Here is a 72,089-nt window from a genome sequence, read left to right as displayed (position 1 = left end):
CTGGTACCTGAATTACTGCACCACACTGCCTCTCTGCACATTTACTTGAAAGTATGTATCAGCTACTTCTGTATTTATAGGGTGTGTCAAATTTTTCAACTTTCAATTTCCAAACATTAGGAGTGCTCAAACGTTCTGACATGCCTTGGGGATTGTAAAGATATTCTGGTTACTTTAATATAATTTAGATGTGCTTGGTAAATATCATAACTTTTTAACATTTTGTTTGTTTCATGCTCTATAGAATGCTTCCCATGGCACATATCCAGTACTGCTCTACTGACCAATTATGCTGGTAATAATGTGTCAAATCATTCTACTATCAAGCTTTACTCGCCCATCAAGGAGCTCTTAAGCAGACATAATCTGCACTTCATTGTGACTGTCCAATATTCAAGTGTGCCTCTTAGGATTTATTAAAAGGCCTGCAGCAGCTGGAGGGTTGTATTCTAACCACATTCAGTGATGCATGGTTTGCAAACAATTAACCCGACTAGAAGCTTTCAAAAACAGAGTAGTTATTTCCAAAAAGTTCATGTCAAAGGAACATCACACAGATGGTTCACTAGAGGAATTGCTTGACAATATACTGCAATTTTGCTGCTGCTTCATTTGAGCTTAAAGGAGATTTTTGTTTTATTTTCCACCTGAAGATTCTGTTTTGGGGTTTTCCCATATGATTTTGAGTTAGGTTTGGACATGCTTTATTAAATTTAATTTGGGGGAACATATTTGTTTCTTATCTGCTTATACTCCCAATCCTGTTTAAGCTTTAAAATCATTATTTGCATAGATGCTTATTTTGAAAAGTAATTGAAATCAATTTTAATTTAATTTTTAATTCTAATATAAAATAAGGGAAAATGGCTTATGAGAGAATTTTACTGTGACAGATATTTGTGTGCTCCAGCTCATCTCGACCCAGACCTTGGACCAGATTGGGATAGTCAACTGCAGAGAAGATGAATGAACAACTTGAATTCAGATAGACTTGTCTCAAAGGCTTGAAACAGAAATTACTGCCTTCCGCTCAAATAGTGCCAACATTGGTGGAAACTGAATTAATTGAGCTACCACTGCTCACTTCTCCTTTCCTCCATTCCGATGTCTAGGTCTACTCAACCTGATATACTGGGCTTAAGCTGTACCATTGCTGTCAACTGGGGGAGGGAGGGAGGGAGGGAGGGAGGGAGGGAGGGAGGGAGGGAGAGAGAGAGAGAGAGAGAGAGAGAGAGAGAGAGAGAGAGAGAGAGAGAGAGAGATGTTTGAATGTATAACACCATAAACAAATTCAAAAGGAAGAAATGTAAGACAAGGTTTTTTTTGCATATGCATATATGCATATGGGGTTTAAAAATAACCCTGTTCTTTTGAAGGACTCCAATCAGAGGTGATATTTTACTGATTTGGACCAGTTTGCCCGAACTGGTAGTGGAAATTGCAGGTGTTTACCTGCGCCCAGCTCTACGGCATCCCATTTAGGCCATTTTTTTTTTTGCCAAAAGCGCATGTATGGAAGACACATGCTCACATTTTGCGAACTGGTAGGAAGAGAAGTGTATACCACTACTGACTCCAATGGTTCTTTAAAACTAAGTAGGCTGCAAGGCAATGTTGTGGAAGTGAAAGGAACTGTCTTTTTTATTCATCATCCCCCTTCTCCCTCTGAAGGAAAATAATTGATGATTGATTGATCGGGTAGAAACTTTATCAGTGTTGATGGGATACAAATTATTGGTTCAGCAGAGACTTAGCTTTGTTTGTCCTAAAAAGACCCTTTGGAAGCTCACAGAGGTCAGTGAGAAAGCAGGAGGAGTAAGATTTGCTTTGGCATTTGTAATATTTCCAATTGAGTCAGCAAAATGCACAAAGAAATACTATTCTAGCTCTGGTAAGAACAGATTAGCACCTTAATATAGATAGTCCTTGATTTAAACCATTCATTTAGTGACTTTTTGAAGTTACAATGTCACTGAGAGAAATAACTTTTGACCATTTTCACATGTACAACTGTTGCAGCTTCCCCATGGTCACATGAGCAAAATTAGAGTGCTTCGCAACTGCTTCATATTTATGATAGTTGCGGTATCCTAAAGTCATGTGATCAACTTTTGCAACCAATCCGACCAATCAAACCAATCAGCCTAACATCAATACCTAGGAAAATACTGAAAAATAATAATAAAAAAACAGATCTGTGAACATCTAGAAACAAATAAAGTTATAACTAGTAGTGGGAACGAGTTTGTTAAGAACAGATCATGCCAAACTAATCTTATTTCATTCTTTGACAAAGTGACTAAATTATTAGATGTGCAAAATGCTGTGGACATAGTATATTTAGATTTCAGCAAAACATCTGACAAAATGGACCACAACCTACTACTTGGTAAGCTAGAAAAATGTGGGGTAGAGAGCATCACCACCAGATGGATTTGTAACTGCCTGAAAAACCGTACCCAACAAGTAATTGTTAATGGTAGGAACCTAAACATGAGCTGGCAGTATGCAGCAGCAACTAAAAAATCTAATACAATCCTTGGTTGTATAAATAGAGGCACAGAATCAAAATCACATGAAGTATTAGTACCACTTTATAAAGCCTTGGTAAGACCACATCTGGAACATTGCATCCAGTTTTGGTCACCACATTACAAAAAAAGGAGTTGAGATTTTGGAAAAAGTGCAAGGAAGAGCAACTAAGATGATTAAAGGCCTGGAGGCTAAAACATATGAAGAACAGTTGCAGGATTTGAATTTGGCTAGTCTCAAGAAAAGAAGGACTAGGAGGGACATGATAGCAGTATTCCAGTACTTGAGAGGTTACCACAAAGAAGAGGAGGTCAATTTACTTTCCAAAACACCAGAGGGCAGATCAAGAAATAATGGATGGAAACTAATGGAGGAAAGAAGCAACCTGGAATTAAGGAGAAACTTGAGGTCAATTAACCAATGGAACAGCTTGCCTTCAGATGTGGGTGCTTCATCACTGCAGGTTTTTAAGAAGAGACTAGACAGTCACTTGTCTGAAATGGTATAGGACAGTGGTGGTTAACCTTTTCGGCACTGAATGCTGAAACTGGAGCATGCATGCTGGAGCGCTGAAACCCAGAAGAGTGCAGCTATGCTTTTGGGGTCCATTGCAAACATGCGTGTGCCATAGATTCGCCATCACAGGTATAGGATCTCCTGCTTGAGCAGGGGGCTGGAGTAGAAAACCTGCAAGGTGCCTACCAGCTCTATTCTGATTCTGACCTTCACTTTACAACTGTGTTACTAACTTAACAACTGCTGTTAAATCATGGAACAAAATGGAACAAAACTCACTTAACAAATGTCTCGCTTAGAAACATAAATTTTGGCTTCAGTTATGATTATAAGTTGAGGACTACCTGTATTTGGAAGACACTATGCTTTTAATGAATTCTGTAGAATTCTGTGCAAGGCTAATGAGTTTTCTTTGTACAAAATTTGGCAATGAGGTGAATTTTAATGAAATAGTTCAGTGCCTATTTTCAATAAGTAGTTCATGGGACCATTGTGATAATCATATTAAAGTTTATGGCTTTTGTTTTAATATATCACAATGTAGTTACTATTATCATAAAAAGAAAGCTTCATGGGATGAATGTCATAGGACTATTAGCATGTGAGTGGGTGATTAGCAAGGCATCAACAAGAGTGCACAAACCACAAAAATTAGCATTTATATTATATTAGAAAGGACATGAGAGTCCTGTTTTTCCCGCCCCACTTAACAACATCATAAGCTAATAACTTCATTTCAATTACTTTCAAGTCACTGAGTTACTTAAAAGAATGGACATGATCATGCAAACTTGCCTCCCAATGGGATCTTTGAGAATCGTACTCTGGATCATGAACTTATTAGACAATGCAATTTATGCTTATGAGAAGGTCTGCATTCTCACCGTGAACTCTACCATGGCAGTTTACCAATCCCATTAGAACCAGGAGGACTATGGGAAAATGGGTTGTATGGGATTGACAAAATTCAGGTTTACAAGATGCTTTCCCAAATGAATAACTTATTGGGAAGGTTAGAAAGTCGCTGTTCTCAGGGGTTACAACATGGTCTTTTTATGATTTACAGCATTCCAATTATAGGACAATAGGTGACAAGTGTAGAGCCAGTTTTGTCTAGTGGTTAAGGCACCAGGCTACAAACCAGTGGACTATAGTTCTAGCTAGTCCCACTTTAGGTATGAAAACTGACTGGGTGACTAGGCCAGTCACTCTTTCTCAGCCCAATTCACTTCACAGACTTGTTGTTGTGAAGAAATTCAGAGGAGGAAAGAGTATGACTAGATATGTTCCTGCCTTGAGTTTTTAAATAAAAATAATAAATATGATATATAAATAAAATAATAAAACAAATATGAAAAAGTGCTTGAAAAGAGCTGTTTTACTTCTTGAAAACACTAGCTAATTTTCCATGCCTTTATGCAAATATGGTCAATGGGAAGAGGATTTCAACTTCATATTCTTAGTGTAAAGAACAACGTAAGCAGAGAGTAACTACGACCAGGATCAGATCTGCACAACATATGGCTCATGAGCTGCATGGAGCTGCCAAGCAACATTGTATGGCTCACCAACCTTTCTCTAAAAAAATAATTAATTGCCACTGCTAAGAAGGATCTATTGCCACTTTCCCAAAACACTGTCAAGGGCTTCCAAATTCTCCCTGACTCTTATCAGTTGCATCTGCCTCTGCTATTAGATCACTAGCTGTCAAACAACTGATCTGGTGCATCAACTATTCTTTTGTGGCCTGCAATGATTTGTCTTGTGTCTCTTTCCCCTGTACAGAGGAAAGGCCCAGCCTAGATCCATGGGAAAAGTAGCTATCACTGCCATTTGTGGAAGGCCAAATGAAAGTTTCCCCTCATCTACCCTTGAGCTACAATTCCCCACTGTATTCTGGGTCATTTGCAAGGGGATTATAATAATTGTGAACACTTCTGTTGCGGTGTAAATTGTGATAGGAAGGAAGACCTTACAATAAAATCTGCATTATTTACAATTGCGTAGCAAACTGACCTCTTTTTCACACTGCAGTTGATGTGAAATATCATGTAATGCTAGTACCATGCCCACTGAGGCAATTTTCAAAGCAAAGTTATGCGTCTCTAAGCTACAAGGATCCTATCCTAGTAGCTTATAGCTAGTAATCTATCCATTTTCAAAATACATCTGAACCTATTTCTTTTCAGGATGCTCATCATGTCTTTAATTAATCATCTGGACTTTGGCTTATATTTTTAACAATTAGGAGGAGGAATTAGAACTGCCTTTTATGGCTTTACACCAGTGGTGGGTTTCAAAATTTTTTAGAACCTCTTCTGTAAGTGTGGCCTGCTTTGTGGGAATGGCTTGCCAACCATGTGACCAGGTGGGAGTGGCTTGCCAGCCATGCGACTGGGTGGGCGTCGCCAACTTGTAAATGTGGTGAAACTCACTTAACAACATTCTTGCTTAGCAACCAAAATATTGGCTCAGAAACTCTGGCATTTGAAGCACACAAGTCTTAAAGCTGTCAAGTTACATGATCCTTGCACCCCCAACCCTTTAGAAAAAAACCCAGGCATGTTCAAACTTGACAGCTTTAAGACTTGTGGACTTCAACTCCCAGAATTCCTCCCCTTGCTCTTCATCTTGATGATGTGCAGCTGGCTGGGAAGAGGGAGCTGGAACAGGTTCTAAATGGCACTATAGATTTGTGGAACCTCTTCTATAGAAAAGGTTAGAACTGGCAGGAACCTACCCCTAGTTTACATTCTGTTTTTATAGAAAGGTCAGGATAGATACTATATTTAAGAATAACTTTAACAAGATCCCCAATAAAAGCACAGTTAATAAAAAGAATCTTGATTTTCTTTTAGGCCAATCTTAAGATATTGTTTTAAAAATAACATTTATGTGTGCCAAAATACATGGTTGACAGTTTGGAGTGGTGTTTAATACACCATGCTAGAAACTTATAGTAAAGTTACTGCTCTACTTAGACATGATTTGAAAATATAAGTGTAGCACGAATCAATTTTGTGTTGAAAACAGCGGGCGAGCGGCGGGCTTTCTTTCTTTCTTCTCAGTTGCGCAGCGGCGGGTGTTTTTCTCAGCTGCGCAGTGCTGCCGGTGAGACCCTGGTTTCGGGGCTTGTATTTGACTGCGCTGGGCGGTGTGCTACATGAGACAGCTTGCGCCTCGCCCTGAGGAAGGGGTGGCTGTATTCCAACGGCTGAGTGGTCGGGACTGGGCGACTGGTTTTGCCGCCGCCGCTACAGTTTCCCCAGGCCGCCTCCCCCCCAACCCCTTGTCTCTCTGGTGCGGCTCCTTTGCTGCTCGCTGTTGCTGCTGCAGGCGGCGGGCAGATGATGGCGGCGTTTCTTTCCATCCCTGGGTGCCTGCAACATCTTTCGACGACACCCGCCCGGTTTGCTGAACCCCTGGGGACTTTCCTGGACTGCCTCCGCTTCAGAGGGGGAGAAAATAATCTGGGCGCCTGTAGAGACTGAATGAATTGGGCGGCTGACTACAAGTGCCACCGCCATAGCCCTCCCGGACGCCTCCCCCTCCCCTCCCCCTGTGGCTCAGCCTTTGTACTAACACTGCCCTCGTTCTCTCCTGAGCTCTGTTTGTTTGGACTTCTTCCCTTGGTGGACTGGGAGAGTTTCTCCTACAGCCTGTCATCGATATTGTGGAGCTTTTGTTTATTTCCTTTGCTGGTCATCTGGCCCTTTTCCAGCTGTGGCTTTAAACATCAAGTTTTGCCTAACCATAATCCCAGGGCCTCTGGACGTGCTATCTCAGCCCCAGCTGCTTGGACTACTATTAGCTGCAACTGCCCTAGGAATACCAATACCATCTTGAACAGCACTTACTTAATTCCATCTATCATAGTGCCTTGGTTTTTGGATGCCCATTGCGCATAGAAAGACCTTCTGCTCCCCTCAACCACCTTAGACTCTTGGGACCTTTTTAGCCTTACCGGAGGAGTGAATTTTTTTTAGGAATGCGGTGTGAATGGTATGTTTGATTGATGATTGTACCCACTTTTTAACTTCATTACTGTTGTATTTTTTGTGTTTTTAATTGACCTATGTGGGGAATGCATGGATGGATGGCTGTGTTTGTGTGAGAGGATGACTGATTCGAAGGGCCTGTCGGGAAATGCGAGGGCTATAGGGGTGGGTGGAGGGACTACAGATACGGGAGTGGGCCAGAGCATTACGGTCTTAACAGGGAGGGGCAGATATGGCGGGGACTTTAGGGCAGGCCATTACCGGGGAAGGAGGGCTCGCTACGTTACAGAGATCCCTCCTTCCGGCCCTACGAGTCCCACTCCAAGGCCAGATGGCGCGAGTAATCAGGACCCTGGTCTCAGGTTGCTGTCGCTAAATGCCAGGTCTGTAGTTCATAAGGCTGCCCTCGTTCGGGACCCAATTTTAGACGAGAGGGCAGACCTGGCATGTATTACTGAAACCTGGCTGGGCCCGGAGGGAGGAGTCCCCCTTGTAGAGATGTGCCCAGAGGGTTTTCAGGTGCTTCATCAGCCGCGATCCCAGAGAAGGGGTGGGGGTGTGGCTATTGTTATCCAAGAGTCTCTAGTACCTCGTAGGATCCCTGCTCTGGAGCTTGTCGGGTGTGAGTTCCTGCTGGTGAAGTTGGACCTCAAGGGTCAAGTGGGCTTGCTGTTAACATACCTGCCTCCCAACAGCATTGCAGCAGCCCTCCCCTCGCTCCTCGAGTCAGTAGCCGAGCTGGCAATTGAGTTTCCCAGGCTTATGGTTCTGGGGGATTTCAATCTGTCTTCGCTTGGTGAACACTCTGATGGAGCGCAGGAGTTCATGGCTTCCATGACAGCTATGGGCTTGACCCAAGTAATTCGGGGCCCGACTCACTCGCGCCCTTGTGACCTCTAGACTGGACTACTGCAACGTGCTCTACATGGGGCAGCCCTTGAAGAGCATTCGGCGACTCCAGCTTGTCCAGAATGCAGCTGCACGAGCGATCGTGGGTGCACCTCGGTTCACCCACGTAACACCTATCCTCCGCGAGCTGCACTGGCTGCCTATTGATCTCTGGATACGCTTCAAGGCGCTAGTCATCACTTATAAAGCCCTTCATGGTATTGGACCTGGGTACTTGAGAGACCGCCTGCTGCCAATTACCTCCACCCGACCAATTAGATCCCACAGATTAGGCCTCCTCCGAATTCCATCCACTGGCCAGTGTTGACTGGCGACTACCCGGAGGAGAGCCTTCTCTGTGGCTGCTCTGACCCTCTGGAATGAACTCCCCGTGGAGATTCGAACCCTCACCACCCTCCAGGCCTTCCACAAAGCCCTTAAAACCTGGCTGTTCTGACAGGCCTGGGGCTAAGGAACCGTTGCCCCCGTCTCGAATGGTATGACTCCTGTGTGTTTTAAACTATGTATTGTTTTGTGTCGTTTTTAATTTTGTCTGTATCCCCCCTTTCCCTGGTTGAGTTGTGAGCCACCCTGAGTCCCCTTCGGGGGAAAAGGGCGGCATATAAATAAAATCAACATTCAACATTCAACATTAAATTTTGTCTCTTGGTCAATTCACCATTTTTTAAAAAATTAAATTCTTTATGCGTTTTTCCTAGCTATTATTTCTTGATAGTGTTAAAATTTCAGGATTATTGAGAATAGTTATAAAGTCCTTCGCTGCCACCCATATTCTTCAGTGTACTCATCACAATTGTCTCAGAGCTGGGCAGTCTATTTAAAAGGCAAGAAACACTTTTGATTTATTCAGTTAAAAATATGCTTTTCTATATTATAAAGTAAATATTTACATGAATCAAAAAGATGCTAAAAGAAATAAAGAAACTGATAGATAAGAATCCCTAATAAAACGCACAGCCCACCAGTAACCTGAAGCAGAGGCAAAATAATTGGAAAAAATCCAAACAGATGAAAACAAACTATAAACCTGAAAACACACATCTTTGTAGGTCCTGCCGCATATCTTATCAACCAGTAATGGTTTATATTGATGGCAGTTCTTGGAACAAGCGGGAGGGGGGGACAACGACACAAGATTCAGATTAAATACAATGCCTTTAACAAGTTTCCTTGTAAAGTAAAATTGCAATCTGAATACAGAACTTGTAAGAAAAAAGCAAAGCTTTAATTTCACTGCTTCATTCCTGTCCTATATCTATCACATTTTTATATGCCAAATGCATTCATTCATTCTCTAGTGCAGATGCAAAAACTTTATAGTCTCCCCTGCCCTCCACGGATCATGTTCAGGATTGGATCCCTCATGCTGGCAATGTAATTGCCGCCAAGAGACTATTACTATTTATTTATTCATGTATTTATTTACAAAATGTCTATCCCAACAAAAATAGAAAATCTTTGGTAAGGAACAATTATAGCAGTTATCATCATTAAAAAACAGCCACTGCAAATATTCAGCAAAGGATAACATCAACATTTTAAATGTTAAGAAAAATTAAAAGTCCCCCTGTATCCAAGATGCTGTGATGGATTTAAAAACACAGGTTTTGCAGTACTAAAAGACTTCTGAGAAGAAGAAAAAAAAACATTATCTCAAGTGTCCCTTTTAAGTTTTGACGGAGGGACGACGCGCAGCCAGGTTTCAACTAACAAACTATTTATTCAGGTTGACGGCGATTCAAAGAACGAAAACTCGCGCCAAGGTATTTATACTCTTTTTAAACCAATCACTGGCCGGGGACGAGACAGCAACTGCTGACGTCAGTCCCTCGGCCAATCAACAGTAACGTTAAGCCGGCAACACCCTCTAGAGCTCTCAGCCAATCAGAGAGCTAGAGGGTGTTACTGGCATCAAGAATATTTAACTAATATTTAACACCCCTTTCCCCCAGTTCTGCGCATGCCCGTAACGGAGCATGCGTAGTCCTTAAGGTACGTTGGGCGGCGCCGGACCCGCCCAGATCTTCTCAGTTCAGGGGAAGTCGTCGGCGGAGGAGGACCTCCTCGTGGTAGCTCCTCCCCGAAGGGAGTGTAGCTCCGAGGCATGCCCTTTCGGGAAGGCCCAGAAGGCGGGCTCAACTGTAACGGTAGGTATAGCCGTGGGGGCGCGTCACTGATCGTAGGAGGGACCCTCTGGGTAGTGTCCTCGGATTGAGTTGTCGGGCCGGCGTCTCTGTGGTTGACGCTTGGGTAAGCAGGGCCTGGTGTGGCGAAGGCCCTTGTTTGCGGTCTTCCGGTTTGAGAATGTTGTGGTTGATACAGGAGGGGGCCTGGTGTGGCGAAGGCCCTTAGTTGCGGTCTCTCGGATTGAGGACTTTGTGATTGGGGCAGGTTGAGGCCTGGAGTGGCGAAGGCTTCACATTGCAACCCCGGTGCTGCGGTGTTGTCACTCGGGGGTTCGCGGCCACCAGCCTGCGACGGGAGACGCCTCCTCAATTGATCCAGGTGGCGTCTCCATTGGGATCCATCAGCCAATTGGACCCTAAAAGAACATGGGCCGGTCAGGGCAACGATAGAGCCAGGCACCCATTTTGGTTCCCCCGCAAAGGACCGAGCCCACACTGGATCCCCTAGCTTAAAGGACCGGGGAGGGAGAACCCCCAGATTGCTCGGCTGATCCCCTGAATAGAGCGGGTGAAGCCTATCCAGGGGAGTCCGCAGGCGCCGGCCCATCAAGAGCTCCGCGGGGCTTTTGTTGGTAGTTGGGCAGGGGGTGGAATGTTGGCTTAGCAGGTAAGCCGCCACCCTTGCCTGCCAGTCGCCCCGGTCCATGCGGCTCAGTGCCTCCTTTGCTGAGCGGACCGCCCGTTCTGCCCGGCCATTGCTGGCCGGGTGGTACGGGGCTATGGGCGCATGCCGGATCCCTTGCTCGGCCAAGAACTCCTGGAAAGTGGTGGATGTGAACTGGGGCCCATTGTCCGAGACCACCACGTCCGGCAACCCATGGGTCGCGAACAGTCTCCGTAGGGCCCTGACCGTACTCTCGGCTGTGGTAGAGCCCATGAGGACTAGCTCCACCCACCGAGAGTAGGCATCCACCACAACCAGGAAATTCTGGCCGTGGAAGGGACCAGCGAAATCGATGTGGAGGCGCAACCATGGGCCTCTCGGAGCCTCCCACTCACGAGCAGGCCCGGCTGGGGGGTTGGGCCTGGATAATTGACAGGTCGTGCAGCGGCCTACATGGGCCGCTATTTCTGTGTCCAGCAAGGGCCACCAGACATAGCTACGGGCCAATGCCTTCATTCGTGCTATGCCCGGGTGGTCCTTGTGGAGCAGATCCAGAACTAGTGGCCGGAGCGCGGTGGGGATCAGCACCCGATCCCCCCAGATGAGACACCCCCCGTGGAGGGAGATCTCGGCCTGGCGATTTTTAAAGGGCTGGAAGCCCTCTGCCACTTTGTCTGCTGGCCATCCTCTTAACACCCAGGAAGAGACCTGGGACAGGACCGGATCGGCCTTCGTGTGGGCCGCTACGTCCGCGGCAGAGAGTGGAAAACCGGAGGCGGCAATGGAGAGGACAGAGAGAGAGGGGACGGGGGCGGTGTCCGTCTCCGGTAGTGGGCAACGGCTGAGGGCATCTGCATGCCCTAGCTGTTTGCCCGGACGGTACCGCAACGTATAAGAATACGCTGCGAGGAACTCCGTCCAGCGAGTCATGCGGGGGGATAGAATGGAGGGAGTCGGCTTGTCCCCCGCCAAAAGCCCAAGGAGTGGCTTATGGTCAGTGACAAGGGTAAAGTGCCGACCGTAGAGGTAGTCGTGGAACCTCTTAATCCCGGACACTGCAGCCAGAGCCTCCTTGTCGATCTGACTGTAGTTGCGCTCCGCCGAGGAGAGTGTCCGGGAATAAAAGGCCACAGGGGCTTCTGAGCCATTAGGGAGGATATGGCTCAGAACCGCCCCTACACCAAATGGGGAGGCGTCACACGCCAACGTCAGAGGCATCCCATCATGATATTGAATGAGGACTGCCGATGACGTCAGCGTCTCTTTGACAGCCGCGAACGCATGCGCTTCGCGGCTCCCCCAGCGCCAGGCCGCGGATCGGTCGAGCAACCGATGCAGCGGCTCGGCTAGTGACGCCTTGCGAGGGATGAAGGGGGCGTAAAAATTGAGCAGCCCTAGGAACGCCTGTAGCTCCGCCCTGGAGGTGGGAGCAGGGGCGTTCTTAATGGCGGCAATTTTAGATGGTGTAGGGTGAATGCCTTGGGCATCTATTAAGAAGCCCAAGAATTCTACCCTAGGGACAGCAAATGAGCATTTGCTGCTTTTTAATTTTAATCCCGCGCCCCTGAAACGACAGAGGACCTTCCTTAATATTTCGATGAGTTCTGAGCGGCTCGTTGCAGCGATCAGGACATCATCGAAATATGGAACTACCCCCGGAAGTCCGTGGAGCAGGCGCTCCATGAGGCTTTGGAAGATCCCCGGGGCCACGGACACACCGAATTGTAGGCGGCGACAACGGAAAGCCCCACGATGGGTGACGATGGTCTGGGCAGCCGCCGCATCGTCATCCACCGGGAGCTGTTGATAGGCTTGCGCCATATCCAGTTTGGCAAATATGCAACCCTGCCCCAAGGAATGGAGCAGGTGTTGCACAACAGGGACTGGATAGGGGTTTGCCTGAAGGGCCAAGTTGATCGTCGACTTGTAGTCGGCGCAGATCCTCACCGAGCCATCCGGTTTGATCGGGAGGACTATGGGTGTCTCCCATGGAGCATGATCAACTGGCTCGATGACCCCCTGCGCCAATAATTTGTCAAGTTCGGCGTCAACCTTGGCCCTTAAGGCAAAAGGCACCCTGCGGGCTTTCAGCCTAATGGGAGCAATCTGAGGATCCAAACTAAGGGAGATGGGGGTTCCTTTGTAACACCCGAGCTGTCCATCAAACACATCAGAGAACTCCTGTAGGATGTCCTCAATTGTAGAAGAATTTACCCGGTGCACCCCCCCAATGGACAGTCCCAGTGCCGGAAACCAGTCAAGGCCAAGAAGGGCCGGCAAGTCATTCCTTACAATTATAATTGGCAGCTCCCCCTCAAATTTGCCATACTTAACATGAATAGGAAAGGATCCCAGAACAGGGATCAACTTTCCCTGGTAGTCCCTTAAGAGTACCCGGGATGGGGCTAACTTAGTTTGGGAGACGGTCGGGCAAAGGTGTGAGAACATGTCCCAGGACAATAATGATCGGGAGGAACCAGAGTCCACCTCCATTTGGCAAGGCTGACCTGCCAGGTGGACATTGGCTGTGATTTTGCGATTTCCCGAGGAGGCCTGATTGATGGAACTTTCCGCTTCCTGCGGCTCGGACACGTTGTGGCAGTCGTCTCCTCTGCGAGTTGGTCTCGGTGGCTGCTGGCGGCGCTGCTGCGGCTTGGGTTTCTCGCTAGCCCAGAAGAAAGCAGGAGCTGGCAAAGAGGCTCGGCAGACTTGGGCGATGTGCCCCTGCCTCTGACAACGGCGGCAGATTGCGTTTCTAAATTGACAGGTTTGGCGGTCGTGGCGGCCTCCGCAACTAAGGCAAGACACCTTGGAGTTTTGCGGTGTGGCTGTTGATGGTGCAGGTTGCTTCCGTCGCGGTTGGGCACGGACTTGGCTGACGTTGTCGGGCTCCAGGTCCTCAGTAGGTGAAAAATCATCATAGTCAATTTCATGTACTTGTGAGGCCATTGGAGTGAATGGAGCGTGCCCTGTCGTTTGAGATGACAGCTGCAGCCGCTCCAAATCTGCTGTTGATTGCTCAGAGAGCTCAGCTGCTCTGGCGATCTCTACTGCCTGGAGAAGTGTAATGTCGTGATGGCGGAACATGCGGCTTCTTAAATGTACATCCCGCACTCCGCACACGAACTGCTCGACTAAATTTTCTTCGAGGTTCGAAAAATCGCACTGGGCCGCCACAGTGCGCAGGGCTTCCAAAAATTGACTGATCGTCTCTCCCGGCTTCTGTACTCGTCTCCTGAACGCGAAGCTGCGGGCAATTTTGGACGGCGTTGGGGCATAGTGCCCCTTCAATTTCGCCATCAAGTTGTCCCAGCCTAATTTGTATGCGGGTCTGGGAGCAGCCATAGCTCTGGCTGAGGCAAACATTGAGGGTTCGCAGCATGATAAGAAGAAGCTGCACTTCTCCTCATCTGTTTGAGCCTGGTTTTTGGTAGCGATTAAATAAGTTTCAAAACGCTCCATGAATCCTTCCCAGGATTCTCCGGCGGAGCCGAAAGGAGCGAAGGGCGGCAATGAATTCATTTTAATTAAGAGTTCAGTAGGCTGACGTGTGAGGAGCGGAGTGACGGAGGTCGTGACAGGAAAATTTTTCCTCAGCGTTCGGTGCCGGCGCGGATAGCGACTTACAGCAGCTAGCTGAAATAACCTCTCTGTACTCTAACCTAGGCTTGCGTGGAATCGCCGGATCCCATCCTCGTCGCCAGTTTTAAGTTTTGACGGAGGGACGACGCGCAGCCAGGTTTCAACTAACAAACTATTTATTCAGGTTGACGGCGATTCAAAGAACGAAAACTCGCGCCAAGGTATTTATACTCTTTTTAAACCAATCACTGGCCGGGGACGAGACAGCAACTGCTGACGTCAGTCCCTCGGCCAATCAACAGTAACGTTAAGCCGGCAACACCCTCTAGAGCTCTCAGCCAATCAGAGAGCTAGAGGGTGTTACTGGCATCAAGAATATTTAACTAATATTTAACAGTCCCAGTCCCCAGGCCTCATGAACTCAGAAAACGAACACTCTCTGGAAACAGTTGGTAATGTTTTATTCAAACCTGAGGCTTGGCACAAATGAATATTTGACAGTTGCAAAATCAGCACTGGCAGTTACTGCCTCCCAACCTTCTATATATATGCAAGACCAGGCCCTTCCCACACACCAGCATCTGATGTCAGCATTCCATTTCTCATTAGCAATCCACCATCCAGTGCCTTCACTTCCGATCTCTGTCTGGCCTCCAACCTCCAATCAACTGGGCTTCATTCCCCCCCCTTTTTTCCCCTCTCCCCCAGGTATGGCAAGTCATTTGGGGCTTGACATATTCATTTCAAGCTTCCAGCTTGATTATTTGTAGTCCCCTATGCAATGCTCTTGGTGGGTATTTGTCTTATAGTCACCCATAGGGTAGAGCTACCTAGAAAAGGAGTTTTAAAGATGGTCTTCGAGTTGCTCTAAAGCTTAAAAAACAGAATTTTCTTTTCTTAAAAATGAAAGACTTGCTCAAAAGCTGATCACACGAGGCTTTCCCCCTGCACTGGATAAAAACATAGATTAAGTTTATTCAGTTTAATTTAAATTTAAGTGAAGTGAACCGAGGGATTGATGAGACGTGAGGCGCCTGAGGTAAGTTAAACAGCTTTATTCAAGCAGAGAGTCAACTATATACAAGTAAGTAGCAATTCAGCACCTCGCCCTGCTTGACAGCTATTTATGCAGAGCTGTCAAGCAGGGCGACCAAAAGGGGCACTTCTGACAGCCCGCGCTCAGCCAATCAGGCACGGCTTGGCTGTTGCCGGCTGTCATTTGTAAGCGTGAGGACTAAACACTATGCAGTGGTGGGATTCAAATAATTTAACAACCAGTTTTCTGCCCTAATAACTGGCTGGGTAGGCTTAGCTGAGTGGTCATGTGACTGGGTGGGCATGGCCAGGGTAGGCGTGACACAGGACTCACATGGTGCTAAGGCAGGACTTCCCTGAGACCCTCCCTCACTCTCATTATACAGGGAGTCCTCCAGTTACAAATGTAATAGAGACTGCCAATCCATCAACCTTTATTTGATTGAATCATGTTAAATGAATGTGATCACTCCCTGCTTTCCCCAATGCATTTGTTAACCAAATGTGCAGGTCTTTAAATGCACATGAGGCATCTCAGGCTGGGGATTACACAATCCAAGGCCTCCCCCGATCCATTGAGATACCTCATGCTCCCATGGGGTCCCCACAATTGCTTCCCCCCCCATCCTGCCCCACTGGGTCTCCACAGACAGGGCCTGCTTTGCTACCATCTCAGATTCCACTTATTGCTCCCCAACCCATTTCCCACGTACTTATTTTTTGAAGATCTCCAGAGGGCCAGAAGATTCAGATGATGGCAAAGCTGTAAGAATGTGAAATCTAAGGAAAACATTTTCACCAGCTTCTGAGTAAAATATGTTTTGCTTGGGGCCAACTTCAGAGATTGAGATAGCAAAAGCAGCCATTCAATGAGCAGCTTTCTTCCTTTGTCTCATTGGGCTGAACTGCAATCCCCTTGTTGATTGGCTACCATGACCCAATCCCTGAAGCTGCTCATTCGAATTAGCTAGTCAGCAGCAAGCATGGGGCGCTCTACATGAAGAGCATTAGGAGACTTCAGCTTGTCCAGAATGCAGCCGCGCGAGCGATTGTGGGTGCACCTTGGTACACCCATGCTACACCTATCCTCCGTGAGCTGCACTGGCTGCCTATTGGTCTCCGGATATGCTTCAAGGTGCTAGTCATCACTTATAAAGCCCTACATGGTATTGGACCTGGGTACTTGGGAGACCGCCTTCTGCCAATTACCTTTCAAAGACCTATTAGATCCCACAGATTAGGCCTCCTCCGAATTCAATCCGCTGGCCAATGCCGATTGTCGACCACCCGGAGGAGGGCCTTCTCTGTGGCTGCTCCGGCCCTCTGGAACAATCTCCCCGTGGAGATCCGGACCCTCACCACCCTTCAGGCTTTCCGCAAAGCCGTCAAGACCTGGCTGTTCCGACAGGCCTTGGGCTGATGAGTTCCCATCCCCACTTGAATTATGTGGCTGTTGACTGTTTTTAAATTGTTTCCGTATTTTGTTTGCTTGTCTTTTGCTTTTTTCTGTATTATTCCCTTCCCTTTTGGTTTGTTAGCTGCCCTGAGTCCCTCCGGGAATAGGGCGGCATACAAGTGTAATAAACCTTGAACCTTGAGCCAAGCAGACTGGGCCAAAACTAAGCCTGACCAGACTGAGTCCAAACTAAGCCTGCAGGCCCTTATGGCAGAGAAGTCAAAGTCTTTTATTCAGGTGGGGAAAGCTGTTTCCCTTACATCTCATGTTCTTACAGCTTCACTGGCTTCTGAATAAAAGACTTTGGCTTCACTGCCATGTGGGTCATCCTCTTTTGCAGTTCTTCAAAAAGTAAATACATTAAAGCCATGGGAAATGGTGTAGGGAGGATTGGATCAGGCCCAGGGACCCTCCATTTTGGCCTGTAACAGGTCAGAGGATCCCTAGGGAAGCCTGAATGGGACCTGGAAGTGCTGGATCAGGCTCAGGGATCCTCCATTTTGGCCAGTAATAGGCCAAACAAGGAGAGCCCTAGGGAGGTCTTTTAACAGACCGTTCATGCCAGCAAAGAGGCAAAGGAAGGCTCACAAGGCAGGAAGGTAGCTGGACCATGTGGGAGGCAATGGAGAATGGTGACTCGGCATAGAGCTGGGCTGCGTGGGAGGATGTGGTGAAGGCAGGCAAGTGGGCTGGTCAAAGCAAGTGAGCTAGCGAGCACAGGATCCAGAGAACAGCAGCTGCCATGCTGCAGCCAAGGCAAGCAAGTTGAGATAAGGAGTGACTGAGTGGAGTGGGGCATGGCAGGCTTGGCCAGCCAGTGGTGCGATTATCCAGTTCTCCGAACTGCGCAAAAAATTAACAACCGGCTGAATCCCACCTCTGAATCTATGTAACTGCCCTAATACAATGTCTAATTTAAGTTCATTTCATGGTAAAATGAAAAGAAAATAGGAAGATCATTTTTAAACCACTTTAATAAGTCTCTTTTTATTAATTACTCAATTAAAAATTCATTCGGTTCCAAGCCTGGATTTTTAAACAGTGCCAAGAGTTTTCATTTCATCGTAATTAAAGCAATGGTGAGTATAACAGGAAACAAGAGAAGTCAGAAAAGCTAAGCAATAGCATCAAAGGATTATGGGGTAGCAGATAAAAATGTTCTTCTACCTTGTTGTAATTTCCTGAATTAATTGAATTAATTCTGAGGTGAATGCAATACTTAACAATTATGCCTGTTGTTCTGAGGAGACAGTGACAATAACAAGTTGTGGAAAAACAAGAGTTCAAAAAATGAGTTTAAATATATATCATATGAATCAATTAATCAATTTATAAAGGAAATGTGAATTTGAGAACTAAGATATAGACCCACTGTGACCCACCCATGATGCTAAATGAAAAAGATGTTATCTCTAATTTTGCCACTATAAAATTTATAGTTCTATAAAAATTCTACGGGGTAGACTAGAAATAGCCATGTCTTATGACTTTAGTGGAGCCTGTTCCTTTGTCAAAACCTGATTGTAAGCTAGCTGATTCCCCAGGCATTGTAGTACCTGTTCTATTGTACTGAAGCTCAGATAAAGATAAAACAAACTTTCCTATATATTAAGTATTGAAAGATGCCCAAATCATGATTTTAAAATAGATCTCTTGCCAACTCAAAAATGAAGTGATGAATGAGGGAAAAGCCATGCTTCCTAAGTCCCACAAGAGGGCAGTGTTTAATTGAGATGACCTGCAGTGGAAGCCGAAGAACCAGAGCTGAGACTCAGTTTGCTGGAATGTATTGGGCAGACAGAAACATTTGGTCTTCAATTATCCAGGCTATATGTCATAGAATCCCTCTATAGAGGGTCCATTTTCATCTTGTGTCCAATACAACTGAGAAATCTATCAAATGTCTGTTTGATGCAGGTACTTAGATACTTGAAGACAATTTTCAAGACTTAAAAAGGTAAAGGTTTCCTTTGAACATATATGCTAGTCATTCCCAACTCTAGCGGGGGGTGATTATCTCCGTTTCAAAGCCAAAGAGCCAGTGCTGTCCGAAGATGTCTCCATGGTCATGTGGCTGGCATAACTAAATGCCCAAGGTGTACAGAACACTGTTATCTTCCCACCAAAGGTGGCCCCTATTTCTCTACTTGCATTTTTACATGCTTTCGAACTGCTAGATTGCCAGAAGCTGGGACAACAGTGGGTCTCCCCTAAACTCAATATACAATGAACATTATTCACCCAAAGCAGAGCAAATAAAAGTTCATTAGGAGAGCTGAAATTACTTGCTTAATTCTGTAGGCATTTTGCCAACATTTTGCTTTTCTTTCTTTCTTTCTTTCTTTCTTTCTTTCTTTCTTTCTTTCTTTCTTTCTTTCTTTCTTTCTTTTTTTAATCCAATTTTATTTCAGACTTTCAAAATTTCTTCTCTTAGATGTGATACCTCGGATCTGTTTTGCTGAGATAAAAGGTTTTTAGTGTGTATCCCTTTGAGCCATAAGAGGTCAGTGTTGTGTGAGAAAAGCTTCAGATCTAGAAAACTGTCTTTGAGGCTATGCTGCTCTGTCAAAGATCAAAAGCTCTAATTTTCTGTGGCTATTAAAACCCCAGACATCTATATAGCCTGAGGCTTTTAATCAAACAAATCTATTTTAGTTAGACAATTTTAAATAATTCTAGATATATAAAGATAATGGTCAAAATTGCCATTTGGACAAAATTATTTCCAGCAGCATAGATAAGATATTTCCTTCAAAGACTCAATTTTATTTCTTCTACTTTATACACACTTTATAGCATGGATTTTATTGATGTATTATATCTGGAATTTTTTACATTCTTATATGTATTGCACTCCACTTTTACTAGAGAATTTCTGTACCTGAAAAATAGGGATCATACTTATTAATATGTCACCTCTGTTTTTAAAGAGAGAGATTGTCTTCTTTTGAGTCTACCCAACAACTAATGTATAGCAGACCATACGGAACGTGAAAAACTGTGGGGTAATTGATTCTTCTTCATTGCATCCCATTTGCCCCACTTTTGCAAATGTAAAAGTACAAATCTCTCACCATCTTTTTGCAGCCTGATAAATTGGCTGAATCTCTTCCCATTATGTAGCTGTGGTCTTTCCCATCTTATCTAATTTTTGCTTAGGCAGCATCTCTTCCCTCCACTCTTCCAAGGTCATACCCACATACACAACATATAAAAAAGAGGATGGCAGCTTAGAAGTCAAAAGATAGTTCTGCACATTAGCCAATTACTAGAAATACAAATGCTGCCTATTCTAAGGGGAATTAATTTACAAACTGTTTTATTTTTTAAAAAATCAAACCATATAAATGTATTTTTAATTCATATTTTATTGCAAATAAATCATGCTTTACTTATAATCAGGAAGGGTTGCATTGCTTGAGTGATGAGAAGTCATTATACTTCTATGCAACAAAACAGAAAGTGGAAACTCATTCTGTACTGAATGAAATACAGCATCTTAGGGAACACAGTGAAAAATAAACAAAATTTCTTAACATCTATAGCACAGGTGTCAAACTCGTAGCGTCACATTGCCATCACATGACATTTCTCAATATTTTTGCCATTTGTGGAGTTAGGTAGGCGTGCTCTGCATGTGATGCATCTGGTCTGCAGGCCTCCCATTTGCATATAGTACAGGGCATACCCCTATAGTGTGCCCTATACTATATGCAAGAGTAATAGTGCATCTGATAGCTGCAAGCCAGCAAAATAATTGTTTTCTTCATGGAAACTTTAGGATCTAAAATGTATTAAAAGCTTTCATGCCAAATCCTTAGGACCAAAGGCACATTGTTTCATAATATTGGTCTTAACCTATAATTACTTCTCCTCTGATTTCTTAATTTTGCAAACATGGGGAGCAAATGAAGGTTAGGGTTAGAGGAAATAAAGAAGAAGCAATAAATAGGCTTGGCACTATTTTTTCTTCACTATATTGAAATGAACATGCTTTGATTTAGGATCACAGATGTAACTTTCAATCCCATTTTTCTCCACATGAAATTTTTACAATTGGAAAGATTCCTTTTATTACTTTTACTTTAAAATCTACATTATTCTTTTTTCAGACTGGATATTCAAAATGGGGTGGCTGTAGTATTAAAATAAGTCAAAATGGCAATTGCAATCTTTGTGGCTTTGGCTGCAATGGCGTGCAGGATCATTTTTATTTCCCCTTTATTTATTCTTGAATTCCACTTAACTTCCATAGCCACTTTTAGAAAAGAAAGATTATTAGTGGTTACTGTATTGTGATTTTATAAATATATCTAGATTAAAAAAGAATAATTTGATAATGAGCATTATGAAAAGCTAGAGATGGGTGCAAAGCACAATTTCATAATTTTTTTAGTTTATAATATAAAATACAAAAGAAAGTATTGGAAAATAAGGGAGGAAGAAGGGAAGGAAAAGTGTAGGGAAAGGGGAAAAAAGAAAGAAAAGATGTTGACTTCGAACTCCCTTTGGTATAGTAAAATAGGATAATAGCATCAAACATGAACTTTTTATTTTTACATACAGTAGTAGTATAAACTAGCCATTTCTGTAATAACAAGCCTATCTAATCAGTGAAACCCAAAATCAAAAGTTTCATTTCCCCCCGACCTCAAGCATAAAGGCCAGATGTGGTTTCCAAGTAGAAACAAAAGCAATTGTGTCTTTTTCTTTAATCAAAGCACTCAATTTAGCCATCTAACACCATCAACATTTGCAGCCATTCATCCATTATGGGAATCAAAGTGTCCTTCTATTTTGGTGCACAAAGTAACCTTGCTGCCATCGACATTCCATTCCCCCCCCACTCCAAGTCTTTTTCCATTAAACCCAAAAGAAGGCACAGTTTCATCCGGATGCCTTCTGGCGGTGAGTCTATAACAACTTGGCAAAGCCAGTTTGGCATGGCCAGCTTACCACTGCCAACCACCCACAAGTTGCCTATGCCAACTCACCATCAAGCCATTACAGGATAACTCCACAGAGCCAACTCGCTGTGAGGACAACTCACTGCCGGCATCCAGAGGGAGACCCAGCCAGCTGCATGAGCAAGTGGGCAAAGTGCAGAGTGGTGGTGGCAACTGAGGGGATTCCCATTTTCATATCCCTGTCACTGCTGAGTTCTGGACTGAAGATGCTGGGAACATCAGCTGTAGTGGTGGGCAGGGTGGGGGGTGGTGCAACAGTAGCAGCCAAGTGGTGTCTCATTTTCACACTCCCTGCCACTGCCCCCTCCGCATCCACCCACCCACCCTGCCCAGTACCACTGCTGCTCCTGGTCTTTTTGGCCTTGAGCTTGGCAGCAATGATACCAAGGGGTGTGAAAATGGGAAGCTCCTGACCACTGATACCACTCTGCACTCTCCCCACCCATTCACTCACCTGCCCATCCAGCTCTCCTTTTGACTGCCCATGGCGAGTTGACCCTGTGGTGAGTTAGCCCTGTGAAGTTGTCCTGTGGCAACTTCGCGGTAGTAAATTGGCAGAGGTGAATTGTCAGTGGCGAGCTGGTGGTGGTGATCTGGCTGCGCAACACTAGTCATGTCAAGTTATCTCATTCCATCTGACTGTCATATGGTTTAAAAATGTTCATTGCACCTGTAGATGCAGAGACGATACAGAGAAGTTTGGGATTCCTGATTGTCCTTAGATCATACTTATTTTAGTAATACCTATGGCATTTAAAAGCTTTAGTTCAATGAAATTACCTAGCAAACCACTAGGCTTTAAGTAAGCATTTTCATTCTTGAATTCTTTTTTCACATACAGAAATCTGCAAGTGACAAAACATACATTGCAATGTTGTGATGAAAACACTGTCCCTTACATACGTTTATATGACACCATTATGCAAGTGTGAAACAATAGAGCTCATATTATGACATCACAATTTGCATTTTGTCTTCTGTCATTCATTTTCATGATTGGGAATTGATACTGTCCTCTTCCTCCTCCCCATTATACTATTATATATATTTCTGTTTTAGCCTATCTTGCCATTTTCAGTGTTCACATTGGAGATATGCTACATAATCACAAATGTCTAAAGTTCAAGAATGTCAATATATACCATGAACAAAACATTTTTGTAGGTTTGATTAACAGCTGTTACATATACCCAATTCAACAATTAATTTTCCTATGTTGAAACATCTTTGCAAACATATCAATTATCAAGCCCCCACAAAGATTCTCACAATATCAAGAAACAAAAATTACAGAGACTTGACTAAAGTATGTTTAATGCTAGTCTTGGGGGAAGATACAGAGTAATGGAAATTACAAGAGGAATTTCCAATTCTCATTTATACTAAGTTTGTCAAGACAGAGTCTTTTTGAATCATTTGAAATGCTTCTTCCTCAGTTTCACTTGGCTGATAGACTTTTATAAGATGAACTATCGCATTCTATTGCTTGATCATCTGTGCCCATTTACTTTGCAGTCTCCCTATCACAGTCAGCATTGCATCATTTTTCTAAATAGGAGATTTCTTTGTGGGAGAGTGAAAAGGATGGTGGCATGGAGAAAACTTGTGTTTCAGCTGCAGTAGTTGTCATGGGTATTGCATGAAGAAGAAAACATTTGCAATGGATAGCTTGAGATGGGATGAAATGCAGATACACCAAGTAGTAAGTTAATTTGCATGCCAGTTGAAATATGAAATCTTTTTTATTGTTATGTCCCTTTAAAATTAGGAGAGCTTTTGAATCTTCAAGGTCTTCCAATTTTGTATGTAGGTTGGTAATTAACTATGGTTAAGTCTGTTCATGTGAAATTAAGGAATTTTCATCATGTTTTCTGCTTGCTTGTTGGCGTCCATGGATGCCTTTTGTAAGTCTTCTGCCTGTTTGGCTATTGTAGCCCTTAAATTGCATGGAAAATATGGTTCCCATTGTTTCTACTGGAATTGCTGGGTCTTTTGTTTTACTTAGGATGTTTTGGAGAACTTATTTGATTTGTGTGCTATAGTGATGCCTCATAGTTGTAAGAGTCTGTTGATGGTTTCTGGGATGTTTCAATGTATGGCAGTGTTATCCTTTCAACTGCTTGTTTTGGTTGTGCTATATTGGGTTAAGTGCTCAGGCACTTTTTGATGAAACTACCTGGATATTGTGGGTGAAATTGTTCAAAAACCACCAACAGACTATAAGTAGTCTTCAGTCTACGACCTCAATTGAGCCCAACGTTTCTGTTGCTAAGTGAGACATATATTATGTAAATTTTACTCAATTTTACAACATTTTTGCCACAGTTGTTAAGTGAATCACTGCAGTTGTTAAGTTAGTAACGTGTTTGTTAAGTGAATCTTGCTTTCCCATTGACTTTTCTTGACAGAAAATCACAAAAGGTGATCACATGACCATGGGACATTGCAACCATCATAAGTATGAGTCAGTTGTCAAGCATCTGAATTTTGACCACCTGACCTTTGGAATGCTGCAATGGTTGTAAATGTGAAAAATAGTCATGTCACTTTTTTCAACCACGATGTAATTTTGAATGGTCTCTAAATTAACTGTTGTGGATTGAGGACTTTCCATATTACAACTAAATGGCATCAACACTGACAGACAGTAATCAACAGGAATCAATCAAGGAGCCACCAAGACCACTCCCACCAACATTGACAGGGCAAGTCATCAGTATATTAGAGCCGTGATGATGCAGTAGTTAGGATGCAGTATTGCAGGCTAACTCACTGTTCACTGCCAGGAGTTCGATCCTGACCGGCTCAAGACCCTTACATCGGTCCGAGGTTGGTAAAATGAGGACCCAGATTGTTGGAGACAATATGCTGAGACTGTAAACCACTTAGAGAGGGCTGTAAAAGCACTATGAAGCAGTATATAAGTCTAAATGCTGTATAAAATGAGAGTAAATCCCACTTCCCATTAGCACTGACAATGTTATGTAGTTTGATAATAAAACATTTGCAAGAAAACAACCAAGCTCAAAGAGCACAGTTCAATCCTGAGCTACAAATATTCTTTTCTGTTGTGATACTACAAACCTACAATGTGTATTGTTTAACAGAATACTAATTTGCAAAATGTTTGTGGAATAACCTAATTAGTCAAATTATTAACAGAAGGAGCTGTGGCTCAGTGTCTTAATGATACCGGAAATGGTCTCTGCTCTGGTGATTTGAGTCTGCATGGCGAGGTGAGCTCCTGTTACACTCCTCAGCTTTGGCCAACCTAGCAGTTTGAAAGCATATTTGCAAGAAGATAAATAGGTACCACGTCAGAGGGAAATAAACCCAGTGCTTCGTGTGGATGGTCAGAACTCTGCTGATTATGGACCTTCCGAGATGCAACAGATGCAGCACTTTTTTGTAAGATGACTTTGGTGGAGGAAGAAGGGCCTGGATCCGGCTGCTGGATGCTGTGCATCTTTCTTTCTGGTGTGAATCTACCTCATCCTCTGTGATGCACTATGGACAGTGTGCAAGCATGAACAAAATGGGTTAGCAGTCTCAGGCAGCCAAAACCTACTATTTTGTGCTAACATTGTAGTCTGCAAGATATTGTTACATTGCCAAATGCTAAATAAAATAAATTAGTTAAAGACAACAATCAAAAACTGTAATTTAACAAAACTGCACTGGATATTCTCCTGATTTCTAATAGCAGCTGAAAAGTTAATATGGAAGAGAAAGTCATACTTACAGCAATTGTGTACTTAGGAATACAAAACAAACACATAAAGCTACTGTGCTAGTGAGATTCTGAAGCATTCCTCAATGATTACAAAATTATATTAGCAGATATATCATTTTGATACTAATTTGTGTTTCTATTGTGTAGCAAAATTATACCAATTTGTTTTTCATAAAGCCAATTAAAAATGATTTTTCTAAAATTTCTTGGTTCATTCCTTTTGAATAAAGAGGAAAAAGAGATTATGTATTTCTTAGATCTTTTAAGGATGTTTTCTGTATATTATTTCTTGAAGTTAAAAGTTTGATATGTGTTCCACTGGAACATCTGCTAGAGTCAATAACTTACTTTCTGCTTCCAGGATTTCTGGAATTTGATTTTCTAGATTTAATTGTTTTTGGAAATTTATATTAACTTATATCTTATCTTATATCTTATATAAGATATTTTTAGTTGGACTGAACTGATTACTTTTAGATATGCTTTATCACCTCATTGAATTTCATTATGCAGTTGAACATTATGGAGCTTTGTAACATTTTTATTACTCTTACCTAAATTATCATCAGCATCATTATAAAAAACAAATTGTAACACAGCAGTATATAAATAAGTATTTTTCTTCTTCTTCACATAAGTAGCCCAACTATCTGAACTTTGCATTTGCAGGCACCTGAGAATTTCTTGATAACGGAACATGCAACAGTCATTTTTCACGTTGACTGGGATTCAATGAATAATTTTTGGTGTGCTAAAGGGGTTGTGCCAAAAAAAATTGAAATAAGAATGAAAAGTATAAATTTTGAACAAGAGATCCACTTACACCACATTATTAGTACTTATCTTTCAATGTAGCAAAATGGATTGCTGTTTGAAAACCCAAACCCAAACCTGCTTTGGACTTGGTGAATAGTGGTTTTTCATATCACATCTTGGGCTAACTTCTGCAAACTTCTGTTTCTGGTTTAATAAATACAACTAATGGGATACTTGGGCATTGACAAGTGCATAATAAAATCCCTCCAATGCCAGTAGCTGACTGTGAGTTCCTTGTTCAACTACACTGCCATTTTGGATGACTGCTATGATATCAGAATTCTGGATTGTTGACAATCGATGAGCAATAACAATGCAGGTTCGGCCTTTTCGAGCTTCATCTAATGCTTTCTGGACAACCTGTACTCAAAGACAAAAGAGAAATATCCTTATAAAAGCACTAGAGGTACACTCCCCCCCAGTTTAGGTCATTTCTCAAACAATGGAAAATTGCTTATCCATGCAGTAGGAAGTCAGCTATGGCTAGTTTACTCACCTTTTCACTCTCTGTATCCAGAGCTGATGTGGCCTCGTCTAGAAGAAGAACTGCTGGTTTTCGGACAAGGGCACGAGCAATAGCTATTCTTTGCTTCTGTCCTCCTGAAAGCTGTGCTCCTTTATCACCCACTCGAGTATTGTATTTCTGGTTTTTAAAAATAGAACAGTGTTGGTATTGTAAGAGAGTCAAGAGTCCAAAGATAGTTTTCATAATTCTAATATCAAGTAATGTTTATAAATTAGGAAGAAAGAAAAATGAATGTAAATACCATTAACAAATGATAATGATTTAAATGATAACAAATCAGTTTCCTAATCTTTAAAATACAATTTTGCCATTTTTTACAGGAATAGAAACTTCTTCAATCTGGTGCCACACTAATTGTGTAGCAAATTCTTGATTGACATTTTTTCAGCATCAGAAAAATTATTTATTCAGTCAAAATATTTTTTCAACAAATCTTTATATATATGCTAATGATAGTATGGAATCAGTGATGACAATTTTCAAATTTCAGCCTAGAAGCACATGATGAATCATATGATCTTCAGATTACAATGATAATAGATTTGAAGGGGCCAGACTGAAGCTCACTCCTGCACCACAAAATAAATAATTAAAATCTAGACTCTTTAAATCACTCGACAAACTAGGGAGCAAGTGAAGTAGAAAATTTACATGGTTGTGATACACAAAAATGTCAATGACTATTGTTGTGAACATAATCCAAAAAACCCAGACACTCAAAAACCCAGCTAACATTGATTTTAAGGTTATGCCTGTCAAACAGAGAACAAGGAGGAATATGTCCTCTTCTTGGTGGTTGTTTGGTAACCCTACATTTGGCATAAGTTCCCAAACCTTTTCTAAGTTCCAAGTTATAGATTTCAAATGAGGTTATGTTACCTGCATTACCTGTAAAATTATCAGTTGATTTTTTTTTAAAATAGCCTTGTTTTGTATTTATTTACTTCTTTGTTTTGCTGGTCATTAATTTAATATCTATACCAGCTGCAATAATTAATTTCATGCAGAAAAAAGATGCTAGATACCTCTGGAAGATTTTCTATAAAATTGTAAATATTGGCTGCTTTGGCTGCTTCTTCAATTTCTTCCTGGCTAACAACTCTGCTGTTATCTCCATACTGGATATTCTCTGCAATACTGCAGTCAAACAGAATAGGTTCTTGTTGTACAAGTCCCAGTCTGGATCTTAGCCACTGTATATGTAGAGATTTGATATCTACACCATCTGCAATCTGGAAATAGCAAGGAAAACATGACACTTTTCATTACAAAGTTAAAAATATACTCCCTACAAGTAGACATACCTATGCACTGTTCTTCTCTGGAATAAGCAACTTGATGTAAAGCAAATTAAAAAAAACTAATAGTAAGCAAAATAAAGTATTGTAAGAAAAATATATATAACTAAATTTAGTTTTCACCAATATAATTCATGGTATCTTCTTATTCTTTATACTTTTCTGTCCTTGGAAATTATCCTTGTTTCCACTGTATACTACTTTTTTTGAGAGGGGCTTCCAGTCAGTGTTGAATCCTGCTAACTGCCTGAGCTACTCCCTGCAGTCTTCTTGCAAGATTTTAGAAGTTGGTTGCCATTACCTTCTTCCAAGGGCTGAGAGTGATTTGCCCAAGATTATCCAGCTGACTTTGTATCCAAGGCAGGACTAAAACTCTTGGTTTTCCTCTTTCTAGCCCAGGACATTAACTATTATATCAAACTGACTCACTTGCTTACACATCCTGCCTAATACATTACTTTTTCTTCTGTACATTTCACTTCCTTTTTGAGATTCCATCAAGTCTGTCCAACCATAACTTACTTATTTTCTCTTTCTTCTCTACCCATTCCTGCTTTCTTTCATATAGGTTTTGGGGATTCTATTCTCTTTCATTCTCTCTATATAACCAAATAACTGTAGTATACTTTGTTTGTGATGCATTTGTATTTTATCCACATTAATTCAGAATTCATACATTCTTAATCCACTTGTTCTTATTAAACTGCCCAATTTCTTAAATATCATGTTGGCAGTGCATTCAAATCCTTTGTTTCTTCTCAATTACCCATTTTTCACTTTCATGGTAACACAGTTAGCAAAAGCATACTCTTTCTCATAGACATTTCACTTAACAGGCAGAAGAGCCCTTCATCATGCAGTGAATAGACAATGGCTGAGATGATGATGATGATGATGATGATGACGACGACGACACAATCTATGTAAATTTGCTGCACATTATTTAGATTCTCAGGCAAATGCTTACAAATGACCATCTGAATAGTGAAATCCTAGTCTAGGGACATCATTTACTTGTAGTAAAACCAACCTGTACTCCCCAAATGTTGCTCATCATTATCTCTTTTACTTGTCAAACATCTTCCCTGGCACATTTAACAAACTAATCCTCCTATAGTTGTTAAATTCACTATTGTTTTATTTTGCCATTTTATAAAGACACAATAACTACATATTCTTCAGTTGGTGGGTGCAGAAAAAGCTATGGTAAGAAAGCCACAGATGTATTCTGTAGGCAAACCCCATAGTTTAATTTTTTTCTAACTATACTGACTATACTTGCATCTGGTTTGCTCTTCTACATTCTTACATGGTTTACTGTACAAATTCCTGCCTTTTGTTTTCTCTGGAATGCTAACATTTGTAGTACTTTTTCCCAATTACATTATTTCAGATATCACTGTTAGTCCACTAAAGATCTCTGACACACTTTCCCCCACACTTCAGCTTTATCACAAATCACATTAAAATAGTAGTCAAGATTTCCAAAATGTTCACATTCTTTTATCAAACTGTCTATCTGGCCTGGATTATTATAAAGGTTCATGATCAATTTTACTGACAGAGAAGAACTATTATATCTCTTCATGTGCCACAGAAATGTTTTCAGTAGAACCAAGGTTTACTTACCACTTGTCCTGACACTGGGTCATAGAATCGCTCTAGAAGTTGAATAGAAGTGCTCTTGCCACAGCCACTGCTACCCACGAGAGCCAGGGTCTGGCCCTTGTTAATCTTTATATTGAGCCCTTGCAAAACCTGAACTTCTGGTCTGGTTGGATATGCAAAATGGATATCTTTAAATTCAATGTTGCCTTCAAATTTCTCCTATAGCAGGGAGAGATGAAGAAATGATGAGAACAAACATAACAATGCTATGATTTTGCACAATGTTCTGTGTGTCCCCCCCCCCCCCGGTATTTCTCCTGTGGTACTAATTGTAATAATATAATTAGTGGTGGAATCGCTGCAGCAATAACAATAATGTAGTTCCCTCCTGTACATATTTATAGAAATAAAATTTTGATATGGACTAGAATAGTTTTTCAAACTTTTATTCTCCAGATCTTATGAATTAAAATAGTATATTAAAACAACTTCCATTATTTGACTTTTACATGAGCAGTTTAACATTATTTTAAATTAACTGAAATAAAGAAAAAAGTGAAATATAGGAATTTCCCCATTTTTTAAAATGGCTATTCTACTTAACGCAATATATATTTTCTAGGTCATTTCCACACATGATGAATGGCTCTCTTCTGTTACTCCTTTTATTGTTTACAATGTACAATGCAGTAAATATTTTAAATGCATTAAAATATGAGGGGACAATTCAATGAAGGTGAACTTTAATTTAAGAATGACTTAAATTTCCCATTGAAACAAAGAGACTGGAGGAAAACTTTTATAGAGTAGTTTTTCTCAGAAATAAGTTCCAGGATTTTAAAATGATATGTATTGCATAGTATTGAATGTAACACTGGTTTATTCATTTACTAGATAATTATACACATGCATAATCAAATTTGCAGAAACCAAAGTTCCTAAGTTAGTATTGCTAATTGCCATCATACTATTAAAATATGTCAACTCAATATATTGAAGACAGCATAAGCTGTAAGATCTTACTAATTTATCTCCTTCTTCACTATAGCTGTCAATTACAGGCTTTTGATCCAAAAGGTGAAATATTCTTTGGGCAGAAACCTTTGACTTGCTAAAATCAGGTGCAAGAGAATTAACTTGGGCAGCATTCATTGCAGCAAAAACCACTGATGAAAAAACTCTGGAAATATAAAACAAAAATATGAAAGAGGTGTATCAGAAAAGGATATAAATGTAAACTTTTAAGTAACTTTGTTGAAGCCATCTGTAAATGGCACTGATTTTGCAACCTGAATTTTATAAAGTCAGTTTCTTTAAACAGAACAATTTACTGAGTTTTATATCTTGGAAATAGAGCATACTATATATTAAGTATTAAATAAGATCAAGTAGAACATTGTATCTGTAGCTTTGGCTATAATATGCATTGAAATTTTGAATAAAAACTAGAGCTTGCAGTGCAATCTAATTTGAAAAATTGAAGAAAAAGGATTTCATACTATTCAAGAAGACAATTTAAGTCAAGAGCTTGTTTTTGTGGCAGTAATTCTCTATGTATTTGTTGGAGGAATCACAAGGAATCTTAGAAAGGTACGTATATGCCTTATGACAATGTTCTTCATAACTCAAAGATTATCCTATCAGGCAAAACTAACTATCCATCAATCAATAAAAATAAGAACATACAAAAGCTAAGATGTTATGTTGCAAAAGAGAGAATTTGGAATTCAAAATGATCTTTTGTCAAGATCAAAGTTTATAATGGATAACTTAAGAAAAAGTTCCCTTCTCAGTGATACACTTACATTAAATACTCTATCGCAAAATTTTAGCTCTTCACAAGTCTTGATAGATCTTAGTAAAAGCTATTAAGGTAGATACTGAAATTATGCCCCAATTATCACTATAACTTAAACAGAAAATGAAAAGAACAATCCTTTTTCATTGTTGCTCTTCAGCAAAAGGTTTTTAGAATCTTGTGATTCCCACAAACTATCAGAAGCTGTCATTTTTATCTTATATGTAGCTGACAGGGCTATTGAGGAACTGCATCTCCTAAGTGACATCGACCCATCCCATCAGATCTGACAGAAGTAGTTTGTTGTACATTTTGTCCACTAGATAGTGTCATCTGACAGGACCCAGGAGAAGGACCCTTTCTGCTTCTCCCTGTGCTATATAAACTTATTCACCAAAAGGTTCAGCTCACCCTAACCTTGATTGCCTTCTAGAAGGGCATGAAGACTGACATTGATATCTGACCTGGGAACTGGAAAGTGATGAGGAGCCCATAAAGTGGCTGTACTGTTCATATGCTTTCCCAGTGACTGCATTGCATAGTTTTAATTGCTTTTAATTGTTTCAACATTTCTTATTGCTTGTATAGCTATTTTATTTTGTTTTTTTTTTGGTTTTGTTTATGATTTAATTGTAATTTGCCCAGGCCATGTGAGACTTATATAGAAGTATATATTCCCAATTCCTTGTGTATGACACCAATAACCTTTCAGCTGGTGCGTCATTTTGTGATGTCACACAATGACACAAATGCCAATAAACTAATAAACAAATAATACCATAGAAATGGAAAATTTCCAACTTTTGGGAGGGGGGTGTATGGGGAGGCGGGAGGAAATCTCATGAGATTTATCCCAAAGGTGCTTTTTCAAGAGGCAACTGGACTTTCTGGGGGTTTTTTTTGAAGACATTTTGTTTATCATCCAAGAAGCTTCTTCAGCTTCTTTATACATCCTTCCATTGCCCACCATCTAGTCAGAGCTGAAGTAGCTTCTTGGATTAGAAGCAAAACGTTTTCAGAGAAAAAGAAGAAAGTCCAGTTGCCTCTTGAAAAAGCATCTTTGGGACAACCATGACTTGGAAGATTGAGAATCTCCATAGTCATTCATGAGATTTAGCAATCTCATCTCAGAGATCTTGATGTCTCTTATTTTGTAGAATTTCCAGGTTTTTGTACAAAATCTTGAAAAATTATCTGAGAGAATACAAAAAACTATTGATATTTCAAATTCTTCAAATTCATAATTTTACATTTTAAAATTATTTGTGTTAATTATTTTTAGGTTGTAAGAAAAACAACAAAAGGCAGCCTAGATAATGGCATATTTATGTGCTCACTGTGTAAGCCTTTCCTTACACAGTTTATTGACATGGCTAAGGCATTAATAATATGAACTTTTCCTTCACTTCAGTGAGTGTTTTTGCTTTAAAAGTACACATATATCCACATATTGAGCTATGAAAATTGATAACCTCAGTTCATATTTTCATTACCCTCCATAAAAATTAATATACTCACATAAACAGTTGTTCAAAATTCATAAAACAATGGGCAATAAGCCATGCTCCAAAACTGAAGACAGCAGCATTTATAAAAAAGTTGAAACTCATGCCTATGGCATAGGATAAGCCATTAATAGGAGCTTTCTTTAGTATGTCCCTAATAAAAGAAAATAATTTATATCAATCACAATCAATCATAAAATTCAAAACTGACCACAATTTATTAATTATAATGTTGATTAACCTTATCAAGAGGTGTGGACTTCAACTCCCAAATTCCGGGAGGTTGAAATACAATCTCTTAAAGTTACTGAGGTTTAGAAACACTGAGTTATGTTAATAATACCTTCCTCAGCAGGTCATCTTATTTGTCAAAATATTCTGGATAGAAACATTAAATGTAGATGTTAAAATTTTATGTTACAATTTCATTTGTGTCTTTGGGTGAGCTACATTACTGCTATGTATGCAATGTATATGTATAAGTGTATTTATATGTATGTGTTATATCGGGTGAACGGATGAGACAGAACTCAGGCTTCCATGACAATGGAAAGCTCTTTATTAGACAACTATTTACAAATCCAGCAGTGGCCTGTCTCACAACTAGCCCTTTTATAGGGAGCTGTCAGATGGCTCAGCCAATCGGCTTTGAGTATTTTCCCGCCGGAATGGAGGACCTTGGTGGACCCTATTGCTCCAGTTCAATATGTAACAGTATGAGTGTGTATGTGTATGTTTAGATTCATTCATTTTTATTGATGCTTTTTTAAAGAAATTGTTTTTAAAAAAAATCAATTTAAAGTAGTGACTCCAATGAGGAATATGCATACAACATATATATATATATACACACAAACTCACATACAAAAAGTATTAAGAAATAAAATTCTTACTTGTGTGGTTTATGTAAGCTTGCTTTGTAGTTCTCAAAAAATCTATCTTCTCTTGTTAATGCCACAACAGTTCTTATATTTTCTACAACTTCTGTTGAAATCTAGATTTGGGGAGAAAGGGAAAATATAAGGCATTCACTGGCCTACAAATGTGATGTATAGCAATATCTACCTAAAGTACAAAACCCATGGGATAGCATACTATAAAACATGTTTTTATAATGAATGGCTCATAATTTATCATGTGTAAATCCAGACAATTGTGATTTATTAAACTATTGTTAAATAAACTAGAGTTTAGACAATTATATTTATTGTTTGGTTTATCTCCAAAGGCAATGCAGACCAGCAAGTTAAATCTCTGCCATTCCATTTTGAAGAAATCTTCTACTAGTTAGTTAACTTTCTGAAATCTCTTCACTCTTCCCCTATGTTCTTCATAATGAAGGGAAAGATGGGGGGGGGGGGGTAAGAATTGATGTTTTTTTTCCTCTCCAGAAAGCAAAACAGAAAATATGAGATAAAGTACTTCTTTGTTTTCCCATTCTGCTGAGCAAAGAATGTTAAGCATTGGTGAATTGGTGACTCCCTCTTTGAAAAGGCATTTTTTAGTTTTGTGCAATGAATCTTGCAATGGAGCACAAAGGAATCTTGCAATGGAGGTCAAGGGGAACCCGTGCTTGTCAAATCATTTTAAAGAACAACTCTCAGTAGCTCTAGTCAGTATACAAAAAGAAGGATAGACATTTCAATTGTACAACATCCAGACAGCCAGATTCCTGCAGGCGTGTTTAATTTAGTTTTCAAATTATGCTTCTCCCCAGATTATTTGCTTCAGTGTACAGAAGTTTTTGAGTTTGAGTTAAGTGATTTCATATTGCACTGCCTGAAGTACATTCTGAGAAAGGGTGGCATGTCTATAAATAGACTATGTTTTCCTGAAGAAGCACTACTGAGAAAAATGAAGACTTAAGGACTAATGGCGCGATTCAGCCTGTTCGCACTGGTTCAGGTGAACCACTTATTAAATTACCTACCCCCAGCTGTCAAAGTTGATCCTGGGCACTGCGCTGCAATGGAGAAATGGGCAACAGAGTGGCTGGTATGAGGGAAGGAGAAGGCTGCTTTCCCTCCTCCTTCCCTTGTGCTGGACACTCCATTATCCATTTCTCCATTGGAGTGCAGCACCCAGGATTCACTTTGATGCGGGGGGGGGGGTAATTTAACAACCGGTTCCCACAAGGTCAGGTTGGCTGTCGCAGAAGGTTTGTCCCACATGTGTGGTGGAGCTGGAGTACAGGGATGGGCCATGCCTCCCACAACAGCCAACCTGACCCTGGGCAAACTGGTTGTTAAATTATTTGAATCCCACCACTGCTAAAGACATACTTAAGTAGATTCAGATATTACTGAAATAGTGAATGGATGTAACTCTATGGAAAGTTCAAATCATAGGACATTTCCTGCCTGCTTGTCACCACTATACCCTTAATCTTATCCATAGGTTTATATACGTAGAATATACCCTTCCAGCTTCTTCAAGGGCTTTTTGATCCTGAGCTGCATGACCTGCCATCGATTTCATTTGAAAAGTCTTTGCAACAAGGATGAAGGGAATACAAGCTAGGATGAGCAGCGTTAATTGCCAACCATTTGCAAAAGCAATGATAAGAGCTGTCACGAGTGTGAAGAAAGTCATGGTCATTAAGGCCAGTCGACTTCCAGTAGCCTTGAAAATAAACAAGAAAAACAAATTATACCTTTTCAGCAATAAAGCATTCTTTTTATAACATTCACAATAAGGCTATCTTCTGGGAGAAGGCTTCATGGTATCTCACCCAGAACTATTAGATGCTGTAATAATTGATTGATACCATATAGTATCAATCTGATTTTATATGTTTATATGTAAATATTCAGATGGTTTAGCACATCTGAAGGCTCACAGCCTTTCTTTTTCTGTGAAAACACAATGTATCTATGTCTTGCTAAGGTATAAAGGTATATGCATGGAAAGTTCACTTCAGTTGAAACTGCCCATTGGAATTTGTATAAATGTACTATGGAATTGATGCAGAGTCATTTCTTTATGCATATATGATATCATCTGGCAAAACTGCAAAGCCAATAAATTAGTTGACAAAGTTATAGCTTCAATGCCAAACTGATTCATAGGAACTTGGAGTCTTGTAGAATGTATCATTCACAAGAAGACTATTTTAGAAAGTACAAATAGAATAATTGTCTGAAGACACAAAACAAACATGGACTGATGTATTTAGAATGTGAAAATGATTCAAATAATGGATTTATTTTGCTGTTTCATGCAGCAGTCTCTTATTGACACCAAGATAATTATAATACCAATGAAAATATAAAAATAATAAGCAAAAAACATACTCCTTTAACTTGGGAAGCATCTGTTGAAAGTCTGGTTAACAAAACTCCAATAGCATTATTGTGATCATCAAACCATCCAATTTCCTAAAATCAAAATGAACAAACTGAAATAAGTAAAATTACCAATTACTCTTGTTAAAACTCAGAACCTTTCCTCTTGTATTGAATTATGGTACAAACACGTCTTGGTAACATAACTTTTTTTTCTGCCACGACTCCCTGAAATTGTTTTCATTTAATTCCCAGTCCATTAATGAATCAGATATCTCACTCTTAGTTGAATCCTTTTTTACCGTAATCCTGAATGGTATAATCACAAATTATACCATTAATCACCCACAATAGAGGTGGGTTGCTCCTGGTTTAGCCCAGTTTGGCCAAACCAGTAGTGGTATTTTGGCATGGGACACAGAACTAGTAGTGACCCAGGCTGGCCACGGTTCCCTGGTCACTGCTGTCATTGCTGGCATGTTGTTTAGTAGCGTGACCCATCAAAACCATGGTCCACTAAAGTGCGCCCGATTAAAGCGCGTACCTGACGTCATCAGCAGCGCGACAAATACGACCGCGGAGAAAAAAGGGTGCTTTAAAAAGCGCTTTTAAAGCAAGCCGATTCACATAAAGGTAAGGGTTAGGTTTAGGGTTAGGGTTAGGTTAAGGGTTAGGGTTAGTTTAGGGTTACGTTAAGCGTTAGGGTTAGGTTTAGGGTTAGGTTTAGGGTTAGCGTTAGGTTTAGCATTAGGTTAAGGGTTAGGTATAGGGTTAGGTTTAGGGTTAGGTTTAGGGTTAGGTTTGGGGGGGTTAGTTTTAGATTTACGCGTTAATTTTAAGTTTACCGCTCACAGCGTGCTGTTTTCGTTGCGCTGTGATGACGTCACGTACGCGCTTTCATCGAGCGCGCTTTAGTCTACCGCGGTTTTGTGGTGGAACCGTTTAGTAGTACATGCGCATGCACACTTCACTGTAATTATTCTGTGCATGTGCAAAGAACAATTTACATTGACCTGTGCACGCATGCAGAGCACATGAAGCGATCCAGTACCAAAACTGGGAGTAACCAACCTCTGGTCACAAAACATGTAAAGTCTGTTACGTTTTGTCATCCACTACACTGGTATCAAAATCAGGTGATCCCTCTTGGATGGCATCAAGGTAGCAACTCTAAAGTGTTCAGCCATCTGCTCTCAATGTTGATTTTATTTTATCAATTTAGTTTATTTAGGTTGATGTAACAAAACAATATGTGTCCACACAGGTGGTCAAAAAGTGATAGCTGCAACTGCATGATTGACACATGCCCTATTTTTACTTAAAAAAGGATATGACTTCAATCATATAGTCAAAGTTGCCAACTTGATATTTTATCCATTACTACCTCTTCCCATGGTGCACCCAAATACAACAATAGAGTGGTGGGACAATGAAAAAGTGTAATGGGCTGGAATAGTTTAATACTGAAATGATAGGACCAGCTGTTCATTCAACATAATTTCCCAAATAAAATATAATCATCTTTGAAAGTTGGCATTTGTTGTGTCTACTTTAAAAAAAATAGGGAAGGCGTGCTGATAGAGACATCTGCATTAAAATTTATTTGGACTTCAGTAAGGCATTTGATAAAGTAGTCCATAACCTATACTAGACAAAGTAGAAAAGTGAGGGTTAGACAGCATCACCACCAGATAGATTTGGCTGATCAATATGTGGTCCTCAACGGAACTGTATCTACATGGAGGGAAGTATGCAGTGGAGTACCCCAAGGCTCTGTTTTAGGCCCAGTACTCTTCAACATCTTCATCAATGATTTGGATGAGGGAATAAATGGAGAACTCATCAAATATGCAGATGACACCAAGCTGGCAGGAATAGCCAACGCTCCAGAAGATAGGCTTAAGATACAGAAGGATCTTGACAAACTTGAACATTGGGCACTATCTAATAAAATGAAATTCAATGGTGAAAATAGTAAGGTTCTACATTTAGGCAAGAAAAATGAAATGCACAGGTACAGTATAGGTGGTACCTTGTTCAGTAGTAGTAACTGTGAGAGGGATCTTGAAGTCCTAGTGGACAACCATTTAAATATGAGCCAGTGTGCAGCAGCATCTGCCAAAAAGCCAACACAGTTCTAGGCTACATAAACAGAGATCACGTGTAATACCACTTTATAATGCCTTGGTAAGGCCACACTTGGAATATTGCATTCAGTTTTGGTTGCCATGATGTAAAAAAAGATGTGGAGACTCTAGAAAGAGTGCAGAGAAGAGCAACAAAGATGATTAGGGGAAGAACGAGGAGCCATGTCGCGATGTCACATTGTGTGGTCTCGATACTCCGAGTCCGCCATTGACACTTTTGCCTCTGGATGGTCCATTGAGCTCTAAACCATCCCGTAGAAATGGTGATCAGGAAGACAAAGCCTTGCTAGTCTCAGGGACATCACAAAGTCCCTGATCGACCCAAGGGAAGTGCTTCAAGCCGGTGGTAAACAGGCAGCTTCCAGGCTGATGAAATTGAGACACTCCGGAAGGAAGGAAGTGGAAAGAGAAAGTGAGTCCATCTGGTGAGGTATTTTTTCTATTTTGCTAAAGACTGCCCAAAGAAAATTTTCTTTAAAGCCAAATTAGATTCTTAAGCAAAAGAACTGAGCAGTAAAATTAACCCTAATTGGATTGCTGTGGAAAGCTTTTTTTTTCTTTATAACTATTCTTTGTGGATTGAAGTGCTTGCAATGTTTCTCATTTCCCCTCTTAAAGTGAACGGATTGATTTTTTCTTCTGCTTTTTGTAGCTTTATTTTTTTGACTTCTGGATTAAAACCTTCCTTCTTATTTTAACAATTCTTCCTATTACTTGTTATTAAATCTCACTAAAAGAAATCTAAAGAACTTTGCTTCTTATAAGCCAGAGATAAATATTAGAAAGTGAAAAGTAGCACACTGCCACTCGGAAGTCGGAGGCCGGGGTTTTTGAAACAACATATCTCTTTTCTTTCTTTATTTGACTTCACTGATTTTGTAGCTGAAGGGTTTGCAACTTGTTTACAGAAATTGATAAAGAGCCAAGGGCATGAATTGTTTTCACAGGTGCCTCTGAGAACTATTTTGGCAGGGGAAAGAAAGGCAGGGGGAAACCCTTCTCTTTTGAAGAGCATAAAGGAACTTGTGTTCAAGTCAACCTAAAATAAAAAATAAAAGAGGATTGAAGGGTTGGGTGGCGGTGGCTATTAATTTTTTTTTCTTTCTTCTGTTTTGGAAACATGGATCAATATTCAGATGAGAAAACCTTAAAATTCCAAAATATCTTGGCTGGAATTCAAAATCTATTGGAAGGATATGGGAGAATTGAGAAGAAGTTGGAAAAACTAGTCTTCCTCACAGCAAAAGATGATGGAGTTGGATCCCCAAAAATTAAAGGGGAGAATGAAGATACAGAAGATAAAGATAAGACAATAGATGAATTTATTAATGGAGCAAATGTGGGTGAAAGTGGAAAGAAGGGAATATGGAAAAGGGAATTCTATGAATTGGAGCTCTACCCCAGATTCCAGGACATAGAAGAAAAAAATAGTAATGATTATGGACTTAAGAAGAGACATTTTTTTCAGAAGCAAGATTGACAACCAAAGACAAACCAATTTTAGTAGCAGCTGGTGGGCAACAAGATTATCTGAGAGACCCCTCAAGCAACAAAGTGCAGAGAGAAGTCTATAAAAGCCTTATAAAGGAGATAAAAAGAAGACTGGCACCATAATTGGCAAGAGAGATAAGATTGTTTTGTTACTGGAAAGATACAGGTTGACAATGAAAGTTGATAATAAAAAATTAGTTGATTTTGGTGATTAATAGGTAGGAATTTTGTAACTCTTAAATTGTTTTAGATTGTTATCAAATGTTTACTTGCTAACAATTAATTATGTAAATAATAATGAAATGATAATAGATACAGCGTAATGATATATACATGTATTGGCAATCTAGTAAAAGAAATTTGGATATAAATTGCAAATTGTGACTTGAGAAAAAGACCTATAAATTTTATTAACAAATTTTTATTTGGAACTTGTTATAAAGGTGTAAGGTTTTTTTGGGGGGGTCTGACGAGAGGAGATGGGACATAAATAGTAAATGATTTTTAGCCAATTATAATAACAACAAGGAAATGTCAATGGACATTGTTTAACAATATATACATGCTATGGTATTGGCAAAGGTAACTTGGATATAAATTCTAAACAGTGAGTTGGGGGAAAAAGGGAGGGAAGTTTTAGAAACTTTATTAATTGACTTTTACTTAAAAGATGTTATAAAGGTGTAATGTTATTGGAGGATTTTTTGAAATAGCTAATTCATGCCATTATGTGGTTGGGTCTTTAAGTATGAATGATTTCAGGTAAAAACATGTTCAAATAATTGTAATCAAATGAGAATTGTGGTACATTGATAGTAAGATATACAAAGATTTTTGATTTAAAGTGTATAATCTAATATGAACTATAAGTAAAGACAGTAGAAAAAATGCATGAAAGTTATCTGTAACCAATCGACACGCTTTCTACAAGATATAATGAAGGATGATTCTTTTTTGTGTTTTTGTTCAATTAAAATAAAAAAAATAAAAAAGATGATTAGGGAACTGGAGATTAAAACATATGAAGAATGGTTGCAGGATCTGGCTATGTCTAGTTTAATGAAAAGAAGGAGACATGATAGCAGTGTTCCAATATCTCAGGGGTTGCCACAAAGAAGAGAGAGTCAAACTATTCTCCAAGGCACTTAAGGGTAGAACAAGAAGCAATGGGTGGAAACTAATCAAGGAGAGGAGCAACTTAGAACTGAGGAGAAATTTCATAACAGTTACAACTATTAATCAGTGGAACAGCTTGCCTCCAGAAGTTGTGAATGCCCCAACATTGGAAGTCTTTAAGAAGATGTTGGATAGCCATTTGTCTGAAATGGTATAGGGTTTCCTGTCTAGGCAGGGGGTTGGACTAGAAGATCTCCAAGGTCCCTTCCAACTTCGCTATTGTGTAAAAGTGCTGCTTTCCTCCTACTAGTGATTCATAATGATGAAATTAGTTCTTGGGCCTTCAAATGTTATTTTTCACTATTAAAAGATATGTTATATTTAGTGCTTCCAGGGATATGCAAATGTTCTGTGGGTTAATAAATAAGTGTTTTTGGCAATATAACTCCATTGGAATCTACAAGGATGCAGTGGTACGTTATGTTCCTATATCTTTATAGACAATTCTAGACTATATGGAGTTCTGATAGCTTCTTAAGCATTAGCTATTTATTCAACAAATCACTATTTTGGACTGCAGGAGGCAGTTACTAACCAACCTTGGCAGAATTGGAAAATCAAAGTACAAGTGGATTAGTTTAGTACTTAGATGAGAAAGCATCAGACAATCATAGGGCTTAGATCAGCTTGGAATTCTTAAAACATCCCTTAAATAGGCTTCATATTCTTGTTAAGAAAGGAAAAGAACATCTTATGTCACCTAAATTCACCAGCTTGACTTGAGATTCCCCTTTTATTTTTATAATATTTACTGTTTTCATTCATTAGTAGTCCTTTGATAATGTAAATGGATCCTAGCAATGATGATGTTACTCAGTTTGGGTAATGAGATATCTGCAAGAAATCAGTCAAGCTCAGAGAGCACTAAGGGCCCCTCTTTCAACCCTTAGCTACAAATATTACCATACTATTTGGAGTATAAGACGGCCCTTTTTCCCTCAAAAAAGAGGCTGAAAATCTGGATGCGTCTTATACACTGAATATAGCATTTTTTTGCTTCCTGAAAACCCGCCCCCAAAATGGTCATGCATAGCCTTTAGGAGGCTTATAGAGTGCTCCTGGGGGCTGGGGATGGCAGAAGTGAGCAAAAAATGGGTGATTTTTTTTGCTCAATTTTGTCCCCCGAGCTCCCAGGACCACTCTATAAGCCCTCTAAAGGCTATGCATGGTCTTTTTTTGACAAAAATGGGCCCATTTTCACAAAAAAACTGGCTGTTTTTTGTTCATTTTGGGGGGCCCACCCTCCAGGAGCACTCTGCAAGCCTCTTAAAGGCTATTCATGCCCTTTTTTTGAAAACAAAAGGGCCTGTTTTTGTGAAAAAATGAGCCGTTCTGGGAAGATCTTTTTTTTTTTAATTTGCCTCTTCAAAATCTTGGTGCATCTTATACTCGGGTACGTCTTATACTCCAAAAAATGCGGTATCTTTTATTGGTGATCCAAACCTGTCCCCAAATGGTCTTTCTTTCCCTTTCCTGCTTTCCAGGTTTTGTTACCTGCTGCAGCAAGGCTTTGAAAGAAAGAGAGCGCAACCGCATTGTGAGAGCTTCTCCAGACTTCCCAAAAGTGAATCCCTGCAAAAGGTAAAGACAAAACTTTTAGCTTCTTATTTTTTAGAAAAGGACCATTATGATCTGAAGGAAGAATATCCATTAAATGAGTGGGTGGCAGTTTCAGGTATTTATTAATGCAGAACTTAACTACAAATTCAAGAAATAAAGGCAGAACCATATCAAAGATTAAGAGGGTGGGGAAATCACTAATTATAATAATGATTGTGTGTGATGGTGCAGTGGTTAGAATGGACAGGCTAACTCTGTCCACTGTCAGGAGTTCAATCCTGACAGGCTCAAGGTTGACTCAGCCTTCCATCCTTCTGAGGTCAATAAAATGGGGACCCAGATTGTTGGGGCAATATACTGACTTGGTAAACTGTTTAGAAAGGGCTGTAAAGGATTATGAAGCAGCATATAAGTCTAAATGCTATTGTTATCCCAAGGAACTGTCTGATGAAATTAGAATAAAAAGGTAAACAAAGAAGCACATTCAGTGTTGAGACTACCTGGATGCATATATTAAGATAGCCAAAGCAGCAAGAATGATATACATGTTATTTATGGGATTGCAATGATTTATGGGATTCCATCTAATAAAGCATAGCATCAAAAGTCCACGTCTTTAAATGGAAAGCCTTTTTCATGAGTAATTTTGTACTGTATACAATCCTCTCTTTCTTATAGGATGCTCCTTTGTGATAATTTCTTATTAAGTAGGTCTTACTTACCTGGATTATATAAGTTATTAAGCTGATCACTCCCAACACCAGAAACATGATAGAATATAGGACTGTCTTCTGACTTTTCTTTACATCGTCTTGTTCTTGGAAAGCCTGAGTGGCAAGCATAGTTTTAATCACCAGCACAAGAAGCCATTGCAGTTAAACTTTCTGTTTAGTTCAAATTATGACAATTTCCTGCAAGTTAATTTTCCCAATTTTCCTGTATGTTACCATCAGCTATTCTGAACAGTAGACTATATTTTACATGAAGAATTTGAAACCAATTTTAATTCAATGACCACTAATCTTTAATTCAGATTATAAGAAATAACCGTTAGATAGCAGCAGTGTGATATAAAAAAGTTGACCTCTTTACCACTGTCTAGTGATTGCATGGAGTTTTGCAAGCCACATTGATAGCTCCAGTGGTGGGTTGCTCTTACCATCATTACAAGTACACTGATCACAGTCTGCTTGTGCATGCACTGCATGTGCGCTATGAATGCACCTGATGTGCACTGTGCACACATGTGCAATCCACCTCACCTGCGACAACCAGTTGCTTGTTGGGGTTTGTGCAGGCACTGCATGCCTTTGTAATTACAATGGGTTTTAATAAAAGGATCCGTGCTGTTTTGTCCCATACTTGCACATTTCAAAGTGGTGGTGGGCAAGAGTGTATCACCGAAGATCATATGCAGTGACCACCAGTGGCCAACAACAAAAAAAAAGATTTTTTTGGGGGGAACAAGGAGCCGAGGAGTTCTTTGTTGTGTTTTCCACAAGGGACGACACTCTCCCTCTCTGTCCCTCTCCCTCTCTCTTCCTCCCTCTCTCCCTCTCTCCCCTTTTCTTTTCATCTCTTCCTTGCACGTGCAAGCAAAATAATTTTCTGGGCCTGGATCACAGTGGCAGGGACAGCCACTCCTTCCGCTGCCACCACTGAGATGTGGCTGTGCTGCGGAGAAGAGCCACGCTGTGGAGGAGACTCCTTAACACTAGACCCAGGTGAGCTGCAGTCCCATTCCCCTCCTTCCTGAGCCAACATGAAGGGGACTGCAGCTCGCCCTGACCTGAGTCTAGCGCTGAGGAGTCTCCTGCACAGCGTGGCTCTTCTCCACAGTGCAGCAGAAGGAGTTGCTGTCCCCGCCACTGTGATCCTGGGGTATTTTGCTTGCATGCGCAAGAAAGAGATGAAAGAGAAAAGGGGAGAAAGAGAGAGAGAGAGAGCAAAATGAAAGAGAGCTGGAAGGAGAGAATGGAAGAGAGGGTAAAGAGAGGGAAACAAATTAGAGAGAGAAGGGGGAGAGGGAGAGAGAAATGAAAGAGAGCTCAAGGGAGAGAATGAGAGAGAGAGAAAAGAGAGGGAAACAAATCAGCGCTAAAGCCACCCCTGTCCTCCCTCCCTTCCTCTCCACAACCTTCCCCCGAAAGCTTTTTCCCACATAATACCAGCAGCCATTTCATTTCCACCAAAGTAGATACATACACACACACATGCGCGCCACTCACACACACACCAAACAAAAAAATAAAATAAAATAAAAAATGGCAGAAATGGAGAAAGAAGCGAGACCTCCAGAAAATAAAAGAAGCAGGAAGCTGGCTCATCCTGAAAAAAGGGAAATCAATGAAGAGATGAAAGTACATCTCTGTACTCCCCCTTTATTATCACTGTATTGCAAGCGAGAAGGGAAGAAAAAGGGAAGAAGGGTAGCATTGAGTTACAGGAAGAACAGTGCCCTTTACTATGAGACAGAAGAACTGTGTGCCTCACCTACTTTTAACCTTGCTTAACTCTCCTCGAGCGATCATAAAACACCTTAGAAGTCAGACTAGACTAGATGAGGCACACAGTTCTCCTGCCTCATATTAGAGGGCGCTTTTTAGAGACTTTTTTAAACAGCTAGGCAGTCATTCACGGTGAGGCATAGTTAGCTAGCCTCACCTCAGCACTCTCCTTTTTCCTTTTACATTTTTTCACCTTTTCATGATGACAGTGGTGAGGCTGTGTCTCCCCTGCCTCCCCTGACTGCACGTCACTGGTGAATAAAATAGTTCAATCAATTCTATTTTTAATTTATATCTCCTTTCCCATGAAAAATAATGTTCAGTGTGAGAAATAAAATACTGATATATAATTTTTTGGCTGAACCAGATTAATGTTTTTGTTTCTTATGTAGAGAAAGCACTCTATCATTGGGAGATCCTGATGAGAAGATCAGAGGTTTCCCCAAGATATGCTGAACAAGATGGCAGCTGAGAAGTGTAATTAACGCCTATTTTTATATGTGGATCTTCAATTGCACTGTCTAGGTTACCATCTTGACTTTTTTTCATCATTTCCTGCGATACCCCGGATCTTTTCCATAGACACGAGTGCTCTAAAGCAGTGGCCTCCAACTTTGGCAACTTTAAGACTTGTGGACTTCAACTCCCAGAGTTCCTCAGCCAGCAAAGATGGCTGAGGAACTCTGGGAATTGAAGTCCACAGGCCTTAAAGTTGCCAAGGTTGAAGACCACTGCTATGAAGTTTCAAGAAAGGACACTTGACCAAAGGATTGTTCTAGACCTCACTTTCATTTTGAAGAAAAGATTATTTTGTTATTTAGATTTAAAGTTGAAATGTATTTAAACATATTGAAACTGGGCTGGAATTGTGGAGTATTATTAAAGCTAATCAAGTATCATCAACTTGGCAAACTGCCATTCATTCATCTTATAGTGCATGGGCAATACTCCCCCTCCCCCAAGACTGCATTTACAGAAGAATAATCTACAAGTAATCCTCAAGTTATAACCAGAATTGGATTCTGGAACTTCACAGTCGTTGTGATTTCCATCCAAATTATGATCTTTTTTATTGTAGTTTTTAAGCAAATCACATAATTGTTAAGTGAATCTGGCTTTCCTAATTGATTTTGCTTGTTGAAAACCCCCTATATCCAAGTGCCTGAATCACAATCACATGATGTGTGAGGAATGATTGCAAGTCACTTTTTTCAGCACTATCATAACTTTGAATGGTTGCTAAACAAATGGTTATAAATCAAGGACTACCTGGGGCAGATGTATTCTGCAGGGTCAAATTAAAAGGAAGTGGGAATTCCATTCTTGTTCTCTCTTTCTGTATATTTCCCTTTCTTCTCTCTCTTTCTCAGCTTCCTTGCCAGTGGCTTCCTTGCCAATGGCTTTTGAAATGAGTTATGTAAGGCATTTTATTGTTCTATTAGAATTCAATTTATATATCTGTTTGTATGATGACTATATCAGAATAAAATTCAAAATGCAAACCAGAAAAAACAAGAGAGAGTACAGTAATATTATGTTCTGGGATACTCTCTCCTGTTTTATACCATCTTGGAGGATAATTCAATCACATGGATTAAGATTATTAATTTCATTTGGGAGGAATGATTTAGAATGTATTTTTTTTGAAAGATAGTGGAACTGGGATGATGAGAAAATTCAAATGCCATTGGTAAAGCCTTACCAAAAAAAGAAAGAAATAGAAGCATTGAATGGTTCTAAACATACCCCAATGATTTTACCAAACAGAACTGCAAAGGCAGGAGTAACACCTCCACCAATGGCAGCAGCAACGATCCCAATTGCTATGTAGCAGAATTCAGGCTTATTCAGAGCCAGGATCCTGGTGTAGGGAACATCTGGGAGAGTCTCTTTCTGTAAAGAGAGAAAATTCCCCTTATCACCAACAAAATTACAGCATTGAAAGGAAACCGACGTCTGTGTTCAAGCCCAGTCATTTTTATGATCTCAGACAATGAATACAAGTGTTAAAAAAAGAACAAAAACTCAATTTATATCAAAATCTGTCCACAAAGGTCACTAAAAGTAAGAGAAAGCCCTTATGAATGGCAACATTTCTGCATGAATCGTTCTTTTGTGCTACTAATCTGTATGGCTTAGAACAGTGATGGCTAACCTTTTTGTTGTTGTGACAGCATCTATGGACACCTGCACTCAGAATGCAATGTATGTACGCTCCCTCCCCGTGTCCCATTCCTTTCACATGTGTGTGTAGCCCCCCCCTTTGCTCCCCCTCCCCCTGTGCATGCATACGCAATCCCCTCGCATTCCCCCATGCCCCGTTTTGGTCCTGGTAGCCTCCCTGCAATGTCATGGAAGCAAAATCAGGCTATAGAGGGTCGCTCTGCCCCCTGCACTCCATTTTGTGCCTAGTAGTCCTCCCTGCAGCCCCCTGGGAGCAAAAATGGTCCACGGGGAGCCTGCACCGCAACCCTGTGTCCCATTTTGGGCCTCAAAGACCTCCCTGCATTTATGACCCATAGTGCAACCCCCCTTGCACACCCTGCTCACCCATGCATGTGCGCACAACCCCCTTCTCCCCCATCTGTTGCACATGTGCACCTGTATACCATTTGCATTCCGCCCCCACACATGCACATCAGAGATCTAAAAATCAACTGACCAGAGGGAGGTGAACGCGCATGTGCGATGGGTCGCGGGCCCACAGAGCGAGCTCTCCATGCCACCTATGGCACACGTGCCATAAGTTTGCCATCATGGCCTTAGGATCTGTTAACTGTACATTAACCTCCCGTTCTTATTATTTTAGTGTCATGTGTTTCAGATGAAATTTTAATGTAGCATTTAAAATACAATATAATTCCAAAATCTAGAAGTGAAACACATTCCTAACTGGTTTTCTCAAGTTGTTCATATTGTTTGATATATATATTATTATAATTACCAAACACAGGACAGGGGTAAATGAAATTCAATGTCAATTTTTCCTAACAATTTGTGTTTCTTTAGTCATGAATTTATCTAAAAATAAAATCAGGTGCATGGATAAATACAAGACATTTAGAACAAAGCTTTTCTTATAACTCTGATTTGTTACTAGAACCAAAAGGCAAGGATACCAATTTCCACCAAGTACTTACAGAGGAGCCATGTTTTTAACAAAGAAGTTATTTTAGAAATAATTTTAATACTAACCACACGGACTTTCTTTGCTTTCTTCTGTTTTTTTCTCCTTTTTCTTTCAGAAAATCTTTTAGTAGAAGCCCTACTGAGTGAAGGTCTGTTGGATACTCTTCGTAAACTTCCATACTTAGCTACTTCTGAGCCACCATTAGAACTCCCCAAATCATTTAGATCTTCTGTTTCATATAAATCTTCTTTCTCTGAAATGTCACTATTTTCATCCTCAGTCTTAAATTTTGTTTCTTCATTTGATGTTTCACTCTCTGGTTCTTCTTTCTGGTAATTCTAAACATTTATAAAAAGAAAACAACTTAGAAAAAAATAAATTATCAATTTTTCTAATTACAGCTTATGAAAATTAAATCTACAGATAGTCCTTGACCTACAACCATTGCCTTAGTGACTGTTGGAAGTTCAATGGCAATGAAAAAGTGACTTATGATTGAGCCTCACATTTACAACTATTGCAGCATTTCCATGGTCACTAGATTGTGATTTGGGCACTTGGATTTACAATAGTCCAGCATCCCAGGGTTACATCTTTGCCAGTTGGCATCACACGAGCAAAGTCAATGGAGGAAGTTGGATTCACTTAACAATTTTGTGATTTCCTTAATGACTATAGCATACAAAAAAAGTCATGGTTGGCTGGGTATTTTTGGGACAAATCCATCTACCTTAAAGCAGTCAAGGTTGAGAAACACTGGGCTATGGTAACAGAATCTTAACTACATTTACCTATGTCTGAAGCATTACTTTATTCATTTTCTAACATATCTGGAACCATAGAGAATCCAGTGGCATTCTTGGGAAAAAGACAGAGTGATATTCTACCAGTTTGGACCAGTTTGCCCGAACTGGTAGGGGAAATTGCGGGCGAGTCTGCCCACCCACCCTGGCTCTATTTCATCCTATTTAGGGATATTTTGTGTACAAGCTCACACATTTGCAAACTGGTAGGGAAGGTAAGTGAAAACCACCCCTGGAAAAAGAGATTATTGTGGAAGTGAATGTTAATACTCTATAATATGACAGATCCAAGCAACTGGTAAACATTCAGATTTTAAATTAAAAAAAAAAACAACCATAAACAAAAATTATTTAGGTGCACATGTAGCTTAAGGGTAATATTTCTTTGACCCGTGGAGACAGCCAATAACATCTCATTAACTTTGCTTGACTATTATTCAGTATTATGGAACAGTGGGCTTCTATTTTCCTGTACCCTATTTTGAATAGCTATAATATTTATGTCCACATTTAGTCAAAGTACAGTTATCAATATGTAAATCTGGACAAATATAGCTTTTCTTGAAACAAGATAGTTTTAAAACATCATTTATAAAGGTGGAACATTTCCGCCATGTGGTTAATGCTACATTGCATTTTACCCAAAATGGACAATTCTAGACTCTCATAGTTAGGATGTGGGAAAGGGCAGAAAGAGCACACCTGGGAATTATCCTTATAAAGCATATAGTATCACATTTAAACCAAGCTATTGAATTTCATTACCTGCTGCATTACAAGGGCATAGTAAACTCCTTTATGTGCCATGAGTTCACTATGTGTCCCTTGTTCGATAAGAACACCCTTCTCAAAGCCTGCAATAACATCAGCTGTCCTGATTGTAGAGAGTCTGTGAGCAATTACAATGGTGGTGCGCCCAGCCCTGGCCTTCAAAGAGGGATAAAAGAAAAAGAAATGGAAAAAAAGAACAAGCACCTTATCTAAAAGATGATTTTTTTCATAATACCATCCTACATTTCTTCATGTATAGAGATCAATAAAAATTTTAGCTCATGATATAAATGATTTATATTTCTCAAATATGTTGCTGTTAACTCACTTAGTTGGTTTAACCAAACATTCTAGTGGTTATTTATATTTCATATTTTCTGTCAACATAGTATATTTGCAATCTATAGTTGTTTAGATATGGTTGATCATATAATGCAGATTTAAAATTCACTTATAGCTAAACTAACCTGGTTAATATGATGCTACACATTTCATCACTGATAGAGTGCTTTAAATCATGGCTATTCCTTCACACCAATTTAGGTTTAGTATGGGACAACTGTGAAAGACCCATACAGTTTTTGATTTGCCATTTGGCAACCAAAGATAACTGCTTTCAAGATCTCTAGTTAACAATTTCGAAGATGCTTTTTTTCAAAAGGCAACTGGACCTCCTTTGTTTTTCCTTGAAAATGTTTTGTTTCTATCCAAGAACTGAAGAAGTTTCTTGGATGAGAAGTGAAACATCTTTAAGGTAAAACCAAGAAAGTCCAGTTGCCTTTTGAAAAAAGCACCTTTGGGAGAACCATGATTTGTGTGACTGAGAATCTTCATCCATAGACATTTAGCTTTAACTCTGGCTTGCAGTGTTTTTTTAAAAAAGAAATCCCTTGTCTCTCCACTTTGTCTAGTATATATTTGTCTAGTGTATATCATATTGTTCCTGACCCCAGCACTGGGACCAGGGAAATTCAACAGACATATACTTTCTGTTTTGTGGAAATGATTGCAACTTTTTGTTGGGGAGACTATTATGGCTTCATTGTAATCTCATAATATATATTTATTGTGTAGTTTAAAATTTAGAAAAATGAGTTGGAAGGGACCTTGGAGGTCTTCTACTCCAACTGCCTGTTTAGGCAGGAAACCCTACACACCTTCAGACAAATGGTTATCCAATCTCTTCTTAAAAACATTTACAACTTCTGGAGACAAGTTGTTCCACTGATTAATTGTTCTAACATTACTATTCATTAATTAGTAATTTATTATAATTATGTTATTTAATAATTCATTAATACTATCAATTATTAATATAAGTTATGTAAATAATTCACTACTTCTTAACTGAAAACTACTTAGGAGCATTCAAAATGTCTAAGTAGCTATCAAAAAAATAAAGGAGCCACTTTCCAAATTTTCAGGCCTTCCTGAATTTATCATCTTAGATTTTTGGTCTTATGTCTAGATTGGATTTTGATCTATTCACATTCCAGGAATGATGAAAATACTCATTATCATTCATTTTTATATTTTAGATCATTCTATAGTTAAGGCTTATTAAAATAATGGAAATATTGTCTACATCATGCAGATTTCACTTTCTTTTTGTTGATTGGAAATAATGGGAGACATCATCATCTGGATCTGATTAAACAAAAGTCCTGGTTTGGTAGATTTGATAGATTAATCATGGGATAATTTTGGGTAGTGTAGCTTCAGTTAAGCTGCTAACTTTCTCTTTGCAGTGAGTCCTTTTATAAATGGAAACAATATCCTGATTCATAAAAGAAAGCAAGAACTGGAATGCTAAAGGGAAATTACTGACTCTTTTCTCTGGAAAGTTCATTGGTGCTAACAGAATAACCACAAGATGAATAGTTAATGAATCACCTTGTCAAAAATGACTAATACTGAAACTTATGTTAGAAGAAAACACACATAGATCCACACATAGAAGCATTAATAAAAGCACACCCATCTGTGCACTATCCATTAATAATACTTTTAGAAATTCAGTTTTGAGCCTTGTAAAATGATTGGAAGCTCTTAAATGAAATGATAAGCTTTGGGTATGTTATTGCTTTTTATTTTATAAGGTTAAAAATGTCATTAGTATCTTTAAGGTAGTGTAAAATGGACTTTTTTTTTTTAAAAAAACAACCATCCAATATAGGCCGGATATAGGTTTTATTTGTACATAATCTTTAAACCCATAATCTTTAAATCCAAACAAGGTTGAGTCTGGTAAAAAGTTGTAATAAGTGCTGTGCCTATTGTTCTCCATTCTGAAACACTGAAAGATTGATATATTTTAGCACTTTTACTGTTAGGTGATTTTTATTTTACTATTACAATAGACATAGCATTTCAGATATGCTTTATCATCTAAGCAAACTGGCAAAAACGTTTGTTTAAAAACATTAACTGTTTCCTACTTTGGACTTCTGTTAAACAAATCTTTTTTCCCATCCTGCAAACTTTGCTACATCCTTATGCAGTGGTGAAATTCAATTTTTTAAAATTACCGGTTCTGTGGGTGTGGCTTGGTGGGCATGGTAGGGGAAGGATACTGCAAAATCCCCCTTCCCACCCCACTCTGAGTCCAGCCAGAGGTGGTATTTGCTGGTTCTCCGAACTACTCAAAATTTCTGCTACCGGTTCTCCAGAGCCTGTCAGAACCTGCTGAATTTCACCCTACCCTAATGCTACACTTTCTCTTAGAATGCAGAAGATCTTCATACTACTGAGGAAGCTATATATGCTCTTCAACATACTTTTGCCCTTAATTGATTGCCTGTAGTGTACGTCAACACAACTGCATATATATTTATCTGTGTCCTGAAAACAAGGGTGTGTCTCTGTTTTGTTTTCCTTGTTTTATTTGTACTTCACTGCTTCATTTCATTTATTGTTTCAATTCAATTATTGCACAGTCTCATCATTAAATACATATTTTACCAAATACATATTTGAGTAAAAATTTTCTTTTTTGAAAATAATTTGATCACCTGTGGATGTGTTTACTTGCATTTATTCACCAACAGGCTTTTAATTCCTTAAAGTAATTCTTTATGTGTAGCTGAAGCGCTACCCAATCATATTTAATGAGGCATGTTTACCTTATCAAGTGCTGCTTGGACTATAGATTCACTCTGATTATCTAAAGCAGAGGTGGCCTCATCCAGCAGCAAGATCTTGGGGTTTCTGGCCAGGGCACGAGCAATAGCAATACGCTGTTTCTGACCCCCACTGAGCTGGGCTCCTCTTTCTCCAACCATGGTATTAAATTTCTGGGATATTCAAAATATAGAAATGAACACTGTCATGCTCATAGGTATTTGTGAGAAAAGATTATTAGCATTCAAGCAAGCATATTAAATATATTAGCCAACCACACAATAGGGGCCTGCAGGTGCACATGGGATGGACACACACGCGTGCGCGTGCGTGCGCGCGCGCACACACACACACACACACACACAAACAGAGTTTTAAAGCAAACAGAGCACTTTCTAGCTGCAGACTCTTTCTCTTGAATATAGGAATGGCTTTGTTGCTCTCTTGACATTTTGATCATATGAACTGTGCCAATAGTTTTTCTCTCAAAATCTCAGGGATAGCTTGATATGAAAGACAAGGAAGATTCTTAAATAAAAAAAGGAAGTCCCATGTTGGCATGTACTGAGTAAAATTAATTCATTTGTATGAATGTGATATAAATACAACACTTCATTGTTCTACTTCTGAGCTACTGAATTGATTCTTAATGTTTCCAGTGTGATTAAAAATTGCCATTTCTCAAAAGAGAGTGTGTCTACTCAGAGTATACACAGATGCACAAATCCACCTTATAATTAACCATAATTAAACAAAGTCAGTCATTAAATATAATTACCTATTGACTGTAAGAGCTGCACAATTGAGACAGCTAGTTCAATCTTCATTACAACAACAACATATCATACTATGATGATTGAATATTCAGTAGACATAGCAGCTAATAATCACATTCAAGAAAAGTTTTGGAAACACCCATGTAAGATGAATGAGAATGCCCTTGATTTCATATTAATTTAAGAGTCTACCGTGAAAAGTATGTGATCTGAGGGTTATTTTACCAAGAAAACCAAAGAAAATTATATAATAACCCTTTAAAAATTGACCTGATTCCAAAATATCAAGGCTTAGAAGGGAAGATGAGCTTGAGGAAAGAAGAAAGTGCAGTGAGATTTCTGTTTCTGGGACCTCTCTATATTTACTAGTCTGACTGTCACTACAAAGACATTTTGCATTTCTTCATGTGGCTTAAAATTACACTTTGCATTCTCTGAGGTTTCCATATTATTTTCAAAAGCAAAACATTTAATATAATAGATGATTTCTGGGAGATTTTCAGAAAAAAGAGTAAAGATTTCTGACATGATTGGCTAAATACTATAGAAAAAAATTGATTGCCCATAGTATCCACTCTAATTTTGACAGTTGACTGAAAAAACTTGGTGTCACCAGGATTTGTACGCAAGGTCATGAATGTTATTCTGCTGTAGAACACAAAACAAAGCTCAGAATTATTTAATTGGATGTCGTTTGCATTTGGGTCTATTTGGGGAACTAGGCCTTATTATAGAACAAAATAGACCTCATAAACAAAAATTTTATTAGAAGTTTCTAATACCTGACCAGCATGATATTAAATATTGTTCATAATCTTGATGATGTGATATATTGAAACACTCAAAGGGATATACAACACATGCAAATATATAACTTTGAATGAATGTAGTATAATGTTGTAAAGATTACTAGCCCAAATTCTGATTTACAATATCTGCTTCAGGATTCCAGAAGGATAGTCAACAGAATACATGGATCCTTCTCTTCTCTCTCTTCCTCTTTTTGTAATAAAGTTATCCAAAGCAATACTGTCAAAAGTTAGTAGGAACAATGTGTCTGATTTAAAGAAAAACATGACCTCAAATCTCCAGAAAAAGGAAAAATTTAATAACAGAATTTTAACACTTGAAGAACTGCAATTATATTTTAATTTTAATCAAGGAATTAACTTGCCTTTTTTCATGACTGCTAAGATTCACTTCATACATCCATTAAAAAAAAGTGTGATGACCTATGAAATTTCAATAGCTATTGCAACTTAATATATAGTTTTGATTTATGAAGTTCAGTTTTGACTTCAATATTAATTATAAAATGTAACTTTAATTTCTGAATACATTTATTTGGTACGTTTTAAAAATGCATCTTTGCCTCTTGCCATGTATGTACTTGTTAAGTAAAATTTATTTAGGAGCTTAAAAAGTTATGAAGTTAATATAACCACCTAAAATATTGTGTAGAATCTTGTATAATTTATTAAGGAAAACAAACAAAAAATAATGTTATAGGGATTGAGGCTATTCATCTCAGAACACCCAAAAATTTCAGTGTTGCTTTGTTTTCATTTGTTATAATTTAACAATATCTTTATGTTTTAAGTTGAACCAAGCTCATAATAATTCCTAATACTTGGTTAAAGTGGTTATCTACTGTATAGCTCAGAATATTTTAGTGCTATATTTCTATGTTTTATTAATTTTATTGTAATTTCTTCATTTTATTATTATGAGTAATTGAGAATTGGAAGTTATACAAGTTTAATAAATCATTATTAGAACAGGTATAGCGTTGCAGACTGCATGAGCTTTATACTTTTTCCTCTCAAGCATATGAAACATTTCAAATGTGAATTTTAATAATATTGTCATGAAAATTCATTTAAGTTAGTTTAATAATATTATAGAACATGCTCGAAAGAAAAATTATGTATAGGGGTAAGTGAAAAGTGTGCTTTATTGTTCACTAATAAAAATGCATTCTGCTTTTTTGTCTAGCTAGCAATAGATAAAGATCAGAGGAACATCTCTCCCTCTCTCTCTCCCTCTCTCTCTCTCCCCCTCCCTCCCTCCCTCCCTCCCTCTGTGTGTGTATATGTGTGTGAGGGTGTGTGTACACATGCAAGCCCTTCTGTGATGCGGTGCCAATATTTTTACTACTGGTTCGTGCGTGCTCCTGCGCATGCTTGCATGCATGTGTGATGCTTCCATGCACAGAAGCATCTGGGCAGGTGGGCGGAGCCTCCTGCTGCTGCTACTACCAGTTCGCCCAATCCAGGCTGAACTGGGAGCAACCCATCTCTGATGCCCTTGTGAAAACAGGCAAAATATCAGTTGAAGCCTTCTCCCTTTAGTATATTTTTCATGTGAATAAACAAGGTGGGACTTTGATCCCAACATTCTGCATTTTTAAGCTTTTTGCAGAGATCTCTGTTCCAGGATTGTTGTTGTTTTAATTATTACAGACATTCCTACAGTGAGTAATAATGAGAATTATTAACTTAACAATGTCTGATTGGCTATAGATATTAGATACAAATAAATTATCTACATAACAAAGTGCCGTGTTAAGGTTAGTTGGATAAAGTATGCTGTGCTTAAAGAAAAGATATGTGGTAGAGCACATAAATGAGGGAGGGGAAACAGATTATTCCATCCTTACTAGAGGTTCATCCTTACAAGAATGTGAATAGCAATAGCAATAGCAGTAGACTTATATACCGCTTCATAGGCCTTTCAGGCCTCTCTAAGCGGTTTACAGAGAGTCAGCATATTGCCCCCAACAATCTGGGTCCTCATTTTACCCACCTCGGAAGGATGGAAGGCTGAGTCAACCCTGAGCAGGTGAGATTTGAACCGCTGACCTGCTGATCTAGCAGTAGCCTGCAGTGCTGCATTTAACCACTGCGCCATCTTGGCTCTTGAAAATCGTGCTACTTACATCAGGAAGCTTCATTATGAAGTCATAAGCATTTGCTTCTTTGGCTGCTTCTTCAATTTCAGCATCAGTAATATCCTCTCTGCCATAACGAATATTGCCTGCAATTGTGGTAGCAAATAAAACTGGTTCTTGGCTTACAATGCCAATGTTTTCCCTCATCCATTTGATGTTAAGGGTTCGAACATCATGCCCATCTATGGTAATCTGAAGAAAAGAAAATAGAAGTTTGTAAGAGCCACCAGTGTAGATGTTTGATTACTAGAGTAATCAAGTAGATATGTATTACTAATATAATACAGTTTTTAGATGCTGCATGTCAGCCCTGATTTAGGGATTTATTTTCTGGCAAATCCAGAAGCTCCAATAGAAGATATCACAGTTGCCCTTGCATTAAAACGAACCTGTCCTTGTGATGGATCATAAAATCTTTGCAAGAGTTGAATAGTAGTGCTTTTCCCACAACCACTGGAACCAACAAGAGCAATGGTTTGTCCGGGTTGTATTTTTAAATTCAGACCTTTAAGAATCTGGAATTATTCAAAATATAAATATATATTTAAAATATTTTAGGCTTAATACAGTACTATAAATCATGCCTGCAATACAGGAAAAATATACTTGAAGATTATCTAGGTTTTTTTATTTAATATTTTTAGTCAGTAAAACATTCTAAAAATGAAGGACTCATTTAAGATATCTAAGAAAGATCCTTTATCTTCTATAATTGCACATTTTTATTATTGCTAGAGTATTTTTATTTTGTGATGAAACTTGTAATGAAAAATTTTTAAGCCCTTTTCCTGATCGTAGAGAAAACAGCTTTAAACATTTCTTTTAAATGGATAAAAAGAGGAAGAAAAAAAATCTGTCTTACCTGAATATTTGGTCTAGAAGGGTAACTGAAATAGATATTTTTGAATTCAATTTCTCCTCTGAGTTTATCCAGCTTGAATCCATCAGTGGAACTGCTATCTATGGGACGAGGCTGGAAAAATAATTGGAAAGAAATCTATAATTTTTATAAATACAATATAACACAGGAATTTTTTTTCCAATGTTAAAAAAGTATGAGATGTAAAGTATGGAAATGATGCATTACTTTTCTTCTTACAGAATTGCATTTCTGGGAACTATAGCTGCCTTTTCAAATAAGAATGGATTTCCTATAAATTTCAAAGTCAGGGCTTGACTATATGTGAATAAATACCAATTAAGACTAATTAGAAACAACCATATTAAGAATGTCATTTGTGCATCCTGTTATATTCATACAATTGTCATGTGCAAGCAGCTACTTGTGAATAGGTTCAACTAGATATTTTACTGCTGAACACCTATTTACAAGAATCTTACCAGATTTCTGCCTTCCCTTGGGAAATGGCATATCTAGAGCTAAAGATTTGACCTCAGACATTTTCTCCTCCTAACCAATTCTTTACTCCTCCTAGAGGGGTCTCCTCTCCTTCTGCCAGTAATTCCACTCCATCAAAAACCAACAAATTAAGTGTTCTAAGACTTAACCAAGGGTCGAAACAAAGATAGGAAACAATTCTGTTCTCACCTTCAGTTCATATACTTTCATTCATAACTACCCAATGGACAATTTGCTGCTTTGAAGTTATAATAGTAAATAAAGAAAATAAAATACAATAGAATAAGAAAAAGAAATACAGAAATGAAGTGCTCAAATATCCATAAATATATTTATATATCATAGCTTGTAGATACCTTTTTGATTATTTTAAAGACTTGGTAGGCTGCTCCACGAGCATTGGCCACATTCTCCAAATTGGGGGAAGCCTGTCCAAGGGCAAATGCACCCATAAGCACAGAAAAGAAAATCTGTCAGGTAAAAGAGGTAAAATAGTTAATACAAGTGATCAATTCTGTGGATTCAATTAATAAACCAGCAGAGTAATAACAGACAGTGTGAGGGTATAGGGTGCTTAGAGTTATAGTGCAGCAACTCTGGCGGTGCATGGTCTCTATATCCAGAATATTATTATAGTACTCATAGCTTGATTTAAAAATAGTTTTACAATAATAACAATTCATAATATGATTGTTTCATATAATCAGTCAGCACCCATGTTCTATTTATCTGTTTTGATGAATGCTACCTTAATTCAAAAGTAATTTTTCCACCAAGAATAATTTAAAATTAATAATATGATTTCCAGCACAGATAATCTTGCTGAGTATATGCTGCAAGTAAATAATCATGTTTATATGCTCTACAATGAATTCCTTTAACTATTGGCACCTCCACCATCTTGAGATTATTATTACTAATATATTGCTTGGAAAAGAAAAGCAACCGAATGCTACATGTAACAATTTGTGGGCCAGCCAGTGCAGAATATAGAGAAATACAATTGTATTTTTTTTATGTGTACTGTATGTCTGTAAAAACCAGTTCATTCTCATGTGCATCACATACATGACACAAGGCAAAAATGTGGTGCTTGGTTGCATAGTCTTTTTTTTAATCTCTTCAGATGCTTCTGACAGCACTTTTAGTGCCAAATGTTGGGATTCTGGGTGTCCCAAGTACTTAATCATATCTCTTATGTACATTTTCATTAACTGGTTTACTATGATCAACAGATTAGAAATGAAATAATAGTCTCTTTAATTAGAAATCAAAGTAAATGATGTAAATACTAGCAGGCATGCAAAGCTGTGAATGATTTAAATCTCTTAGATCATTAATTTGGCAACCTAACATTAATTGGCTTTAATTGGTACTTGAGTATAGGATTATCTATATATCTGTATGTTTATACATAGATTCTGTGTTTTACTACTTTTAATGCTAACAGAATTAATTCAGATATACTTTCAGTCTGACTTCATCCACTATGTTTTGAGGAAGGTGTTCTTTCTCTTAAAAAATATTTTGCATCCCTGCCTTATGCATTTTAGCTACAACCAGAGTCCCAAGACAGCTGTGTATCTCATTTTATTAGAATCATTTTATTAAAATCATCTGACAATGATTTTCTTTTTCTTGAGCCAACAAGGCCTGAAAGAACCTTTTGATTTATTAGATGTTGGATTTATTAGATTTATTAGATGTTGGATTTATTAGATTTATCTAATAGATTTATTAGATAGATAATTATTTTAAACATTAAGGTTCAATAGAAAATGTACACTTACAATTAATACTGTTCCAATATCATAATTATCCCTTTCATCTATTGTGAGCTTGGTTCCATACCAGAAGCCGATGGCATAACATCCATACATCAAAAACTGGGATAAACCAGTTGAAAAATTGGTGGTGATAGTCTTTTTTGTTCCAATAGACCGAGCCTCTTCTAGGTTTTTATCATACCTGATAACAGATCCAGCATGTTAGACTTAGAACAGTTTTATGATATGTATTTCCCATAAGCAAAGATTTGTACCTTTTTAATAATTCCTTCAAAAATATTCACTTCCTGGGGCTATTGAAATCTCACTGATGTTTCCTTGGATCTTTCTTTTTTAACAATATATTTCCCTGAGAAAAGCAGGGACATTTTATCCAGGTTCCACTGAAGAAATTGATGTTACACATTGGTTGAAATTTGGTACAAATTACAGGAACAAGCCACATCACATTATGAACCTTAATGTCAGGTAAGTGCATTTCATCTCCAGAATTTTCTTGAAAATCTTTATATTGCATGGTAATTTAAACACTAGGAGACAGTTTTATGTATTAACTGTATAAACAAGAGGGGATACATAATCCAAGTTGCCATCCTGATTCTGAGAACTATTGGCTACATTAATCTAAATAGGTGAAGTATATTTGTATACTACATTGGAGCATTGCTTTTATTCTTGATCTTTTTTGCTTCTGTTTGGCTTTTGGAAATAGAGAGGAGAAAAAATTATATACAATTTCTCATGTCCAAGAATAATTATTTATAGAAGGATCAAAGAAGCTTGGTGACTGGAAATGTAAGGTTTGGAAAAGGCTTAATGTGAGCGTACCTGCTTTTGATCCTTTGATCCTGTTCTAGCTCATAAAGATCTGGGGAAAATTGCAGAAGCACTACTATTTAACATAGGTAACATTAACATAAAATTGAATCTCAGATAAACGGATTGGTATCTTGGCATAAGTCACTGCCCCGTGAGTATTTAAATGTCATCTTACCTTGCTATAGCTTTCTTCTGTCCATTGAAAGCAATAACTGTCCTGATGGCTGACAAAATTTCTTCTGCCACAGACCCTGCCTTGGCATAAGCCAGCAGCTCCTTTGCAGTCAATACTGATAGTATCTGGTTAAAAAAAAACAATTAAATTCAATTTCTAGAATTCTATTCTATTCTATTCTATTCATGATTTCAACAGTATAATCATTTTACGTAGCTTTTCCTGTCTATTTCCCTCTAAATATGTTGGAAAATACTGCCATTCTTCTTAGGCAGGATGAGCACTGGTCCTTACTGTTGGAAAGACATTGGAAGAGCATCAGACTGGAGAAACTGATTTTATGTAATCTAATAGAAAAACTGAAGAGGGTTTATCTGTTTTATTTATCAACGTGTATATAAAATTTATAAGCCACCCATTTCATAAAGGCTCTCTTTCTAAAGCTGATTTTAGCTGTTTTTGTTTTAATTTGTAACATTGTACAAATAAATTATAGCTGAACCAGAACACAATGCTTTGTGTGGGAGGAGGAAGATTTGCCAATAGAATATGTCTGACTTTTGGGCTGCACCAGCTACTATTATGTTTCTGTATGCAATTTAGAATACTGTTATCATATTTAAAGTCCTTCTTTGTTTGAATCTGGATATCTATGGACCACTCAAGTCCTATCCTGTAGGACTGGGTTACCCAATCTTGGCAACTTTAAGACTTGTGGATTTCAAGTTATGCTAGCTTAAGAATTCTGGGAGTTGAAATCCATCTGTCTAAAAGTTGCCAAGGTTAGGAAACCCTTTTCTAAGATCTGCAAGAGAATGTTCCCTTCATGTCCTTATTTTAGGAAATATCCTTTAGGGAGTTCTGAAGGTCCAGCCTTCCTAACCTTGGGACAATTTAAAGAAGGCTATTTTAAAACCAGGTTGAAATACAAATATACTTTTGTGCATAATGATAGTTGTACCCACATTTTTTCCTTGCGATATATATTTTCATTTATAATTTTTTTTAAACAAAAGAAGAAAAACAATATTGTCTCCATGGTCTAAAATAAGAGGAAATAGGCTCAAATCCTAAGGAAAATTATTCAAATTGATTAGCAGTAGAACTTAGACTTATATACTGCTTCACAGTGCTTTAAAGCTCTCCCTAAGTGGCTTCAAAGACAGAATATTGCCTCCAACAATCTGGATCCTCATTTTACCCACATCGGAAAGATGGAAGGCTTAATTAACTTTGGTCTGATGGGAGATGAACGGGTGGCAGTTGGCAGAATTAGCCTATAACCCCCCATCCCAAGTTAATTGAATGTTGGATGGAGGAGGAATTGTGTTGGCAGAACCTAACTGACAGTAAAATAAATTGTTTTAAAGGATTGTAGTTTTTGCTTCACTAGAAATGTTTCAGCGTAGGATGGTATTGTTCATTTGAAAATTTGCAGTAGTGAATTTTCTACATTAGGAAAGAATTGTGCAGCTCTGTTATGCTAATATGTGTATTCCCAGAAACTTACATATGACCATATGCCCCCGGAAACAGCAATAAGAGGAGTAACAGACAATATCACCAGGGTCAGTTTCCATCCATATACAAATCCTATTATAACTCCCATCAGAAATGTTGAAAATTCTTGGATTATTAAACCAATCTTGTCTCCAATACCTTTGTGAACGGTGTTAATATCCCTGCAATGTAAACAGAAGATGAAAAGTTACTGTCAATTACCTTTATTCACATATTTTTAAAAATCAGCATACATAAATGTCAAATGTAGCTGTTTACATTTTTATGAGTTATTTCAGATGATAGTTGAATTTCCATTGTATATAATTGGCAGTTCCAGAAACCTAGTTTGAAAAATTTGTTTTTTGCACTGCAAGTCAAACAAAATGTGCCTTGGTAAATATACTCAGGGAATAATTGCGGCAGATTCCAAGGTTGAAAAATTGTCCAGAATTAAATTTTCACACATGCATGGGGAGATGGAGGGGGGATAACAGGAGGCTGTACCCCCCATGCCCCGTTTTTTCTCCCAGGAGGCTGCAGGGAGGTCTATTAGGTCCAAAATGGGGCACAGCGAGTGCAGCGAGCTCATGTGGGGGGAAGCATGGGCACTGTTCCCTCTAAGGTGCGTGGCTGCGCGGCCGCGCACATGGCAAGAAACCCCCGCGCAGCAGTTTCTAACTGCCGCGCAGAGATTTCTACCAAAGCAAACGTGGGGAAGTCCTTTGCAGGCAGCTAGAACTGGCCGCCCACAAAGGACCTCCCCAGACTTGTTTTGATGAGCCGTCCATGGCAGTGGTGCCTCTCCCTCCACGCGGAGCACCTGAGCTGGCCCCCGCGTTATCCCTCCCCCTTCCTCCTCTGCCGTGCTTTTGAGGCCGTGGGAGCTAGTAGGAAAGCTGCGGAGGTGGAGGCGGCGGCAGGGGTAACCCAGAGCCCAGCTGAGGTGCTCCGAGTGGAGGGGGAGGCACCATGGCCGCTGCCATGGACGGGTGCGCCAGCGGGAGCTTTGCCGGCTTCACCGGCAAAGAAGGAGAAGAAACAAGAGGACTGGCGGCTTTGCAATGCAACCCCCTGGTTCCGCCGGCCACAGATTGATTCGGCGTAAGCGGGGGCCGAACACATGCTGCACCGACTTTGCGCCGTGTCTTTGCTGTGAGGCGGAGTAATTCAACACCCCCCCAAAGAACATGTGTTTGTGTGTGTGTGTGTGTGTGTGTGTGTGTGATTCCGCTTGATGAGATGGTGGTAGAAAAAGTATACGAATTGCGAATTGGATCAAAATTGATGGCCAAAGGAGTGGAGGGAAGGAAGGAAGGAAGGAAGGAAGCTCTGCCCCCTGTGAAAAAAACTGAAGATGGAGCAGTGAATGAATAAACCATAAAAGCAACAAACAGTTAATGCGTAAGTAAGCTGAGGAGCAAGTTCTCAACTAAGGAAGCAATATAAGAAAGAAATATAAAAAGCTCAATATGCCAAAACACATATTTTAGTCTTCATTTAATTACTTGTATTGTAGTCTGATGTAACATCTTTTTAAAGTTAACGTTAGTTAGAAAAGATAGGGTACAAAACTTAAATAATAAAAAAATTGTACATTCATTTTGAAAAATAAATGCAATACTTGATTAATTTCATATCTTTATTTAAAATAGTTTTGGCATGGCATATGATTTTATTGACTCAGTTGGGAATGATGTGGATGTTTATCTGATTCTGAGGTATATATATTCTTAAGTAACATAACATATAGCATATTGTCCAAACTTGCTAGACTATTTAATTGATCTTACTACTTTAAAGGGGGAGAGTATTGTGTTTGAGTGGCACTTTTCATGCCTGGCATTCTTCAGGCTGAAATCTCACTCACAATCGGCGCTTGAAGCTTGGAATGTTGCGCAAATGTCCAGCAGACGTGATAGCATTGAAACTGTTGTTCTCTTAGGTGCTCAGGCATGAAACTATGCAGCTCAAACACTATACTTTTCTGCTTACAGAAGAAACAGAGGAAACATTGAGCATGGGGTGTCATGCATGCATGCATATAGGGGTGGGGTGGGGTGTTTGCAAGTTCTATTATAAGCATCCTTCTGAAAATTATGTTCTAAGGCTGGAAAACATTTAAAAACAAATAAGTAAATATAACTAGTGAATGTGGCTAATTGATGATATGGAAATACAAGTAAAGCAACCATGGAAATTGGTCCTCTTTTGTTCTATAGCAGTGACTGACTTCCCCAAATTTCACATTTTAAAAAAATCCTCCTTACTCTGTTAGTCTCGTATTCAATGTTCCAATTGGTGTGGTATCAAACCAGGCCATTTCTTGGTGAAGAACAGCAAAAAAGAATTTATCCCGTATCCTTGATGTTTGTCTTGCAGAAGCAGTCACAAAGGCCCAGATTTCAACAAAACTACAGAGCAGTACAGCAAAGCCAACTCCAACAAAGTAGTATGCATGACTGTGGAACAAATGAAGAGTCAATAAATTTGTCATTTATGTTTTTCTACTTTTTCAGCCCCCAAATATAGCTCCCAATTTAAAAATGTAAAGTTTATTATTATGGACAAAGAAGGGGAAATAGAAACTGATTTGCACACTCATAGAAAGTTAAAAAGCATGCAAACAATCAATACAGTCAATCAATGACTATTATATAACAAAAGGACAATATTAAACTGCTATACAGCATCAGCACTTAGATTTATATACTGCTTCACAGTTCTTTACAGTCTTCTCTAAGTGGTTTACAGAGTCAGCATATTGTCCCCAACAATTTGTGTCCTCATTTTACCTCAGATGGAAGGCTTGAGCCCCTAAGAATCAAAATGCCAAACTTCTAGCAGCTGGCAGTTAGCAGAAGTAGCCTGCAGTACTGCATTCTAACCACTGCACCACCAGGCTTATTATATTTATAATAGAATAGTAAATTCAATGTAATTCAATATCAGATGTTAACCATAAAATTGAATATGTTATAATTTGTCAGTTATTAATAAGAAGAGGAAAAAAGCTGTATAGGTACATACTTATTCATTTGATTTTCTATATCTGAAGCAGCCTGAGGACATGCTGAGTTATTCATTTCTGCATTTCCTATAAGGAAGATTATAACAACAGTAGTATTAGAAGATAATTTATAGATATTAAACACCAATACAGTCCAATTATTTTTATGTCTTTTTTTTCTTCAAAAGGATTTGAAGGATTTTCTCCTTGAGGAGAAAAAAAAAACATTTAGCTTCTCATTCAAGAAGCTTCATCAGTTCTGATAAAGGGGTGGTGGTGGTGAAAGGATAGGTACTGACAGTTGAGACTAGATGGCAGGTAGTGGGTGGAAGGACAGGTTTTCATAGGATGGAGTGGGAGATGGAAGGATTGTATTTCTTTGCTGTTATCTGGTCATTAGCACTCTCAGACCTGTTAAGATCACTTGAGGGTTTATTTGTACCTTCAGGAATACCTGGGTGCAATTAGTTGTGGAATCTTCTTGGAATTGCTGCAAGGGCTGGTTATTAAACTGGAGATAAGTGATATTTTATTCCTCCCCTTCTAAAGAAGGAGATGTGTTCAATTCCAACATAGATGAATTATTTTACCCCTATTTTAAAGTGCTAACAACCATTTGCCTGTAAATAAATACAATCCTTCCATTACCCTCCCATCCTGTCAGAATCTATCCTTCCATCCAGGTATGGGTTCCTGCAGTCACTACCAGTTTACTTGTGGCCGTGCACGCACAGAAGCAAAAACCAAGATGGCAGGGCCTACAATGCCACCCAGAGAATCGGTTCAGAGGTGTGGCAGGCCTGGGATACTGCCAGTTCCAGTGACTCAGGTCACCAAACCACTACCGGTTTGGCAGACCCGGTCTGAACCGGTAAGAACCCACCACTGCTTCCATTCCCCAGCCATCAGAACTGATGAAGCTTCTTGGATGAATAGCAAAATGTTTTATTGTTCTTCCTCAAGGAAAAAAAACCCACCAGTCCAGTTGCCTTTGGAAAGGGAAAAAATACCTTTGAGACAACTATGACTTGGATAGAATAGAATAGGATAACAGAGTTGGAAGAGACCTTGGGGGCCTTCTAGTCCAACCCCCTGCCTAGGTTGATTGAGACTCTCTACAGAAATATAGTTAAAGTCCTATGTCCAAGAAAAATAGTATTTATTTCTTAAAGATAAATTGTTACTTTCTAGATTCGATCCCAAAATCAAGCAATACCAGATTGCAAATTGACTGTATAATAACAAAAATCCCAGATTCTTGAGCATTATATAGATATATTTACATCAGGATTTTTTCCTTGTATTGCCAAAAACAGAAAAGGGATTGCCATTGCTTTCCTTTAGGATGCTTTTTCCAGTCTGACTCATAGCTTTCAAATTTAATAATAATTTCTTATCCTGAACTTGGTCTAACTTTACCAGGATTTTCTGTGGTCAATTCAATATGGCCATCTATCAAAGTGGATATACTATCATTTTAATTCAGTTATAGTGGCAAAGAGTGCACCATTGGGGGGACTCTTTGCCACTATAACTGGCAAAGTTATAGTTTGCCAGAAACTATATGGAGAAATATCTATCTATGCAATCCCTAAGAGTCAAAAATGATTTTAGGGTACCTAAACACTAATTTCTTATATTAAATTCTGAATATGTGGGGCAATGTTTTTCTTGCTACATTTCAACAATTTTTCATTAGTGTTCAGAGTCTTCTTTTTCCAGCTTACTTCTATGTCAATGGATTCACATCCTACACTAAACATTTAATAAGCTACAATTGGCTGGTTTAGTGCTATAATTCAATATATTATCACTTAGTGTGATACTTACCTGTAGACACATTTAAACTAGTATTCACAAAGCTGTTTGTCACCTGGCCAAAGATAATGATGATAATTGGTTGTCCAGTTCCTGCTGCAACAGCTGCGATGGATCCCACAATTATTAAAATAGTATCTAGAGCATCTGCAAAACTAAACTAAATGGATACAGAATTTAAATGAAATTGTGACAGAAGGTTCCATTTTGCTTTATAGACAAGATTGTCTCATTGATGGCAGTTATCTGTCTAAGTCCTACTTCATGTTGTATACAACTTATATTTTGGAAGCCATATTACAAAAAATTAGGGTAAATGTTTATCTTTTACCTCTAAGTTCAGCTGGATTCTGGTCCGGGCCATCTTGTTTCCATATTTGCCAACCAGTAATTGAATAATTTGTAACAGATTTATATGATAATAACACAGAAGCATTTACACATAATTTTTACTGGAAGATTTAATGTATATGCTCAATATCAAACATTTACCAACTGTCATTGCATTGTTAGGCAATTTGGTTCTGATATTCCACATAACTTCTTCCCTACCCCATTTTATTTTAAAAGAACCTTTAGATTAAAAAGAGGGAAATAGGCAAGTTACAGTGAAGCTAGGTTAAACATGTATATATTTAACTGATCTGTTCCACTATTTAAAAATAAATAAATAAAAGAGAACTCATATCATTAGGATTACAAACTAACCAGTTCAAAAAATCCAACCATCTGCTTTTCTTTCTTCGAGGTTTCATTGTTCTTTCTAGAAAGGTTTGGATAGGAGAGTAAGTCAACTGAAACAATTCCTAGCAAATTAAATGTGCAAGTGCTTAAATTAAACTTACATTTTCTTATTTTTTAAACCACCCTCTTGTGTAGAAGTTTCATCCAGTTGGAAAGCAGGATTGTCACAGCCATTGCTTGAAATTTCTAATGGGAAAGCAGATTACATTTAACATCCTACAAATATATCTATCTACCTATACAAAAATAAAACTGCAAAAGTTACTGTAAAGGTGTAGAATTGGCATGCTTATGAAGCAAACCTGTAAATCAGGGGTGAAATCCAGCAGGTTCTGACAGATTCTGGAGAACTGGTAGCAGAAAATTTGAGTAGTTTGGACAACTGGCATAAACTACCTCTGGCTGGCCCCAGGGTGGAGTGGGAATGGGGATTTTGCAATATCCTTCCTCCAGGAATGGGTTGAGAATGGAAATTTTGCAATATCCTTCTCCTGCCATGCCCACAGAACTGGTAGTAAAACATTTTGAATTTCATCATTGTTGTAAATGCCATTAAGAAATTAAGCATGGATTAAAAGTGGATTGTTATACAGCAGTAATTAGTAGAGCAAAACTAACTGGGTTTCTTCTATTAAATATATCCATCATTATAAAATTTTCACATAAAACTTTAAAGATATTTATGCAGAGTAGGAAATTGTTCATATATAAGGCAAAAAGATAGAATTCCTGGCTATTTCATTTAACATCTATTGAATATGAATGCAAATTAGAGCTAAATAAAATGCTTTAATCTCAAATTTGAATGTTTCTATTTCCTAAAGTGTAAACTATAGGCTAAAGACCCAATAATATAAAGCACAGCTATTAAAACATAACATTAATATGTTAATGGATATGAGCTAATATGATATCTGGGATTATTCTTTATCAAAAGTTTCTTAGGATAAATTTCAAAGGACTCCTATCCCACAGGTCAAAGTTATGAACATTATCTTACTATTGTAGTACTCTGCTCCAAAAGGGGAAACCCAATTTTTTCAGGTATAGGAAAGATCATTGTAATTTGTGAAATTTCTAACTCCAAAAGACATAGTAGTTTTCTCAAATAATGATCAGTTATAATATAATGATATATTTACTATGCATAGCCTAGAAAATGATATGTGAATATAAATAATTAGAAATATCAGATTTACCAGGTATAGAAACATCATTTACTGTGTAACTTCTAGAATGTTCCTTCATTGATTTGTTCTCTGGCCCAATTTCAGTTGAGGAACCAATCAGTTTCAAAAACAAAATCTACATCAAAAGAAATTATGTTTCAGAAATAATATCCTCATTTTAAAGTTCATATCAAACACTTATTATTTTTCTTAATGTTGAAATTTAATGAAAATATCCTCTCACAATCCAGATACTGAAAAGTTTTGAAACCAACAATTCAACTACTCCTTGTCATACAGTATTTCCCTTCATAAAATAGGGATTAAAATGTATATCTTCTTCAGCATAATCTCAAGGTTTTCCAGAAATTCATTTTACCAAGGTTTATGTCATCTTTATCTTGAGACAAGGAAACTCAAATTTTATACTCCATTCTGATTTGCATGTAGTTCTATATACTCCATATTTTTGTCTCAGCAAAACATCATTTGATTATTTTACTTAAACTTTGAACATAGATTTCCTCATCTGGGTAGGATGAACTGGCAACCTAAGACTCCCAAGCTTGTAAAAACATTTTCTCTTTGGTGCTCCTTTTGCTTGTAATTTCTGGAAATTGATAGGCCAATTTCCTGCCAGTTTGAGAGTGGAGACAGTTTAAAAGTAGTGTAAATTTCCAGAAATACAAATTTCAATTAAAATAATAACATAGAAAAACCTCAAACGTTTCCCCATTTGTCCTCAATCTCTAAAATATTGACCATTTGTGATTTATAGTGATCATCTATTTTTTAGCATAAAGTTAGGGATACCATAAACAACAGTGACTTTAGAATATCAGGCTTGGAAAACATTTAAACATTTGTTTAATTAGTTTGTTAATAAATATATTTAGATAATTTGTGTGAAAAGAAGAAAGCCTCCTAAATATTCTTCAGACAAGATATTTCTGTGAATATTTTTCCTAATAGCCAAGATAGCCAAATCCTTAACCAGTCATATGGTTTTCCCCAAGTAATAGCAGAACGTTCTCCTACTATTTGTTCTTACCCACATTATGTTTCTATAGAAGGAAGACATGCCTTGTTGAAAACTAATGGTTTGCTAAGGAATTTGCTTCCCCCAAAGCTCTATAATTTAATTGATTGATCACTTAATTTAATATATATATAAATAGGCCAGATTCTTATAAGAAAACATCATCTTTGGAGATTCTACTAAACTCCCCATCTACTTTCCAGGTTAGTCTTCTCTTTCTGTCCACTTCCTGTTCAATGTTTAATGTCAAAGTTCAACTGAAATCTAAATGCAGATAACACCAGGCACCCTATTACACATAGTCTCAACCAGTACTATACCAGCTCAGGGGTTAATTTGGAACTTGAGAAGATTCAAAGTATCTTTTGCATAGCTGCAGCCCTAGTTTTTGCTGTTTCTTTTGAGGCAAATGAGAATGAAGCTTCTTTTAAGATACTAGTTTTTTAAACACCCTTTTCTAGCTATAAGACGTAATACATATGAATCAGAGGTGGTATTCAACAGGTTCTGACCAGATCTGGAAAACTGGTAGTGGAAATTTTGAGCAGTTCAGAGAACTGGTAAATACCATCTCTGATTGGCTCTGCCCCCATCTATTCTCTGCCTCCCGAGTCTCAATTGGTTGGGAATGAATAGGGATTTTGCAGTAACCTTCCCCTGGAGTGGGGTGGGAATAGAGATTTTACAGTATCCTTCCCCTGTCATGTCCATCATACCATGCCCACCAAACCACGCCACACCCACCAAGTCATGCCCACAGAACTGGCAGTAAAATATTTTGAATTCTACCACTATGAATATACATTATATCTTAACTTGAAAGATATATATGCTTTTCCTTGGAAGTGGAAAATAGAATTCAAGCAGAACCTTCTTCCTCAAACATCAATATAAATATTATACCAGACAGATTACAATTGAGGCAAAATCCTTCTGTCTTCTTCAACAAATCTTAGTAATGACAGATAAGACTCTTCATCTTGAATTAAATCCTTGTTAGCCAAAGCCTGCTTTACTATTAAGTCAACAGAAACTTTGAAACATGATGAGTCACAGAAAGAATGAGAATTCAGTTTGGTTGATAGGTGATACTAGCTTAATGACTTGTCTCCTCTTCTTGCCCTGTTATTTCTTCTCATCCAAGATTTTTTTTTCCTACTACAGTACTTAAAATTACTGAATATAATTTCTCAGTTAACATAATGAAAATAGCATATTGAAACAAAAGTATTAATGTTCCATACACATATTGGTTAATAAATTTATAAGAAAAACCAGATAAATGTCATATGAATTTATAAGGCTGTTTTCCAATTCCAAAACCTGCTTATTCCAGTATCTTCTTTCACACAAAGCAAATCAAGTATCACAGGAAATCTTATGAGGAGATACTTATGAACACAGTATGTTTCCCCCCCCCCCATTTATCTTATTGGCTGGACCTGCTAGAAGCTGAGATCGCACAACTTTTAAGGGTTATTCTTACTCTTCCTTCCAACTTTCTTTTTATGCATTTTTCATCAATAATGTTACCACTTAAAATACTGGCATTAGCTAAGTAGTACCATACGCATGGCTTCAATCCACAAACTGCAATCCACATCTGTTGGATAAAGTCTCTGATCACATCCAGCTCATTCTTGGAAAGATGAGAGTTATAGTTCAAAATTCTGAAGGTCATATGTCAAGAAGATTTTGCTAAAGCATCTCAGTTAAAATGTAACTTTTTGGGGGACAGCTCTTTTAATTGTAGCAAGAAATTGAGAATTGAGGTCTATGAAAGGCCAATACATTTATTGACACATGTGTTCAGAAATTCATGAAATATAAACTACTGTATTTTTTGGTATAAGACAAACCTTTTTTCCTCAAAAGAGAGGCTGA

At 38.8% G+C, this 72,089-nt stretch overlaps 1 protein-coding gene across 1 annotated transcript; it reads right to left on the bottom strand.

Moving 5' to 3' along the window:
* Nucleotides 1-23,446: 23,446 nt before the first annotated feature.
* On the bottom strand, nt 23,447-69,272 carry ABCB5 (ATP binding cassette subfamily B member 5). The gene is made up of 28 exons (XM_087712772.1): nt 69,197-69,272; nt 68,101-68,183; nt 67,962-68,024; nt 67,266-67,413; nt 65,456-65,522; nt 64,696-64,887; nt 62,436-62,607; nt 60,926-61,050; nt 59,935-60,112; nt 58,501-58,614; nt 57,647-57,757; nt 57,174-57,299; nt 56,773-56,976; nt 53,061-53,231; nt 49,933-50,094; nt 48,430-48,702; nt 46,981-47,127; nt 43,450-43,554; nt 42,662-42,739; nt 36,363-36,446; nt 35,488-35,691; nt 33,963-34,063; nt 33,083-33,223; nt 30,790-30,946; nt 29,788-29,985; nt 27,886-28,092; nt 26,831-26,977; nt 23,447-26,694 (listed from the first exon to the last, which is right to left on the bottom strand). The coding sequence occupies exons 1-28, from the start codon at nt 69,243-69,245 to the stop codon at nt 26,497-26,499; spliced, it is 4,005 nt and encodes a 1,334-aa protein (XP_087568898.1). The 5' UTR covers nt 69,246-69,272; the 3' UTR covers nt 23,447-26,496.
* Nucleotides 69,273-72,089: the final 2,817 nt, after the last annotated feature.

Source organism: Thamnophis sirtalis, unplaced genomic scaffold, assembly GCF_051295495.1.
Source record: "Thamnophis sirtalis isolate CommonGarterSnake01/CBP01778 unplaced genomic scaffold, rThaSir2_p1.2 scaffold_4, whole genome shotgun sequence".
Lineage (NCBI taxonomy): Eukaryota > Metazoa > Chordata > Lepidosauria > Squamata > Natricidae > Thamnophis > Thamnophis sirtalis.
The sequence above is the reverse complement of the archived record's forward strand: the minus strand, read 5'-3'. Positions and strand labels throughout refer to the sequence as shown.

What these genes read in the sequence shown, in the direction of transcription:
- ABCB5 (XM_087712772.1), bottom strand. Translation starts at nt 69,245, where the DNA reads ATGAAGGAACATTCTAGAAGTTACACAGTAAATGATGTTTCTATACCT. An exon ending in AAGCAAAGAAAGTCCGTGTG is followed by an intron (nt 47,128 to 48,429) that starts GTTAGTATTAAA and finishes CTCTCTTTACAG; the next exon opens with AAAGAGACTCTCCCAGATGT. An exon ending in GTGAAGAAGGAGATAAATTA is followed by an intron (nt 29,986 to 30,789) that starts GTAAGATCTTAC and finishes TCCCTGCTATAG; the next exon opens with GAGAAATTTGAAGGCAACAT.